Raw genomic sequence first — 71,182 nt, 5'->3', positions numbered from 1 at the left:
AATTTGAAAATTTTACTTTGTTAAAAAAATTAGTAAATCTTAAAGAAATGACCTGAATCCGGATCCATTTTTTCCAGTGCAGATTCAGGATCCGGATCTGCATTAAAATTAAATGGATCCTAAGCACCGATCAAAGGTTTGCAACATTAGGTTGTAAAAATTGAAAAATTTATTTTCAAAGCATTGAAGCATAATATGAAAATAAAAAAAATTTTAAATCTTAAAATAAAAAATGAAAATATTCTCTTCAGGACGGTATTGGCAACCTTAAAGCCAAAACTAAAAAGCAAGAAGTTCTGGAAGGAGAAATTAAAGCTAACTCAGGACAACTGAAGGTAGATTAGTGATTTATTCATCTACTTATTTTTTTAATTCACTGTTGTTGTTGTACCTTTTTTGGTCATTTTTTTTGTTTACTACATAGTACATATTTTATATTTTTAGAACGCATAATGCAGTATGCACACATTGATTTTTTTGTTCTAAAAAAATGTCCACTTAACCTGACCTAAGTAATAAATACTGGTGTTGTTAAATACTGGTGTTGTGCATTTTTTTATATAGATAACAATAGCTGTGTCTAGGTACTAAATAGAACAGGACAGCAGATGGTGAACAGGAACCATTACAAGAAGGAGCAGATCTCTTCAGACCTTGACTCCGTCAACAAGAGCTGGGAGGAGTTGGTAGAGGCGGTGAGAGATCAAGGAAACAGGTAATGCAAGCTCTTAAAAATTTAAAAATTCTGTGTATAGCTTAATCCTGACCTTATCAGTGGGATGTTCTCTGTGTAATGTGTATAGCTTAAGTTCACTGAAGGAAGGGTTATTACAAGGGTTTATTCTGATTTTCTGTGATTTAGGCTGGGACAGGCCAAGGCCCAAAAGGATTACAACATGGTTACCTCAGACATGCGCACCAAGCTCGAGGACATCAACAACATGATCAAGAGCGAGGATGTTGGAGAGGACAAGCGTTATTGCAAGACCTTGCTTTCCCAGCACCTGGCTGCTGAGCAGGAGCTTGATCAAGTTGAGGCAAAGGTTAATGGACTGAACAACCTTGCTCAGGAGCTAGCTGAAGGTCATTTTGACGGTCCCAACATTGTTCGCACATGTGCTGAACTTTCAAGTGCAGTTGCCAACCTCAAATCACCTGCAAAAGCCAGGCGAGAGGCACTCAATCAATCAATGAAGTTCCATGAATTCAACTTTGACCTCAGTCGAGAGTTGGAATGGATTGCTGAGAAGAAGACGATCCTAGCATCTAGTCCTGAAATCCAGGGACTTCAGCATGCCCAGAGTGCAGTTAAGAAGCATAAGAAGCTTGAAGAGGAGATCAACAACCATTGTGTTGTCATTGATAAAGTTGTGGAGAGTGGACAAACTCTGCTGGATGGTCCAGCATTCCCGTCCTCTAAGGAGGTGATTGCTAACACCAGGAGGCTGCAAGAGGCCTGGAAGGAGTTGCAGGAAGGAGCACAGAAAAAGAAGGATCAACTTCAAGTTGCACTTAAAGCCCAACAGTTTTTCTTTGAGGTAAGAATCCATATTGTTTTAGGTAGCATGCTTAAACTTATTTTTTTATTTTGTCTCCGCTTATCAATTAGCACACTTAGTTTAATTTTTTAAGATAAATTAAAATTAAATATTACAGGTTGCTGAGATCGAGACTTGGATGGGTGAGAAGGCTCAAACCCTTAAATCTTCAGAGTATGGGAAGGATGAGGACAGTGCTGTTAAGTTGCTGACAAAGCATAAAGGTAAGATTTGATTTGATTTGATTTGATTTGATTTGATTTGATTTGATTTGATTTGATTTGATTTGATTTGATTTGATTTGATTAATTGTTTTTTGTAATTGATTTGAATAAGGGATAATGATATGATATGATATGATCCTTCATAATTTTACAAACCGTTGACTGAAAATCTCATGGGAAATACTCTTCAATGATAAATTTTCCAATATTTGATTAATTGATTAAACAGTTGATTGATTAAATGACTAAGAGGTTGATTAATTAATTGATGAGTTGGTTGCTTAATAAACTGTTATATTTAGGTCTAGAACTTGAGATAGATACGTACAGTGGAATTATTCAGGAGATTAGTAACTCAGCGGCTCAGCTTCTTACCTCAGGAACATATGGATCAGTCTCATTAGTATTCCCCCTGGCCTTTATTTTTTACTTCAGTCTTTTTTAAGCTTTGTTCGTTCTCTTTATACATTTAATATTTACAGGGGTCAGGGGTAGATATTTTTCCAGTCAAGTTATTTAACTCTTCTATGAATCTTGAAAATATCTATTGACCCATACTGTTACCCTGCAGGACACCCAGAATCTAAACTTCATGGATACACTTGGGTGGTAAGGAGCATAGCCTCGGTGTTTCATTGAATGATGGGTTGTCTGGCAATAATGATAATAATGATAGTGTATAAGATATTTAGTTGTATACTCAGGGGTCCTTAACGAGGTATTAAGATATAAAAAATTTTCTATGAACTTCATCATAATGTTGTTTACAGTTTTCTCTTATAAAGGAATTGAGCCTTGGTTACAAACTCAAATTTTCTAATCACTGTATCTTTGTAACCTGATGTTGTAAACCTTTGATACTACGAGATTATTTGATCAAACATAATTCATAGTCTAGGTCTACGAAATGGTGTTGCAAAGATATAGTGAATAGAAATCAGAGTTTGAGGCAACGACTCAATTCCTTTGTTCTTGATTTCCTATAAAATAAAAATTTTCTCTTCAAAGAATCAAGTTAAATATAAAAAATTTACATAACTTCAAAGATTGCTAATTTCAGAGAGGTTAAAGAGTACATTAAGCAGCAGATGAACACTGCCAAGTCCCAGGATCTAGGTCAAGATTATGAACATCTGGAGATTCTTCTGGCAAGGTCAGTTTAGACAGAAGACGGAGTTTGTTTGTTTGTTTGTTTGTAAAGAAAACTTTTTATCTCAAACGAGAGAGGAATTTAAAGAATTTGAGCAGCGTCTCAAACTTGAGATGCGGCTCAAACATGGTTGGTCCCACTTAAAATTGTATTCAGTGTTTCAAGATTTGAGCCGGCGCTCAATTGGAACCGGTTTTTGGCGGTTCAGCGACGCGGTTTAAATTCTTTATATTCGGCCTCTGGACTTCAACATTGAGACGATTCATATCCCCCTTGAAGATTTTAACTTAGACGTTGGATAATGGTAAAGCATCATCAGTGTCAGGAATTTTCCCAATATTTAGTTAAACCCCAACTTAAGTTTGTCCAGAAGGTTAATTGCGTTTTTCTATAAATGTTTTGCTTTCATGACAATTAGTTTATTAATCCTGTTCTGTGGATGTCTCTTGAGTATTTTCTTCAGGTTCCAGGAGTTTAAACTTCGAGTTCAGTCTGGAGAAGAGAAGTTTAGAGGCTGTGAGAGTTTAGCACGGAGGTTGGAGAACTTACAGACAACTGTTGATGTCAAGGTAAGGATTTAGAGGCTAGAGAACCTTGATGTAAGATTTAATCTATGTGTTTAGACTATGAGAACATCAATTGGGGTGTTATAAGAAATTAAACCATAACCCGGTTATTCTTAGACTCATTAAGAAATTTAAGTTATTGTGGCTCCATCCCTTTTCCCATTTTCTTAAAAATGTGAAATTTTTGGGCTTTTCAGCTCTTGTCATTTGTTTCCTTCAGAAATTTCGAATACTTCTATTTTGCCAATGAAAGAACGCATGAAAATGTTATTTTTACTTATTTTTAATTTTTTTCAGGGAATACAGACAGATCTCTCTGAGAGCTGGTATGAACTGATCCAGGCTATTGAACAGCGGGATGAGAAACTAGAGTCGGCAGGGGAGATTCATAGGTAATTATATATAGATTAAAGGGACTGTAAGCATAAATTCTAGTGATTCTCCAGTCTCCATGCAAAGATGGCAATGACAAATTCACAACGGTACCCTTAAAAGCTTTGTCTGATCAAGTTTATCATTTTAAAAACTGCATATTTTTAATTGTGGTTTTTTTTACAAAAAAGTGATTTGCACATTTCTACTACAGAAAATCAAATAGAAATTATTAGAGTTAAACAGTTTTAAACTTAAAAAACGAATCAGGCATTGCCATCTTTACATATATGCAGGGTCACTTTCAATTACGCTTACAGTCCCTGGAAGGAAGTGATCCTAGAGTAACACTTTAAGTCGTGTGAAAACCCAATATTTGGAGGTTCTGCTGACCTTGGATCATTTCAGGTTTAACCGAGATATAGGAGAAGCACTCTCAAGGATTCAAGAAAAAAGTGCGATTCTTCAAACACAGGTTTTGAAATGTTAAAATTACATATTTTAGTTTAATAGATGATGATTACAGTGATAAAATGAAAATAATTTTTATTCAGGATCTTGGAAGAGATACTAAGAGTGTCCAGAGTCTAATCCGTAAACACGAAGGTTTCGAAAATGATCTTGTTGCTCTCGAAGCTCAACTTCAGGTCATTTTTTTTCATAAATGCATCTTGGTTAAACAACACTTTGCACTTAGACCCATTTCAGATTTTTGGACAATTAAAATTTTATCTGATTTAAGACTTTCAGGTTGTACATAGGCAGTCAGGTAGTTGACTTTTTGCTACATTATTTTATCCTATGATATGATAAAGAAACATTAGAATACATACCACAAAAAAATGAGAAAAAATTATAGGAAATGTACTTGATTTAAACGTTTTCTTAAAAATGGATTTTCTTGAAAAGGCATTTCTAATTTATAATGTCATATCTTCTATTACCCTAGCCTACCAAAAATGCCTGAATTGACAGAACTAATATGCCAAGCCATATAATATGAAATTGCTCCAAGTGTGGTCTTATCTTTTTCTTAATTTACGATTGGATTGTGCGGTGTAAATTGTTATCAATACATTTCTAGAGTTTTATTATGTATGATAAAGTCTCATTATTGTGTTTTTTCAGGTCATCGTAGATGATGCCGCTGCATTGCAAACTAAATATCCCGGAGAAAATGCCGCGCATATTAAACAACAACAGAGCAATATGCTTGCAGCATGGACTGAGCTACAGAAGAAAGCTGCTGCAAGAAAAGTGGCGCTACTGTCAAGCAATGACTATTTCACGTTTATGGGAATGTCACGCGACCTGCTGGCCTGGTCAAGCAGTCTCCGTCGGTCCCTGATTACAGAAGAGAAGGTGTCAGATGCTGCTTCTGCCCAGATGCTGAAGGCAGAGCATGATGATCTAAAGGCAGAAATAGAAACTAGAGAGAAAACTTTTAGGTAAATTCTACTTACCTTCAAAAACAAGGACTCCTCTAGTATTAATCTGGGTGAATATAGTTTTGAATACATGAGTTAATAGGCACATAAAATCTACCACAAATAGATCAATAAAATATGCCATAAATAGCATCTTTGTCCATTATATTTGCCACAAAGTTAAGTCTTATACCTGCCAAAAATCTCTAGATGCACCAAATCCCAGAACTGACAGTTACAGTGCTAAATATCAACCAAAAACTGAAAACAAAAATATTTTTTTCTCAAAACCCAAATTTGAACTGTTGATCTTTAGACCTTGGTCCGGATCCGGGTCCATTTTTTTCCAGTGCTGATCCAAGATCCGGGTCCAGATCTGCATCAAAATTTAATCGATCCTAAGCACTGGACATTTATTAGCTTCTAACTGATTTTCAATTTATTTTATCATTTCCAGTGAGGTAGTTGCACTTGGTGAAACTATGGTAGAACATCAGCACAGAGCTTCTCCTGAAGTTCAAGATAAGATAACAGCTGTTCTTGCAGAGAGACAGAAGCTTCATACCGCCTGGCAACATAAAAAGGTATTATTAACCTTCCGATAGTAGTGTAGTCTAGTTCTGTACCTTGTATTTAATGTAATGTACATTGTACAAGCTCTTACATCTTATATGTTTGTGTAATGTCTTTTTTCTACCGTTTATTTCTAAACTTGTTGTTTTTACGTTTTTTGTTTTTGTTTATGTTATATATTAACCTTTTTGTTTGTGTTACCTTTCACGTTTTTTGTTTCAGTTACGTATTACATCTTTCGTTTGTGCAATCTCTTTTGTATAGTTTTGCGTCTTTTTTATGTTTTTGATAAGGTTTACGTCTTTAATTTGTGGTATGTATTATATCTTTTGTTTTTGTAAAGTCTTTCTCCTGTCTTTTCACAAACCTTTCTGAAAATTTCTATTTTTCAGGTCTATTTAGACCAGCTAATTGATATCCATTTCTATCTGAGAGATGCTAAACAAATACTCTCAACATCAACTTCACAGGTATTCTACTTTTCCAGTTCTTTAGATATTTATTAACTGCAGGGTTATCCTTTTATCCTTTCATTTATTCATCCTTTCTAGAATTGCTTCCATCTTTAATGAATTGGTTCATTGATTGATTTATTGATTTATTGAGTCATTGGTTGATTCATTGAGTCATTGATTGATTCAGTGATTGATTTATTGATTGGCTCATTGACTCAATGATTCATTTATTTATTCATTTATTCATTCATTGAGTCAATGATTGATTCATTAAGTCAGTGATTGATTCATTGACTCTGTGATTGATTTATTGAGTCAGTAATTGATACATTAAGTCTGTGATTGATTTATTGAGTCAGTGATTGATTGAGTCAGTGATTGATTGAGTCAGTGATTGATTGAGTCAGTGATTGATTGATTTGGATTTCCCATTTGTAGGAGATGGCTCTGTCAAACACTGATTGTGGAACAACGGTAGAGGAGGTGGAGGCTCATCTCAAAACTCATGAAGCTTTTCAAAACCTTGTAGCACAGCAGGTAGGAGACTTTTTATCAGTGCTTAGAACAACGTCAATCTTAGGCATTCAGATAAATACCATGGTAGCATTTTTCGGTCAAATTTGACAATTATTTGTTAAATTCAAATTGATATAAACAGTTTTCATCTTTATTCAAATGACATGAGATTCAGATAAAAAATGATATTAAATAAAACTAATGACAATTAAATGAAACTAATGACATTAAATGAAACTAATGACAATTAAATGAAACTAATGATATTAAATGAAACTAATAACAATTAAATGAAACTAATGACAATTAAATGAAACTAATGACAATTAAATGAAACAAATAACATCAAATGAAACGGATGACAGATCAAAGGATACCAATGACAACAAAATTTTATTTATGAAACTTTTGATACTAGTGATACTAATTAAACTAAAATAGAATAAAACTTTTAAAACTAATGAAACTAACTAATGATACTTATGGCAATAAAATAAAACCATTGCAAATCAAATGATACGTATTACAATCAAATGATACTACTAAACTATTGATAATAATGATACTAATGATACTTATGATACTAATGAAAATCAAAAGATATATACAAATGGAAAACCAAATTGTACCAAACCAAAACTAATTCCAATCAATTGAGACTAATTGCAAATCAAATAATACAAATGAAACTGATAAAAATAATGAAACTAACGAAACTAACAAAACCAATGAAACCAATGAATCTAGTGAAACTAATAAAATTGATGAAATAAATAAAACAAATGAAAATAATGCAAATAATGAAACTAATGAAATTAATGAAACCAATGAAACCAATGAAACCAATGAAACCAATGAAACCAATGAAACTAATAAAACTAATGGAACTATTGAAACTAATGAAACAATTGAAACTACAATGCAACTAATGAAACTGTTGAAACTATTGAAACTATTGAAACTAATGAAACTAATGAAACTAATGAAACTAATGAAACTAATGAATCTTATGAAACTAATGAAACAATTGAAACTACAATGCATCTAATGAAACTAATGAAACTTATGAAACTATTGAAACTATTGAAACTATTGAAACTATTGAAACTAATGAAACTAATGAAACTTATGAAACTTATGAAACTTATGAAACTTATGAAACCAATGAAACTATCGAAACTAATGAAACTAATGAAACTAATGAAACCAATGAAACTATCGAAACTAATGAAACTAATGAAACTACTGATGTTTAGGAAGAGAAGGTGTCCAGCCTGAAAGAACATGCTGAGAAACTTGTAAGACAGAAACACTTTGATACGGCAACCATTCAGGGAACCCAATACATACTCTTTAAAAATGTTTATCAATGTAACCATTTCATGAACTGATCTGATGCGATCTGAGTTTATCTGAGTTGATTAAATTGATCTGAAATGATCTGGATTGATCAGAATTAATTAAATTGATCTCATTTGATTTGATCTTATCTGAATTGATCTGAATTAATCTGAAATGATCTGGAATTATCTGAGTTGTCTGAATTTATCTGAATTGATTTGATTTGATCTGAATTGGTTGAAATGATTGAATGGATTTGAATTTATCTGAATTGATATGATCTTAATTGATCTGATTTGAATTGATCTGATCTGAATTGATCTGATCTGAATTGATCTGATCTGAATTGATCTGATTTGAATGGGTCTGAATTGATCTGAATTGATGTGAGATGATCTGAAAAGTGAATTAATCAGAATAGTGAATTGATCAGAAATGATTTGATTTGTTATGATTTGATTTGATTTGATTTGATTTGACTTGATTTGCCTTGATTTGATTTGATTTGATTTGATTTGATTTGATTTGATTTGATCCGAATTGATCCGAATTGATCCGAATTGATCCGAATTGATCCGAATTGATCCGAATTGATCCGAATTGATCCGAATTGATCCGAAATGATCCGAATTGATCCGAATTGATCCGAATTGATCTGAATTGAACCGAATTGATCCGAATTGCTCTGAATTAATCTGTTTGATCAGGAGACTGGTGAGGAGATGGGCTGGATAGAGGAGAAGAAGCGTAAACTAGAATCCAACAATAAAACTGCAGATGAATCCAACCTTACGGAAAAGATTAAACTCCTTCAAAAGCATCAAGCCTTACAGGTAAAACAGAGACAAAATTTATTGAATTTGAACTAGGTCGCTAAACTTCCTACCGCCGATTCAACTACTTATCTTCACTTATCTAAAGACTATGGAACATACTGAATCACTAATTCAAGAGACATGGTTGAACCGTCTCTTGGATTAGTAAAAATATTAAGTTTGGTCTATTTATAATAACTATTGATACAATAGCGGAATGAATTTTTTATCTTACAATTAGAAATGCAGCTGTACTAGTAATTAATTGTGACTCTCTTTGCAATGATTGCCAAGCCCAAATCGCAAAGGTAAAACTTTTTATGATCAACAATGTGGAAGATATGGACGTTAATAAAAGTGTTAATTTCTGATAATTCGGTTATGTTTTCCAAAAGTCGAAATGCGCAAGTCACTTAAGTAAAGAAATTCAACAGATTTCGAAATTCTAAACATTGTATCTAATTCATATGTCTAGGCTGAGATAGAGCGTCACAAGCCACAGATTACGGAGGTGTGTACGAAGGGAAACCGTTTGGTTCAGAAGCGTCACGAAAACTCCCCGTCTATCAACCAGAATCTGAATCAGCTGTCTAAATGCTGGGAGGAACTCCAGCTGCAGTCAAACCTGTTTCACATTCAGGATTGGATGAGGCCCGAGGTATTCTTGAGTTTAGAAATGAAGTTGGAAAAATAGAGTCCTGGATCCGAGACAAGGAACTACTGGTTTCTCAAGGTTGGTACTTCTTCAATGTTTTTAGAAATTTTTGAAGATGCAATATTTGTGAAAACTTTTTGAGAAATGACAAGTACTGCTTCTTCTTGAACCCCACTTGATGCATAGATATACTAATTGATTGTACACAATTTGATTTGATTTGATTTGATTTGATTTGATTTGATTTGATTTGATTTGATTTGATTTGATTTGATTTGATTTGATTTGATTTGATTTGATTTGATTTNTCCACCTGATGAATCATGACTTGAAATTTCAGGTGACCTGGGGAAAGACTTTGAGCATTGTCTTGAACTACAGAAGAAGCTTGATGATGTAGATGGAGATATGAGGGTTGATGAGTCCAGGATATCAGAGGTAGGAAATTAGTTCATGATTTTTATATTTTCTTGATCCAACAGCATGGAAGCAAAAATTGTATGTTATAAGATATTTGGTATGGCTGATCGGTTAGCGGCTGAAGCAGGAACTGAGGCCGGGGGAGTCCTTGAGAAGCGTTCAGAGATTCAAAACAAATGGAAGAACCTTCAGGGGTCTATCCAAACTTACAGAGAACATTTGTCCATTGCAGGAAACATTCATGCTTTCCAGAGAGACACTGATGAGACCCTGGCTAGAATCAAGGAGAAGTTGGTTCTGGTGGACATGGAGGATCAAGGGAAGGATCTCAAGGATGTTCAAGAATTGATCAAGAGAACCGAATCAGTGGTAGAGTACATGACAGGACTGGAGAAGAGGATCAAGGATCATGAAGTTGTGAGTAAGCAGCTGATCACCAAGTATCCTGACATGACCAACAGTGTAGCAGAGAAGATGGAGAATCTAAATGCTGCTTGGCAGAAAACAAACCAGAGGATTGTGGAGCGTGAAGCAGAACTTGGCAACTCCCAACAGTTTCACCAGTTTGTTCATGATTGCAAGGAGCATCAAACATGGCTTCTAAACATGGACACAAAGTTGAAGGCTGTAGGTGTTCCTTCCTCCGCGTCTGAGGCAGATGCTTTCCTTTCCCTGCATCAAGAGCGTAAGTCTGAGCTCTCAGCCAGGAAAGAGATGCTAGAGATGCTAAGGAAACATGGAGAAAACCTGCTTGAAGAGAAGCACTCAGAGTCTGAGAAGATCCAATCAGAAATGGAGAAAACTCTGGAGATTCAGGAGAATGTTGCCCAAAGCTGGGACAGAACCAAAGTATTGCTTCTGCAAGGAAATCAATTGCATGCATTTAAACTCCAGCACCAACGTGCCCTTGGATGGTTGGAAGAGAAAGAAGCTGTTCTTAACAATGATGATCTTGGGGATAGTCTTGCTGCTGTAGAAGCTCTCACCCGAAAGCATGAAGGCTTTATCACTACATTGAACAAACAGGCTGAGGTGATTGAAGATCTTGAAAGGAAGGGAGGAGAACTTGTTTCTGAAGACCATTATGATGCTGACAAAGTTAAGGAGTTGTTGGAGAATATTAGAACAAGATTGGAATATATCAAAGAGAAGGGAGAGACGAGAATGAAGAAGCTGAACGCTTCTCGTCAGCTCCAGCAGTTCTTGCGTAAAGTGTTTGATATCAAGACTTGGGTGAAGGAGAAGGTTCAGGTTGCCCTAGATGAGTCCTACCTAGATCTTAGCAACCTTGTTAACAAGATCCAGAAGCATTCCAGCTTTGAGGCAGAGATTGCCGCAAACAAACCTCGCTTGGCCTCCATCAAAACTGAAGGCCAGGCTCTGTGTCAGGAATCCCATTTTGCCAGTATTGAGATCGCCTCTCAGCTTGAAGACCTACAGAGTGAATGGACCCATCTTATAGAGACTTCCAGTCTTAAGAAGACCAGACTTCATGAGGCCAACTCAGCTCTCATCTTTCTTCATAGCATTGATGAGTTTGAGGTTTGGTTGGAGGAAGTTGAAACTGGTCTTGAGTCTGAAGATCATGGCAAGGACATGAACTCAGTGTCGAAACTTCTCAAGAAGTTGTCAACCATAGAGGGTGAGGTGTTGAAGCGTAAAGACACACTTCAGGCTCTGGAACAGCAATGTGAAAAGTTTGGAGCAAACAAGCATTTCATGATTACCGAACTTGAATCCAAGTTCGCCGGGGTCCAGTCCCGGTATGAACTTCTCCAGGAGCCCCTGCAAATCCGACGGGAGAACCTTGAGGACTCTTCTCTTCTCCATCAGTTTAACCGTGAGGTTTCCGATGAAACATTCTGGCTGGAAGAAAAGCTTCCACTTGCTGCCTCAACCCATCTTGGAAATAGTCTGACAGAGGTTCAGACCCTTCAACAGAAACATCAAGTGCTGGAGTCTGAGATACAAAGTCATGAGAAGGTGATCAACCTTTTAGTCACCAAGGCAGACCAGATGATAAGGTAGATATATTTCCAAAAGTTAAACTTTGAGGAAATTCTAAAACTAAATCCATTTTGATTATTTTACTTGCAGGTCAAACCATTTTGCGTCCGATGACATCAAGGAGACCTGTGAGCATCTGAAGGAGGGATACAGTCAGCTCAAGGACCTCAGCTCACTTAGAAAGCTCAGGCTCACAGATGCAGTTGAGTCTCAACAGTTCTTCTTCAAACTATACGAGGTATTTTAGATGTTTAGTTTTATCATTAATTTGATTAGTGTTCATTTCATTTTTAGTATCCACTGAATCTTGTTTGTTGTATTCTAATATGAATATAATTGAAAAGTGATACATTTTTGGACAGTCATTAGGCAAAATTTGCAAATATGCAAAAATCCAAATTTGTATAGTAATTCCTGTTAAAACATGGTTGTGATTACATTTTAGTAACGCCCTGAACCATGCATCCCATTTAAATATGCCAAAAAAGTTTACAAAGTTGTGAATATTTTCTTTACAGAGTTTGTGTTTCTTAACATCAATTGTGTTATCTACTATCTTTACAAAAAGCTGAAAATCATTAAAATCAATTTACGATAATTAGGTAAAAACAGAAATTTGGTTTGGCATAGAAAAAGTAGCCATTCAGGCAGTATGTTAGTGGACTTTGGGAAATGCTGTAAAAGCCTGCTTAAATTAAAGTTAAAGTAAAAGTCTGATTATCTGCCCAATATTTTTTTAGCAATGAACAATAGAGTTGCAACCTTGTCTACTTCTGAGATGCGTGAAAACTTTAGATCCCTGAATCTGATCTTGTCCTTTTTGCAGGTGGTAGAATGGATTAAAGAGAAGGAGCCCATTCTTAAGGTCAAGGACATAAAGAACGACGAGGACAGTGTCCTCATCTACCTCAAGAAGATCAACGACATCCTTGCCGAGATGGAGGGATACAATAAGAAGATCGAGACGATCAAAGCAATGAGTGAGAAGATGATCGAAAGATCTCACTTTGACAGTGCTAACATCCAAACCAAAATGGCGGATCTCACAGATTTCCATGTTAACTTTAAGGTAACTAAATACACAGTGTGCTTCATGCCAGTTTTTTATTTCGCACTTTTTTGAAATAAAAAATAAAAATGTTCGCAGATTTTCCCGTTTTTCTAATTTTTACAAACATCGAAACAAACCAACATAAAAGCTAAATATATGATGGGGAAAGTGTTTATAGTCCCCCCCCCCATTGATATTTTATTTTTATAAGCTTTAAAAGTTCACATCAAATATTTGAAATAAATACTTTGATTAAAATCTTGTATTTTGCAACAAAAATCCGTCTGAACTTTTTTAAAAGATTGGTAAAACTCGCTAGGGAAATACCCAACATTCAAACTTAATAAACTGTGTAGCAATCCTTGGATGTTAGGTATTCTAAAGTGGGGCATGGCTCAAATTTGGTCGTGTGGCTGGGCGCTTCGCAATTACAAAGTAAACAAAAAGTAGCATTAAATGTATATTTATCTTATAAACAGAAGGCCGGGCTGAAAAACCAGGAATGGAGAGGACTTGAAACTCCAATCCACTACTGGAGCCTTAGGCCATCCCTGCATCTTATGATTTGATTTGATTTGATTAGGCTGTTCTCCTGGAGCAGAAGAGAAGTCTGGTAGATCAGAAAGCAGTTCTAGAGTTTATTCATGAAACAGAGGAAGCAACTGAGTGGATAGATTCACAGATGATGGTTAGTCATTTATTCATTTCTTCATATATTCATTTATTTATTCATTCATTCATTCTTTTATTCATTTATTTATTCATCCTTTCATTCCTTCTTTCAGGCATCTATTCATTGTATATGTATTCATTCGTTTATTCATTTATTTGATTTGATTTGATTTATGTCTTATGCATTGGTTCGTTGGTTCATTCATTTTGTTTCACTCATTTTGGCTTATTCTTTGCGACTCATTCATTGTCATTCATTCATTTTTGTTAATTATTTTGACCAACTCATTTTTGTTAAATTAAATTTGTATCATTCATTATGATTTGCATAGAAGTCACAAGTGAAAATGATCAATCAAATTATGGATATTTCGCTTTTGATCAGACATTGGATTACAGGGTAATGTTGTGAATCAGACATGCCATTCTAAATCCCGTTAACACTCCCTTTAATATTCAGGTTTCTGCCTCCGAGGACTATGGGAAGGATGTCAGTCATGTCGAGATCCTCATCAAGAGCTTCGACACCTTCCTTCAGAGCGTTCAGGAGTTTGAGATCAAGATCAACAGGGTGGTGGCCTTAGGACAAGGTAAACATGACAAGGTTTTCCAAAAAACAGTTCTGGAACAACAACAAAAAACGGTTAATAATAATAAATCCGGTACTTAACTTTTAACACCTTCCCTGCTGGCCGCCGCTCTGGGGTACTTGAAAACCAGGATACGCTGGAGGGTGGGTCAATTTGCCCCCCCCCCCCCACCAAATATGGCAAATGATAAATCATTGGAAATCTCTACTTTTAGAATCTGCAAAAAATTGCAAATTTGCAAAAATTGAATTTTTTTGCAAAATCCTGTCAAATAGTAAAAAGCTTGCAAAAAAATAAATGTCGATAAAATATACATTTTTGATAAGCCCTTGACCATGCCTTTTTAAAAATGCAAAATTATTGCAAAATTTTAAATAACCTGATGTGTGATTGAGAAAAACCAAAAATGTGCAACGTGTTGTTCGCAAATAATTTGCAAAAATTCTTTGCAAAACTTGTGCAAACCGTTTCCTTATGTCGAAGGCTTTCCAAAATGCTAAAAATTATCAAAATCTGGCAACTGAAAGTGGGTTAAAACAAAGATTTAGTTTGTTATAGAAAAAAGTAGCATTCAGGCAGTGTGCTTGAGGACTCAGGCAGTTAGTATAAAACCCCCGGTTTTAGACCTAAAGGGATGATTATGGGTATTTAGGAAAAGTCAGAAAATTTCAACAGCCTCAGACCAATACTTTTTAAGTAACGTAAAAAAACTACTGTTTGTATAAAATGCCTTCTTTTTGAGCGAAAATTTTATGTTTTTTTAAAAAAAAATGGTATTGAAGGCTTTAAAAGCTAGTTTTTGTACATTTTCTTTACACTTTTCAGATTATAAAATGCCTTTTTTTCGAAATTAGAAAATGTAAATACTTTCAAATTTTTTATTTTGGATTTTGAAATCTCACTACCGCCAATACCATAAGGCTCAAAATTCTTAACCACCCTGAACATTCAAGAATTTTCAGGAATATCTATGTTTATATGTAATTTGCTTTTCTGTTAGATTGTATCCAATAAACGGCAAAACGGCTAAACCGATCAGGCCCAAATTTTGTGTGGGACTTCACATGTCCCTTAGGAAGGTTTATAGACTATCAAAATTTCAAAAATTTCTCTCGAAAATTCGATCTTAATTATATTTTGAAAAGTCAACGAAATTTTTTTTTATTAAATCCGCGAAATTTTTTTGTTTTTGTTTTGCAATGTATACAAAGAGAAAAAGTTCAAAAAATTAAATTAAAGATGGTTGCGAAGCGCCCTGAAAACCTTGTATGATGTATGTGATATGTATGTATTTGTTAAATTATGATCAGAGATGAAAGTTTAAATGGTTCCTGTTGTAAATCGGACTTGCCAATCTATTCATGGAGAGTCCTTTAAGTTTATGTCTACAGTCTTCAACTTATAGGATTGCTGGATGAGGAGAATACACACAGTGAGCTGGTGCAGAGCCGGTTAACCGAGCTGACCCAGCTCTGGGAGGATCTTAAGGAACTATCTGCTGCTAGACATGAAGCTCTTAATGGAGCTAAACAGGTGATTTATTTATTTATTTATTTATTCATTCATTTATTTATTCATTCATTCATTTAGTTATTTATTTATTCATCCTTTTAGTTATTGTTTAGTCATTCATTCATTCATTCATTCACTCATTCAACCAATCTGTAAAAAATGCTTTAATATTGGTCAGACTGCTAAATTGATCAATTTGACTGAAGTGCTTCATCAATTGATCAATTTTACATCATTGCCGGACTGGATCAGGATTAAACGTAACGGTATTGGTCGGAAACTACCTGTGGGCGGTCCATATGTTTAATATTGATTCTGTGTCGGTGCATGAGTTGATTATTAACTGTTTTTTATTATTAAATATTTTTTTTTTTAATTTTAAAAAATTTGGTTTATTTTTTTTTCAGGTCCATGTGTTTAATATTAATTGTGTGTAGGTGCTTGAGTTGATAATTAACTGTTTTTTTAATTTTTTATTATTTCATATGTTCAGGTTCATGTGTTTGACAAGAATGCTGATGAGACAATGTCCTGGATAGGAGAGAAGGAGGCTGAGATGAGTACAGAAGAGCTGGGACAAGATCTGGAGAGTATTCAGAGCTTGCTGGAGAGACAACAAGGGTTTCATAGAGATCTTGATGCTATCAAGGTAGGATACAGTTCTTCTCATAGAGATCTTGATGCTATCAAGGTAGGATACAGTGCTTCTCATAGAGATCTTGATGCTATCAAGGTAGGATACTGTTCTTCTCATAGAGATCTTGATGCTATCAAGGTAGGATACTGTTCTTCTCATAGAGATCTTGATGCTATCAAGGTAAGATACATTGCTTCTCATAGAGATCTTGATGCTATCAAGGTAGGATACAGTTCTTCTCATAGAGATCTTGATGCTACCAAGGTATGATACAGTGCTTCTCATAGAGATCTTGATGCTATCAAGGTAGGATATAGTTCTTCTCATAGAGATCTTGATGCTATCAAGGTAGGATACAGTGCTTCTCATAGAGATCTTGATGCTATCAAGGTAGGATACAGTGCTTCTCATAAAACTATGAACTTAGGACTTTCAGATGGTAAGTTTGCTAATAAATGGTCAAATTAACATAAGTCAAAGTAATTGTAATTGTATATTGATTTCGTCGTTTATCTAACTTAAAAATGTGAATAATTTTGGCAATTTTCTCCCGTGCTTCTGAAGCAGTAATTACCCCACTATTGAAAATGTTTAAATTTTTAAAAACATGTAGGCTTAATTCATTCTTGAACTTTTATCTGATCAGTAAATTGGAAGATATCGTTGTTTTTCTGGCTTAAAAATGTGTTGGCAATTTTCTCCCGTGCTTCTGAAGCAGAAATTTCCCCACTATTGAAAATGTTCAAATTTTTTATAACATGGAGGCTTAATTCATTCTTGAACTTTTATCTGATCAGTAAATTGGAAGATATCGTNTAATTACCCCACTATTGAAAATGTTTAAATTTTTAAAAACATGGAGGCTTAATTCATTCTTGAACTTTTATCTGATCAGTAAATTGGAAGATATCGTCGTTTTTCTAGCTTAAAAATGTGAATAATTTTGGCAATTTTCTCCCGTGCTTCTGAAGCAGTATTTATAGAAAAACTACAATTGAAAATGCTCAAATTTTTAAAATCAAGTAGGCTTAATTCATTTTTGAACCTTTATCTGATCAGTAAATTGGAAGATATCGTCGTTTGCTTGAAATTTGTATAATTTTGGCAGTTTTCCTCCGTGCTTCTGAAGCTGTATTTATAGAAAAACTACAGTTGAAAATGTTTAAATTTTTTAAATCTATGGAGTCTTAATTTATTCTTGAACCTTTATCTGATCAGTAAAGTGGAAGGTATCGTTGTTTTTTTAGCTTTAAAATGTGAATAATTTTGGCAATTTTCTCCCGTGATTCTGAAGCGGTAGTTAAAGAAAAACTACAATTGAAAATGTTAAAATTTTTAAAATCACGTAGGCTTAATTCATTTTTGAACCTTTAACTGATAAGTAAATTGGAAGATATCGTCGTTAGCTAGCTTGAAATTTGTATAATTTTGACAATTTTATAGATACAGTTGTGAATCGGACATGTCACAGTATAAATAGAGAGTAGACTACTTGGAATTACGACTACATTCCCTTTAACATATCTTATAATGTGTCCAGGAGCAAGTAGCTGAGGTAGAGAAGGAAGCAGGTGTACTCAGTGAACTATTTGTCAAAACATAAACAAACAAATTGTGAACCTAGCAGACGAAACTCTTACAGATTACAGATTACAGCTTTCTCAGTAGGTATCACTATACTAAATCAAAGAATTATCTAAAAAGACGATATCGAATTCGTCACTGAATTCCCATGTTTATTGGGACACCCTGTACAGCGCAATGTATTGAATATAGGAAGGGAAGGTTGAAGCAGAACTTTACTTGAATGACAAAACCTCTTAAAACGCACTATTATTTTACCAATGTTTTTTACATTTTTCATACAGACCAAGCAGTTGGGTCTACTATTAATGTGTACCTTCAAATATGCATTACAATTTTCCTTAACTCTAAAGAATTTCCAGCACTTTTATTTTAAAAATCTTGGAATGATTTTCCATGAATGTAAACACCCCTGCCACAGTTGAATGGGGTTAACTGTATAGGGAAGGACGGTTGAAGCAGAATCAACAGATCCAGAGATACTTTGACGATTACCGTGAACTCATGGCCTGGAGTAGCGAGGTCATCGCTAAAATTACCTCCCCTGACCTGGCCTCTGACCTCTCGGGGGCCGAGACTTTGATCTCCCGGCACAAGGAGATCAGGAGGGAGATGGACAGCAGGCTGGAGGCCTTCAACAAGTTCGAGAGGAGTGGGAAGGAGTTGGTACAGGAGGGACACTTCATGGCTGCAGAGATATTAGAGAAAATATCAGTTCTTAACTCGAGGTAATAAAGTAATATTTAGTTGCCCGCGGATTTTAAAATCTGCAGAAAAAGGCCGAAACGGTTAATTAAAGATCTATGCCACCTTTTCTTTATCACCAAACATTATATATGTTGAAACTCATTTTTGTTTAAAAAGAACAGTGTCTAAAATATTGAGATTTTTTGCTGAGACCTTTTTTTTAAGCTTATTGATTTTCTATTTAATCATCTATCTATCTATCTATCTATCTAGCTATCTATCTATCTATCTAGAAAAGAGAAGATGTATGAAGGGTGGCAACTACGTGAGGAGCTGTATATCCAGCATCTAGATTATCTATCCTGGTGTAAAGAAACTGATGCCATAGAAAGCTGGATCTCTTCAAGGGAACCAACAGTCAAGGTCAGTTCAAAAATTCTCCGTTAGATGGAATTGTTATGTAATATAAAATCGAATTTTAAAGCAAATAAGTCTTGAAATGTAAAATATCATGGAATGGAATAGAATTTGGAATGAGTTGTTTAATTAATTGTGGAATTCAGTTTTGGAATGGAATTTGGAATGCCATGTAAAGAGGATTTTTGACTGGAATGAAACCTTCAATTAGTGGAACTTGAATTAGTAGAATGGAACTTGAATGGAATGCAACAAATGCATCAGTAGATTGGAATTTTAATGGCATAGAACCTTGAATTAGTGGAACTTTATTAAAATTTAGTATAAATGTTCCTAAATGTATTTAATATAAATATTTAAATGAATATATTAGGACGTGAACCTCGGTGGTAACATTGACGAGGTGGAGGAACTGTTGAAGAAGCAGAGGGACTTTGAGGGAGCCATCATAGCCCAGGAGGACAAGCTCCAGGGCGTGCACAGGATCACCCTCATCGAGAAGAATTTCGCCGCCCTCCGAGAACGTGAGGAGGCCGCCCGGCGCCAAGAGGTCATCCAAAAGGAGCAGGAGAGGTTGGACAACATCAAGAAGAAGGAGCTGACCAGGATAACTAATGAGAGGAGGAGGGAGAACGAGCGCCGAAGAACCCAAGAGATAAAGTTTAACAGGGAGGACTTCGATGCTATGCGTGCTGTTGGGAACGGTAAGAGCTCTGAGGGTAGCTCTACTGTTTCTCCGGCCAATGAGGAAGTTTATGCTTTCAACAAACGAGGTATATATGCAACAGAATAATTATCTTCCTTAATCCCCCTCTCCTCTCACCCTTCAAACTTAAAAGCCCCTAAAAACTAAAATGTTTTCACTCCTTTTCACCCAATGTATAGTAAACAATATAAGGGTGGGAGTAGATCCTAATGGATTACTAAAGACTACTAAATGTTTAGGAGAAAGTATGAGGGTGGGAGTAGATCCTAAGGGATTAATAAAAACTACTAAATGTTTAGGAGAAAGTATGAGGGTGGGAGTGGGTACTAAGGGAGTACTAAAGCCTACTAAATGTTTAGGAGAAAGTATGAGGGTGGGAGTAGATCCTAATGGATTACTAAAGACTACTAAATGTTTAGGAGAAAGTATGAGGGTGGGAGTGGGTACTAAGGGATTAATAAAAACTACTAAATGTTTAGGAGAAAGTATGAGGGTGGGAGTAGGTCCTAAGGGATTAATAAAAACTACTAAATGTTTAAGAGAAAGTATGAGGGTGGGAGTAGGTCCTAAGGGATTAATAAAAACTACTAAATGTTTAGGAGGAAGTATGAGGGTGGGAGCAGGTCCTAAGGGATTAATAAAAACTACTAAATGTTTAGGAGAAAGTATGAGGGTGGGAGTAGGTACTAAGGGATTACTAAATGTTTAGAAGAAAGTATGAGGGTGGAAGTGGGTCCTAAGGGATTACTAAATGTTTAGGAGAAAGTATGAGGGTGGGAGTAGATCCTAAGGGATTACTAAAGACTATTAAATGTTAAGGAGAAAGTATGAGGGTTGGAGTGGGTACTAAGGGATTACTAAAAACTAATAAATGTTTAGGAGAAAGTATGAGGGTGGGAGTGGGTACTAAGGGAATACTAAATGTTTAGGAGAAAGTATGAGGGTGGGAGTGGGTACTAAGGGATTACTAAATGTTTAGGAGAAAGTATGAGGGTGGGAGTGGGTACTAAGGGATTACTAAAGACTACTAAATGTTTAGGAGAAAGTATGAGGGTGGGAGTGGGTACTAAGGGATTAAAAAAGACTACTAAATGTTTAGGAGAAAGTATGAGGGTGGGAGTTGGTACTAAGGGATCAATAAAAACTACTAAATGTTTAGGAGAAAGTATGAGGGTGGGAGTGGGTACTAAGGGATTAAAAAAGACTATTAAATGTTTAGGAGAAAGTATGAGGGTGGTAGTGGGTCCTAAGGGATTACTAAAAACTACTAAATGTTTAGGAGAAAGTATGAGGGTGGGAGATGGTCCTAAGGGAGTAATAAAGACTATTAAACGTTTAGGAGAAAGTATGAGGTTGGTAGTGGGTACTAATGGAGTACTAAAGACTATTAAATGTTCAGGAGAAAGTATGAGGGTGGGAGTGGGTACTGAGGGAGTACTAAAAACTACTAAATGTTTAGGAGAAAGTATGAGGGTGGGAGAGGGTACTAAGGGATTACTAAAAACTATTTAATGTTTAGGAGAAAGTATGAGGGTGGGAGTGGATCCTAAGAAAGCTAAAAGAACTCCCAGTTTTACAACAAGAAGAAGAACACAGAGCTTTAGAAGACACACGAAAAATCTAGGCAAACCTTGCTTTCATTAATTTCTAGTCTTGTTTCAATCAAATATCTAATTAGTCTTAGTGTGTCATTTGTCATTTTCAATTAGGTCCTCACGCCAAATGATGGACGCATGCTCAGTCTTCATACCCATTTCTCACGCGCTTGCAAATATGATTCAACAATAAAAACCTCAAAAGCTTCCAACTTAATTTTAAAAATATTTTTTTCTTATTCCATTTAACTTTAATGGACTGTAAGCGTAAATTTAAGTGATTCTCCATGCAATAATGGCAAGTCCTTTTCACAATAGTGGCCAATAATTGCTGGTCTGATGAATTTGATGTTTATAATTTTGAAAACTGATTATTGTCATGTTGTTTTCTCTACAGTAATGACATGCTTATTTCTACTGAAGAAAAATAAATAGGAATTATTAGAATTAAATACTTAAAAAAACGACAATAACTTATTTTTGATCAGATAAAGGGTTCGGGCCGTTATAAATCTTTGCATGTAGAAATTACACTTGCGGTCTCTGTTCTTTTTATTTATTGCTAATATTTATCACAAATTTTTTTAAGTCACTTATTTATTCTTAAAAAATTCATATATTTTTTACTATTAGATACTTTTTACCTACAAATTCTGTTATTTTCCCAAATTCAGATAAAAAATTGAATTTTTTTAAAAACAAATGTGGGCTGGGGAATTAATTACTAGGGGGGGGGAATATTTTTCGAGAAAATATACAGCCCTGTGTTGTCCTCGTCCCTTATATAAGTTAAGCAAGGGTATGTTTGCAGCCTCTGTCGAGAATCTGCCTCCTGTAGAGGTTGATGGCTTTCTGGACAGGAAACAGGAACTTCAAGCAGGAGGGAAGAGAGCTACTATGAGGTAAAAACATAGATTAAAAACAACACAGATAGAACACTAGATGTCGTCTTCTCGTTCACAATATCCCTGAGCCAGAAGCCCAAAGGTGTTCTGCGCAGATAGTGTTCTATCATGTGTTGTTATTAATCTATGGGTAAAATGTTTTTTAAAAATCATTTTTGATTTTTAGAAGCTCTTGTTGCATTATCGCTATTGTTACTCTTAATTATTATTATAATTGTTATTTTTATTAATATATTATCACTGTCAGTCATTGTTATAATGTTGATTGTATGTTCGTTAGTCATAATGACTAACGAACATACATTACATTGTTGTCCGTGTGGTTATTGTTGTTTTTATTGTTATCTTTGTTTTGAATTATTATTCTTATTATTATCATTATTTTTAATTTGTCAAAATGATCTTGGTAACATATTAAATGTTTATTTTGAAATAGAACTCTTAAAAATGAGTTTTCTTATCTCACAGTTGTCTGGTGGGCTGTGCTACTAAATATTTGGTTTTAATGAATAAATGTTTGCCAGGTCCTGGAAGAATTATTACACTGTGCTCTGTGGCCAGCTGATGTGTTTCTTCAGAGACCAAGAGGATTTTTTCCAGTCCAAGGCGGGTTCCAGTCCCGTCACCATCTACCAGGCCGGAATAGAGGCTGCCAATGATTATACTAAGAAAGCGTTTGTATTCCGAGTCCACGCTACGGATGGGTCTGAATATCTGTTCTCTGCTGAGTCCCAGGAGGAGCAGGAGGAGTGGGTCAAGAAACTCAAGTTCCACGCCTCCCTCTCACCGGCCAAACAGCTGACAAGTTATAAAAGTGTTGAGGAGGTACAGGGGGAACCGGTTTATGCCAACCTGGCCAGTTCTCCGCCGCTTCCCGTCTCAATACCACCACCGGCGGGGTCCAGAGAGTCCGGCTTCGGAGTTGCGGGCACCCGGGATATACTTAACAAGAAACCTGGTTCCAGGGAACCTATCTCTGTTGTTGATGGAAGAACTTCTATCCCAGAATTTGGTCCTCCTCCAGTCTATGCTAATGTAGATAAACTCCGTCCAGAAAGATCCTCTACCCTCCCTGTACACTCCCGGAGCTCTGGAGGAGATCAAGATTCAGATACCCTCTCTGTAACCTCTAGCAAGGAGAAGAAGAGTAGTGTTCTTGGACGATTTCTAGGCAGAAAAAATCCCAAATAGTATCGCTAGATGTCGCCCTAACCCATTACGTACGGCATTGTAACTGCACACTGTACAGATATATATTCTTAATATGTAATACTCCAAGCATTTTACCAGTGCTTGTAAATATTTTATAGTTCCAGGATATTTTATTTCATGTACATTGTACATCCTAATTTTTTATATGAAAATATAATTATTATTTTTATGATATGGTTTTATGGAATTTATGTATAGCGATAAGATAAGTTTCCAATTAAGGGTGATGTTGTTCTGAATTCCAATTTTCTGAAATTCTTCCCTTTTTTGATTTTCTTTGAGACTTTTTTCTTACTTTTTTTATTTTCTCTTGTGAGTAACTGTCCAGGAACTTATGGTGAAGAGGCATTATTATTAATTAAATACTTATTCCTATTTTGATTTTTGATGAGCTTAAGGGGAAGAAAATTTAAGCAAAATTAAATTTTTTTTCTTGCTAGCTAGCTAGATTCAAATATTCTTTTTCTGGTTTTCTAAGAGAACCATTTTTGTCTTCTCCTTACGCACATTCAGGGGCGGGCTATGATGTTTTCCAGAGGAGGGGATATTTGAAGAGAGTAAAAGTGGCGCTACAGGCAAAAAAAAATTTAATTTATTCTTAAAATTCAAAATTTTAAGGGCTAAAAGGGGCTTGGTCTCTCTTTCTGTGCCCTGAATTTTTCGGGGGGGCATCCCCCCAGTTTTCTAGGGAGGTGTTCGTCCCCCCCCTCAATAAGCCGCCTCTGCGCACATTTTCACTTCACTTTTCTCATCCCTGTACAAGATTTGTTTTTTTATGGAATTTATGCGACGATATCCCTTCTGAGGTGCATGGGTAGTCTAGTGAATTGGACATGCCATTCAATAAATGGAAAGTTATTAAGTTTAAATATTAAGTTTACAATCCCTTTAACCCCCCCCCCCCAAGCAAATCTGCCCCTTTGGTAAATGTAAATTCAACCTTTATGAAGCATAAAGTCTGACCGCGTCAACCTTGTTGCACCGGCTAGTCTTGTCCATAGAGCTAGGTACAGTACAAACTGGGACCGGAAAGGTTGACCGAGCTCGGAAATTCAAATGTACTACGGCCGCCCCCTTTATATTGTACTGTATCTGGATATGTTGAGGAGATGTTTGCTGAATCTTTATTCTTATTTCCCGAAAAGTGCTAATATCTTCAAACTTATAAATTAAACATAACACTGAAAGGACTTATTTTGCAAGTGTTTCTAAAACTACACGGGAAACGCCGGGCACTTTAGCTAGTGCAATTAAATGCCATTATGAAAAGCTCCCAAAATATTTTTTCTCTCTAGTATTTATTGCACGATCATCAAAATATGAAAGATGACATAACAGCCATCCATAAATTATCATGTTTACTGGTGCATTCTGTGTATTGAGATGGTTGTTAATGAAAGTAACATTTATTGTAAACTTATGATAGTAATTTTTATTAGGCCTTTATTTTCTCATGTGATTTCAGCATTTTTTGCTATAAATTGGTCTCAAAACTTGTTAAAGCCAGCCACAAAACATAACAAAAAAGTTGTCAAAATAATGTTTGCCTAAAATAATTCAAACGTTGCGAAATAAAAACGCTATTTTGTGGAAACCCTATAGTCAAATGTCAATTATTCTTATTAAATTTAAGGTTCATAATTACTGAACATGAACAATTATGAAAATCTCTGCATAGTTTATATTTGAAATGAGCTTGAAACTATTTTTACATCTCTCTACTGGGTCACGTGACCAATACAAATAGTCCAGACTGCCCAGAGAAGGAAGATTACATTTTTTGAATGGAGTTTCCTTACATTTTATTCCATAAATAATAATTTTAAAATAATCTGTTAATAATATTTTTACGCTGAAATTATATTTTTAGCCATTTATGTTATTGTATTAAGATGAATAAGAATAAGGCTGCTTCTTGTAGGGGGACTGTACTTTTCAAATCTTTACAGCGTTATACGATAATTTCAGCGTCATTTTTTGCCTATCAATAATTCTAACATTTAGAAAGGGATTCATGACCAGTATAATAGTTTGGAGAATAAAGCTTGAAAAAATTAAAGCAAAATTGCATCTTCAATCCCTTTCAAAGCATTGAATTATAAAAAAAAAATGGTTTGATGGAAATTAGATAGATATTAATTAGAAAATAGATATTAAAAAAATAAGAATGAACTGTACTACTTAAATGTATCATTTACTCTCAGACAAATTTCCATTGATTCTAATCTGTCTGAAAGTAAATGACAGTCCTTTTTAAAAATAACAAATTATTTTTATTGTTTATTATTAATTATTTTGGAAAAGGTCATTCAATTAAAAAATCATTGAATTTTTTATACTACAGTGATAACCTGAAAACTCTGGAATAGGAAGACGACTTTTAAACTTAAATTAAGACTTCAGATTGTCTAATGAGCACGAGAAACAGAAATTATTCAGTGTAAACAGACCCATTTCAATTGATTTGTGATTTAATAAGTGTGTAGTAAAATTATTTGCTTTATAACAACATCAAATACACTTACGTATTGTTATTAAGTCGTCTTCCTATTCCGGAGTTTACTGTTACTGACTGCATACATCTTGAAATATTTTTTTGTAATAAATAGATTTTATTTTCAAGGATTGGAGTATGATGATAACAACAATTAGTCAATTGATCCTACCTTTAAAGTTACATGTATCTAAATAATAAATCTTTCAGGTTAACATTTGCCAAAATAACAAAGGTTTCGTTTTTACTTTGAACATTTTTAAACTTCAATAAACAGATACATTTACGTTTATTTGTTCCTTAGTATTAAATGAAAGCATTGTACAGTGAAACCCTTAATAACGAATACATCTATACTACTACATCTTCCTTAGTATTAAATGAAAGCATTGTACAGTGAAACCCTTAATAACGAATACATCTATACTACTATACTATATTACGTAAATTTCAGTATTTGCGAAAATAAATAAATATCCATGAATATGCGGGAACAGTTTTAAAGAGTTCCATATAATCATTTAATTAAAAAACTAAATATCTGCAACATTCCATTATCAGAAAGTGAAGAATACGACATTTGATGAATTCTTTCGATGTATTCGTTATTAAGGGTTTCACTGTAGCTGAATATTATTTATGATTATAATTGAACAACTTAAATCTAAGTGATTTTTGTTCTGTAGACAATTTTGCACACAAATACAGGGTGTCCTAATAAACATCGGAATTCAGTTACGATGTTGATATCGTCTTTGTAATTGGTTTTTTGATGTAGTGTTGGTGATGCATACTTTAGATATTTTAGATATTTTTGTTAAGAATTTTTTTTCAAATTTTTTTTTTATTTCATACTGTTGTACTTAGAAAAATGAGGAATGTCCGAATACAGACACAGAACAAGTTGTTTCTCTTCCCTGTCTAACTGAAAGAGACTGTAAAGGAAAAATGAAAGGGGGTTATATAGGCTGAAACCTGATAATCTCAGGCGTTGAATGATACATATAAGAAATCTATCTAATGTTCCTGTTTCGAAAAAATTTATATAAAACTGTGTCAAATTTATATGAATATTCATATATATGCAATTTTGTATAAGATAAAAATAAAATTTATTGATTCTTTCCAATTCAAATCTCTTAACATAAACTGTATAAAGTTAGACTTGATTTTAAATTAACTTTATGAATATTAATATTTCTTCTTTAACATATTTTTTGCTATGATAAATTTCAAATTTTCTAGTTTTTAATATTTACATTAATGGTTGACTTTAAAATGTGAAGCCTTTTATTTCTAAACTAAATAGTGATTCAGCAAACTTACAGCAGCAATTAACAAATGAAACATAGTGAAATAAAATAAAATAATTATTTTACTACTCTGAGCATAGAAGTATTTTCTTGCATTTTTCCATAAATGAACTCCGTGATTCAAGAAAGGCTAAGATTACAAAAGAAATCATATGCAATCACATTTTTTTAAATGTATAATATCTAATATAGATGTTTTTATCTTCTGTTATCTTCATCTATTTATTTAAGTACATTCATAAAGATAAAAATTCCTGACATCAGTTCATCTTTGTCTCAGAATGAGAGCACTTGTGTTTGCTCTACTGGTGGGAAGATGCCTGTCTCAGGATCTCTGTAATATTGATAACATTGATAAATATGATTGCGGTTTCAGTGGAACGACCCAGGCTAGCTGTGAAGCTGACGGTTGCTGTTGGGAACCTGCTGCAAGAAATGGATCCTTCAAAGACATTCCTTGGTGCTTCTATAACAGTGAATATGAACCACCTCCAGATCCCTGTGATGATATAGTTTGGTTCGCAGCAGATCCAGGATTCACTCAGGAGTACTATGATATCATGTATGATAACTATCTTGCTAATCTTAACATTGATGGCTCTGGTGCTGTAGTTGCTGCCCCTGACCAAGAAACACCCGGAGGATCTTACTACTATCACTGGATGAGAGATGCAGGACTAAGCATCAAAGCATGGCTTGACATTAATGATAATGATTATGATAAAGTACGAGTAGAGCTTGATGGCTATGCAGCTTGGGTTGCCAAAGTTCAGCATAAGACTGATCCGAATGGAATTGATGTGAGAATTGAGCCAAAGTTTACAATTCCTGATGGAGAACCCTACACAGGAGGTTGGTGCAGACCGCAGACTGATGGACCAGCCCTTAGGGCCATGGCCATGTCTAAATGGGGAATGATCCTGGCAGAGACAGGCAAGGGAGATCCATCAAGTATTTGGGAGATTGTTAAGTTTGACATGGCATGGGTGACTGAAAACTGGAAAGAGCTTGGCTGTGATTTATGGGAGGAGGTGAGGTCTGATGACTTTTTCTTCAATCGGATGGCTTACATTTATTCCCTCAATGTTGCAGCTGACTTTGCTGATATGATTGGGGAGAGTGGTGCTGCTTATAGAACCAAAGCAGATGAAATTGCAACAGCAACTAAGTCTCACTGGAAGGATGGATTTCTGTATGAATCAACTAATCGTCCATATGATGGCGCAGTTATTCATTCAATCGCAACCTTTGGAGAATATCTGTTTCCCCCAGAGTCTGAGGAAGCCGCAGCAACAATTAAAGTTTTAGCAAAAGCATTTTGTAGAGAATATCCAATCAATCAAGAAGAAATCTATGCTGGTCTTCCAGGACTCTTAATTGGACGCTATCCTGGAGATTCCTATGCAGGAGGAAACCCTTGGCAGCTCCTTACTGCTGTTCTAGGAGAGCTGTTTTACCTGGGAGGTAAAGCCACTTTGAAGAGTGTGAGGCAAAGAGGAGATTACACGCTCAAATACTCGGCTAACAAGGAATGGATGAGCCTTTTGAACCTCAAGGAAGGTGCTACTGCCAGTGACCTGGCTAGAGCTCAAGTTGGTGCAGGTGATGCTGTGATGACTAGCTTGTGGTCCCATGTCCAGGATGCGGATGGAAGAATGGACGAACAGATTGACAAGCGTACTGGAGTTCAAGCCTCAGCACAGGGATTAACCTGGAGCTATGCCAATATACTCCATGCTCTTCATGTACGAGAGTAAGTTTAACACCTTTTATATTTCTATGGTGTTTACACTTTTTATCTCATATCCATGTTTAGGAACTTGGACCCAGGAGATTTTACAACTTCTGAACCAACTGAAGGAACAACAACTAAGCCTGATGGACCCACCCCTAGTGGACCCACAGATGGACCAACTGATGGACCTACTGATGGACCAACTACAGGTAACTCTTCATTTCTCAATCAGTCTGATAATCAAATAAGACTAAACAATAACAAATTGTGATGTTTATTTGTAGAACCTCCAAAGACCTGCTGCAATGCTGTCAAGTTTGTGTCAACAGGAAACATATTCGCTGAATATCCTGAGTTTGTCGGGAACTACAGGCAGATTGCAACTGATGACAAAGGTATTTTAAATTCAAAGAAAATAGATTATTAATATTTTACATTTTTTTAGATAGGAAGGTTTTTCAGCATATCTCTAGTGGAGCACATCTTCATTATGTAGAGGACATTCATTATAAGGTACATATAGGGTGTCCCACGAAACAAGACAGTTGGGGAATAGAATTTAAAATGTCTTCTTCCATAATTAGTAAAGTTGTTTGATAATAAAGAGAATGATAAAAAATATATGGCGATCTTATTATAACAAAATTGATTTCAAAGTAAAATGAATTTAAGTAAAAAGATGTTTTTAACGAAATAAAGTGCAAAAGTCTTTTATATTTAATAAAGTACTTGGTAGAAGACATTCAAAACTATTCACTAACTGTCATGTTTCGTGGGACACCCTGTACGTCCCATTAAATGAGGAAATTAAGTGATAAAGATCTTTGAAAAAAATATGTAAAGAAATTTGTAAAATTTGTAAAAGCATTTGATAGACTAAAAATGGAGCAAATACATTCTTAATTTTTTTTTACATGTACATTATGTAAAAATTATGTATCTGTTTTGAGCATGTATCTAGTAAAATTAGATTTACATTGTGATCCTGGCACATTTCTGGTTTAGGGATTCATGTGCAGTGTAATTAGAGTTTTCAACGCAAGTGAATTTTATTTGTGCGCAAGAGAAATTTAATTGCGCGCAATAAACGCAACAGAATTGCGCGCTATAGCGCGCAATTGCGTCTTACTTTCTTCCGTTTGTGTTTTAATTTTTTGATAGTATTCAATTTAAACCTTATGGCACGCAATAAATGCAATTAATTATGGCGCAGTTCCGTATAACAACAAAAAATCAATCTTAACTTTGGAAGTGGATTACAATAAACTGAACTAACATTTCAGTCTCAAATGCTAAGAAAATTGAATTTAAACTTAATCTTTTATTTTATAATATTCACATGCAGCATGATAAACAGAAAACTCTGGCACAGAAAGACGACATTTTAGACTCAAGCAGACCCCTTTAACGGAATAAGTGATCTAATAACTTACTATTTAAATTTTTTTCTTTGTAACATCATCAAATACTCTGTAATGTTGTCTTTCTGTACCATAGTGTTCTGGTTCTCACTGTAGCAAAATATCTCATTTTGATTAAGCAAACCTTACAATTTTAACTAAAAAAGTTTTATTTTTAATGTTCATTCAATGTGAACAAATGAAAAATGTATCATATTAAATTATTCATTGAAGTAGTAAACCTCTAGAAACTTAAAATTTGAAAACTGTTGAAACAAGCCTCGATCATTTTAAAATCTTCAGAGATATTTCCATTCTTGTTTCTGCTGCATAAACTTGTAAGTCACATTTAAAATTATTGAATTTTAGATGGAAAAGCAATTCCGTTGCACGCAATCCGCGCAATTCCGCGTAATTCTGCGCAATTCCTCGAATATTTAATAGCTTTTCCTTATTAGCATTTCGTCGACAAATTTTCGCTTTTTTCGCAAAAATGCCAAAATTTTTCAGAAAATGCAAAAAAATAATGTGAAAATTTTGCGAAAAAGGAAAGTATAATGCAAAATTTCGAAAAAAAAAACGAACATTGCTCGAAAAATAATGCAAAAGTGTTGCGAAAAAATAAGCGAAAATTGAAATAATTCATTTTCCGACAGATAACAAGGGATAAGACAGTTGGTTATTTTACCATATGATTATCTATCATTCTAATGTTATGAAGTATGAAGCCTGGATATTCTCTGCTACTCCTGAAGATACCACTGGTGATGTTGCAAATGAGAATCCTGGAGATTGTGCAGATTCTGCTGGTGAGCATAATCATCTATACTTTGCTTGTCTGTTTGTTTGTTTGTATCCAATAAACGTCAAAACGGCTAAACCGATCAGGACCAAATTTTGTGTCGGACCTAACATGGCCCCAGGGAAGGTTTATGAATGATTGAAGTTTCAAAATCATTCTCCGACAAAATTTAAATTCTATTAAATTTTGAAAATCCACGAAATATTTTTTAGAAAATCCGCAAACTTTTTGTTTGTTTTTGTTTTACAATATATTCAAAAAGAAAATGATCACAATTAAAATAGAAAACGGGCACGAAGCGCCCTGAAAGCCTAGCCATCATATATTTAACAAAAGTAAAAATATGCTAAATTTTTTAAGCTTTAGAAAAGGATGATAAAAGGATGTGAAGACGACTTGTCTCATTCACTACGGTAGTCATAGAACCTCTATTTGAATTAGAATTATTGTCATTTGTTTTGTCGCTGCAAAGCACATATCCGCAAGATGGAAAAAACAGAATTTAAAATAATGAATTTTAGAAGAATGAGAATATCAAAGTCATCCTTGCCTAGACGAGTAAAGNAATAATATGAAGACGACCATCAATTTCAATTTAATTGATTTCTACCAACCGTTCAAACAGCATGGATACACATAAACATGGAAACCAAGAGATGCTGCCAATTAACAGCTTCTCTTGGTTTACTTGTAAACTTTTAAAAAGCTTGTTAAAAATCAAAACTTTACCTCAGTTTAAAGCTTTTATACTTTTCCTCTAAATCAATATGATTTTTCTAGAAAAAGGAACTGAGTTTTTGCAACAAACTCAAATTGTTAACTTTCTATATCTTTACAACCTGATGGTTAAAACCTAATTGATATTTCAAACTTAGATTATTTGATCCAACAGAATTCAAAGTTTGAAATATCAAATGTCTACAATATTGGGTTGTAAAGATATAGGGATTAGAAAATCAGAGTTTGGGGCAAAAACTCAATTCCTTTCAAAAGATTTATTGTTATCTAAAGTTTTTGTTTACGTAACTTGCGTAAATATTGATTTTATGTCCTAACGCTTATCTCTGAAGAAACGAAGACGACTGCAGATGTATATTCAAGAGATCTTCCAATTAAACTTTATAGATTGACAATCCAATTCACAACCGGGACCCTTTCATGCTTTGTCTCATCAAGAAAGAAAAATCTATCAATGTTTTTCTTTTTCAAAATTTGAATAATTTTTTATGTGGCTTTTGACTTTCGGTTGACGGTTAAAATTCATCCCTTGTAAGCAGGAAAAACGACGATATCTGCTCTGTACATTATTGATAAGATTGAGGTTCACTGAGTACCTTTGTGAGTCTAATTAAATATTTAATTAAAGGTCAAGAATGGGCTCTGCTGAGAGAGGATAGTTGGGTTGTAGATTCTACAGCACAGGTAATTTATATTTCTAGGGATTAAAATCAGAGTTTGTTGCAAAGACTCAATTCAGTAAGGGATAAAATATCAATCCCACAAATCTGAAGGAATTGAGTCTTCGCCACAATCTCTGATTTTCTTATCCCTATATCTTTGCAACCCAATGTCGTAGACCTTATATATTTCAAACTATGATTTCTTTTAGATCAAATAAGCTAAGTTTGAAATATACAAGGCGGACGCCATTAGGTTGCAAGTATGTAGAGATTAGACAATTTAATTGTGTGACAAAAACTCAATTCCTTTGTGAGTCAGAAATTTCCCTGTTTGCGTCACCCTACAACGGGAATACTAGGTATGAAATTTGAAAGTTTAATAGCAGGGGGAAAAATTACTTTTTTACCCTGTTGTAGGGTGATAAAGTCACTGAATCACCTCACAACGGGAAAAATTAGGCGTGATAAATTTCCAGCAAACAGAGTTGAATAATTTATTCATTGAATTCAAAATCTATAGGATCTTTTTTACTAGACAAAACTAACTTAAATGAGTTAATGTTAATCTCTCATTGATCCAATTCAAAAGTTTGACCGGCTTAACTAAAACTAGATTGTTAGCAGACACATTGATCCAGAGTGGGCTAAAGGGAAATATCGCTGAAAAAGAAAAACTATAAAATAGTTTGAACTGAAACTGTTTTCTCGTGAGTTTAACTCACATGATCCGAACCGGTATTCAGTCGTACCGTCTAGTCTGGACTGCCAAGTGTAGAGTTGACCCAAAACGTTTTATGCAACAATCTCTAGGATACACATTGCCGATGCCCACTTGACAGGAAAATCAGATAGAAATAAAAGTTGTATCAATCGATTTACTATTTTCCTAAACCCCTTCAACTATCCGCGAACAGTCTCTTTAAACTCCAAAATTGCAAAACAGTGCAATTTATGATTAAGGTTTTGTGTGATGGGTCTAACGTTGTATGCTGTGATTCTGTCAGGTAATAATATACAGTTAAATATTTCTAACATATCATTCGAGAAGGCTAACCCATTGCAAATTCTAAATCTTTTTAACATAAATTTTCCAATATTTTGTACTTCAAAGAGGATGAAGAAAATCAACAAAAAATTTGCCACATGGGTAAACGACTTGACAGATTTCATTATTTAAATTTAGAAATGCAAATTTTCTGAAAATTCTTAAAACATATTCATATTTTTTTTTTTTAGTTTGGAATCTAAAGGAGCCGTAGAAGACAAGGAAAAAATCTTAAATAAAGAATAAAAAATATTTTGGAATTTTTTCTTTTTGATTGATACATTAAAAATCATATAATTAATTTTGAAAGGCCTTCAACAAGAAATGCATATTTAGGATAATGATGGGAAAATGCCGTATTCCTGTATCAAAATAGAAAAGAAACATTGCAACCGTTGACAAGTGTCAATTGAATACATTTTTTATTAAACTTTTGAACTCAGTTTCCTGAACTTTTGGGAGTATATCAACAAACACAGCTTAAGAAAGGTCAGAAATATATTTCTTATTGGTTAGATAGATTAAAAACTTGAAGCTTGATTAGAAGCCCGCCACGACATCGAAAATGAATATATTTATGTGTTTAACAATATAAGCTAAAATGTTCTTGCCGCCATGTTTTTGTATTAAAACCAAGTAGCCTATTACTAGACTTGAATCACAGAGTAGAATTTTTATATGGAGAGACTATAATCAGGGATGTACACAGAAATTTGGTAAAAGGAAGGGGGCTTTTTTGTTTCCAGGGGGAGGGGTCCTCCACACCTGTTGGTGCCTGAAAACTCCCCAGAACCATAGATCTAACTGATCCAAGCGGGGGGCTAAGTACACTTTTTTGAAAAAAATCTCTTCTTTTCATATCTCTGTTATTTTATATTCAGGCGGGCAGCCTGTGTACATGAAGGGAGATTATTATCTCTACTATCTTCAGGATATTCCTCATCATTATGAAGGTCCGTATACAGTATAGTTCAGTAAAGCAGAGTGTACAATAAAGCATAGTACAGAAATGTACAGAGAGATTTTTAAACCTATAATAGCATCTTTTCAAAGAGCTAAATTAACCGAATAACTGTTCACAAGAATATATCAACTAAACTAAAACTAAATATATGTATTGAACAATGCTACACCTAGCGGTGAAACTAAAAACTAAATATTTGTAATGAACAATGCTACATCTAGGAGGTAAACTAAAGACTAAATATTTGTAATAAACAAAACTACATCTAGCAAGTATACTAAAAACTAAATATTTGTAATGAACAACTCTACATCTAACGGTGAAACTAAAAACTAAATATTTGTAATGAACAATTCTACATCTAACGGTGAAACTAAAAACTAAATATTTGTATTAAACAATACTATATCTAGTGGTGAAACGAAAAACTAAATATTTGTAATAATCAATACTACATCTAGTGGTGAAACGAAAAACTAAATATTTGTAATAAACAATGCTAAATCTAGCAGGTAAACTAAAGACTAAATATTTGTAATAAACAATACTACATCTAGCGGGTAAACTGAAAACTAAATATTTGTAATAAACAATGCTACATCTAGCAGGTAAACTGAAAACTAAATATTTGTAATAAAAAATGCTACATCTAGTGGGTTAAAGTAAAAATTAAATATTTGTAATAAACAATACTACATCTAGCGGTGAAACTAAAAACTAAATATTTGTAATGAACAATGCTACATCTAGTGGTGAAACTAAAAACTAAATCTTTGTAATAAACAATACTTCATCTAACGGGTAAACTAAAAACTAAATATTTGTAATAAACAATGCTACATCTAGTGGGTTAAACTATTAATTAAATATTTGTTATTTACTATGAATTAATTATGAACTATGTTTTTTCTTTAGGCTGGACAATTGCCTCAAGTATGTCTGAGTTGGGTCATGTAACAAATACAAATAGTCCAGACTGCCCAGAAAATGAAGGTAAAATTTTTTAATTGCGTTTTTTACAGACATTTTAATTGACAGGTCGTCTTTAATGACAGTTGAAAAACAATTGGACTTCGTTCATAGTGGTAAAAGATGATTCACAATTTTCCTTCAAGACGGTCAAAAAACGACTGACAGGTTGTCCTTCATAATGGTTGAAATATGATTGACACGCCGATCATTCATGGTCGAAAGAGGATTGACAGAGTGTTCATGGCATTCTATAGGCGATTGACAGGACGTCGTTCATGATGGTCGAAAGATGATTGAAGGGTTGACATTCATGACAGACGAAAAATGATTGACAGGTCATCGTTAATGACAGTGGAAAGATGATTGACAGTTGTCATTTATGACAGTCAAAAGATGATTGATAGGTTGTTGTTCATGACAGTCAAGAGACGATTGTAGCGTTGTCATTAATGACAGTCTAAAGACAATTGTAGCTTTGTCATTCACGAAAAGGAATTTCATAAACTGTTAGCTTTTCAATTTTCATGGAAAGTTCAAAAGACCTTTCAATTTTTTTTAATGTAGATTTTGTCTTTAGGTAGCCATCAAAGATGTAAGTTGACCATCTCTCAACTGTCATTTTTAGTGATTTAGAACAAAATAATTATTGATTTTTTTCAAGGATGGGAGTATGATGATAACAACAATTGGTCAATTGATCCTACCTTTAAAGTTACGTGTGCTTAGATAATATTTTCATATTTATCCTTAACACTTGATACACTTGAACAAATAAACATTTGTACTTATTTCTAATCAATTGTCTTAAATAATGATTGTTTTAAATCTCGTATTAGGACTCTGTATTGTGTAGAAAGACAGAAAAGTTAAAAAGAATTACAAAACAAAGTTTTAATTGCTTGAATAGATTTTTTTGCTGAAATCTATAAATGTAGTGTTGTCAACTCGTCAATTTCGTTTATTGTTATTTTTGCATATATCTTCTCTCGATCAGGGTAAAAATTTTCCATTAAGTAACTAAACTTGTTTATTCTAAACATTCGCTTTTAATGAAAGGGGGTATAGAATGAAACCTGAGAATCTCAGGCGTTGAACGATACAAATAAGACATCTATCTGATGTTTCTGTCTCAAGAAATGATATAAAACTGTGTCAAATTTATACAAAATTCATATATATGCAATTTTGTATAAAAGTTAAATATTAAACAGATCATATTCAACAAATACGCAACCAATCTGAAAACGACGATATCCCACAGGAGCCTGAGAATCCCAGGTTTGCTCCTATTATAATTTTTTTATTTTGCATTTTAATAGACATAATTTTGAGTGAAGAAAAAAATTTTGCGACTAAAGATATACAAACCTGATAATAATATTCTAGTAAGAAGTAATTCTTGGTTAGGCTAACATCTCTACTTGCAATGATATTATGGTTAAAAGATAGGTATTGTAACCAGTGTGAGCTCAATAATGCCCGGTGCAAAGCAAGGCAGACAAAGAGTAAGACCTCTACGTTAGAGGATTGGATCAGGGATCAACTAACCTTGGGCATCACCTCTGGTCCCGGTCACAAAGAAGACCGGGACCGCAGGGTCAATAAATTAACGGTAGATGATTCTTACCCTACCCCTAACATTTCAGACATTTAAACTTTATTAGGATCGTCAAAATTTGTTTCAACTTTAGACGTGGCACAAGTGTATCATGCAATTCCAAATGAAAAGAAAGCTCGTCCTTTAACAGCATTGCAACAGCCCTTGCCTATTATTTGTTCTTTTTTTACTTGTAAACACATTTTTTACTATACTCTGTAGACTTATTCAAATCAGTTTTAGGCTTTATATTTCCTTGGTAACATGGTGACAGCTGTGGGTTCGCATCCCACAGCTGTCACCATGTTACCATTTAAAAGTGGTCGAAGAAAAAGGAAATATAAAGCCTAAAACTGATTTGAATAAGTTTACAGAGTATAGTAAAAAATATATTTACAAGTAAAAAAAGAACAAATAATGGTTGATACTAATGAATGGAAGAATCAATATACATATCTAGCTTTCAGAGGAGCAATAACTGGCTCTGGCTCAGCGCTTCTAAAAGTACTCAGAGATACAGGGTGAGAGAGAGAAATGGCAAACTAGAAAAACTTTAGCCAGGGATGTATAGGGGGTATACACCCCCTGCACATTTATGGAAAAGAAATAAACGGAACAACAAGAAACATTGAAGGCCTGAATTAATCTTTTAGCGCTGTATAAACCTGGAGAATGGAGGTTTTTATCTTGGTGAATCCAGATTTTGTTACTGGCAGCTTTAAATATACTCCTTAATAACAAGCCTGGTTAGCTGTTATTAAGTATCCGAACTCCTCGGAAAGACGTTAATTCTATTGATTGAATCTGGTTTGTGTAAGCACTAAGGGAGCTCAGAACATTCAGGTTCTAATACAACTCTCTCCAGTTTCTTGTGGCTGAACAGAACCATGTGTGAAATAACATGGCAGTACACACATTAGAGGTCATTAAAATTCAAATTGATTTTATTTTAGGAATTTCGATGGGGATTTGACATGTGTGGTGTGCTTGCTTCATTGCGGAAATGGATCCTGCGTACACACACATCTACAGAATTAACAGAGGCATTTGAGTCGGTACAATCGTCTTCCTTATATTTCGAATTTATTTTAACAACTCCTTAATAACAAGCCTGGGTAGCTATTATCCGAAGTATCCAAACTCTTCGGAAAGACTTTAATTCTTTCAATTGAATCTGGTTCTATGTGTGCAAGCATTAAGGGAGCTCAGAACAGTCAGGTTCATATACCACTCTCTCCAGTTTCTTGTGGCTGAATAGAATCCTGTGTGAAATAACTTCTTCCCCTTCCCTCTTACCAGAAACAAGGAAAAGGGAAACATAGGAAGTAGAATCCTGATAGTTTGTGCACCATGAACTATAATACCAATTTATACTCTGTCGGCAGCGTTATTTTGAAACACTGTGTCCGGGATGATTTTACAAAAATCAAGATTTTTTTGTCGAAAGTACTTTCCTAATCTTTCATACCCCATTTGTCATCAATTATAAAGTTGGAATTCTGACACAATGAATATCCTCAGAATTTTCAAACCTTGCTTGGTGCAGTGACTTTTTTCCAACCTGCAAGAATATTGAGGAAATTGAGTTTGAAGCAAACCTTCACAGTGGCTGAGTTAGATTCCATAGATCAGAAAACAATATTGAAAACTGCAAATACATCTCATATCTACTCCTCACAAACAGTAACTTTCTATTATACTTAATTTGATATTTCTGGCACTAAGATATCAAATTAAATAAAAATATGAAACAGAATTATGTGTAAAAATTCATTTTTCCCTTGTCTACAATTGTAGATCTAAAATAAAAGAACAGTAAACAGATGTATGATCAGATAAAAAAGATATTACGGTCGGAAAAAAATTCACTGCTTTTTTCAAATCTTACTAAGAAAATTTTTAAATCAAAAATAAATTGTTAAAAAATTAATTGAAGAAAGCCAAAGCTCTCTGGTAGACTCTTCGCCTCATACTATGGGTTAGACTACTATTAAATGGTTAAAGTATAACCAAATTCGGCAATTTTAAAAATATAACCAAATAACACACTTTACTCTATGTATACTGTATAACTTGACCTAGCTGCTTGAAAGTCAGTACAGTACTTCAAATGAACCAGAGCTTTCAGTGATAGGAATTAATATGGAGTTTAGAGTTAAGAACGGAAATTTGAAAAAATGTAAAAAAAATAATGCATCAGACTGTTTTGCCTCTAAATGGGTGAAAAAAGTGAAAAAGCTATACTGAAGAGAATCTGGAGAAACATCAGCCTTGAGACCCTGGAGAATCTGGTCTCATCAATTCCAAACTGAGTAAATGATGTCTATAATAGTCTGGGTCATCATGTAATAAAATAAATTTATAGTAAACAATTTTTTAACACATCTAGAACATTTTTTTAGTGATGCATAACTTTCTTTATAAGGATTTTCACACTGGTGGAAATCTACATAAAAAATGGGATAATTATATTTAATAAGAGAAACAGACATAGATAAAGATAGATTGCGCATAAGATGACATTTTTCATCTTGAAAGATATAAATGTACAGAGATGTTTTAAAGATATTCCTAGTATATAGATTAACTAGGTCGGTTGTAAACATTGGCTGTTATTATGTCATTGAGTACTTGTGGTGTACATGAGTTCTGTAGATAGAAATTTAAGTTAGAATAACTAACTTCAGTTCTTGTCAATATGATATATTGCTCATTGAAATATTGTTGTACAAATAGTTCCATTCCCGGAGTTATTTTACACACTATTCTATGAAATCCATTAAAACACCAAACCACCCTGCTTATCATTGAAGTACACTTTGACCCCTAGAAGTATGAGTTCGCGGACTGTAAAATTCTTGGTGATTTTACGTACATAAGCTATCTATGTTTATTTATTTATCTATGGAAACAGAGTCTAAAACTAAAGAATGCGTAAATATTAAGTTATAGCTTAAGTTAAATAATAACTTGCTACTTAATAATTAAACTCTCAATTTAACCTTGAAAGTAAATTTTAATTTTCCTGAACAATCTGAACCAATTAGAGAAGAGGACTTACGGAGAGATATTACGTAACCATCGCTTATCAGCTGTTTTTTTAATTTTAAATAATTTATGTAACCAAAAACAAAACATATTTCCAGTTACATGCAAAAAATAATTAATCTAATACGTGATATTTCTTCAATTAAGGTTTTCACTTTTACATATATCGTTGAATGCTGCTTTCTCAGCTGAATGATGATTGATTAATAGACAAATAGGAAAAATGCAGGATTTCAAAATTTTAACCCTGGGTTTAAATTGTAACTTGGTGATTTTGGCGAGTTAAATATTTAACCCCAGGGTTATATTTCAGGTTTAAATTAAGTCAGATCTGGCATTTAAGCTGAAACTTAAAATGTAAGTCAGAACTTTTCATTCTTTAGTTTAAGACTCAGAATGATTTAAATAAAATTTTAATAATTGATAGAGTGAGCTTTTTAATATCTATATTTAAAGTGTTAAGAATATAGATGTAAAGTAGTAAATGTGAAAGAATGTAAAAAAAGTTGATTTTTACAGAGAGATCAATAAAAGTGTGGTATATGAAGACAACTGTTGAGAACAAGTTATAATTTAGAATTATTCAATTAAGACGAATTAACACCCTAATTGGTCGTGTATACTGCAACACAGACAAATATCAAGCTATAACAGTTACAAATTTAGCTGAACAAATAAACATCAAATACACATAAAACTGCTTAAATGTAATCTGACCATTCTGCAGCTTTACAGGTATCACTGTATATCCAGTTTCAGTTTCACCAGTCCACAACTATTACTCTTTCACTCCATAATTTTTCCAATAATTCCATCCAATCAAGTCTATAACTGCTCCAATAGTTCTATGGAATTAAGCCCATAAGTGCTCCAATAGTTTATATCCTATCAAATCTGTAGTGCTCCAATATTTATAAGCAATCAAGTCCATTATTCCATCCAATCAAATCCATAAGTGCTCCAATAGTTGTATGGAATTAAATTCATTATTGATCCAATAGTTTATATCCAATAAAATCCGAAGTGCTTCAAAAGTGCTATGCATTAACATCTATAAGTACTCCAATAGTTCAATGCAATTAAGTCCTTAATGCTCTAGCAGTCTATGTAATTAAGTTCATAACTGCTCCAATAGATCTATGCAATTAAGTCAATAAGCACTCCAATAAATCTTTGAAATTAAGTCCATAATTGCTCATAGTTTATATCCAATCAAATCCATAGTGCTCTAATTGTTATATTGCAAGTCCATAAGCGCTCCAAAAGTTCTATGCAATCAAGTCCATAAATGCTCAATAGTGCTAGGCTATGCAATCAAGTCCATAACTGCTTAATAGTGCTAGGCTATGAAATCAAGTCCATAATTGCTCCAACAAGATCGAGAAAGCAATATCCAAAGAGAACTCCAACCCAACTTCCCAACTCTATGGCAAAGTCCCAAACAGTATAAATGTATTGACTCTTGAAGACCTCAACCTCATGAGGGAGCTTGATAATCAGTTTCTTAAACTTCCAATCCTATTAAATGTAAAAATTTGTATTGTACATATACAGCAAACAATGTACATTTACACACTATAATAATATTTTGCTCAAAATATAAAACCCCTTAAAGCAGTTCGAATTTGCTTTTAGTTCAAAAACTTTGTCATAGTTTTTAGCATTCAAGGTTTGGGGTTTTAAAAACTTAAAAGGCTCCATAAAATTCTAGGCAACCTTCTAATTTGTATTCTAGGCAAGCTTGCTTCTATCTACACTATGCAACAATTTTGCTCTGACAAAAAATTTCAGGCAAAACAAACCAAACAATTGACATTGCTTTGATTTATCTTAGTTTATATCAAGTAAAAATTTTCTAAAAAAGCCTCCCTCTTATTTTCATGATTATCTTCTTATAAATAAAAATGAAATGGCAAAAAACTAATTATTTTAAAATCATTAATGAACAAAAATAACCATTCATTTAAAAAGAACAGAAAATAAAAAACAATGTTAACACCAAAAAACAAATCATTTAGCTAAGAAAAAAACGGCTGCCTAAAAAACTGGTAATGGTAAGCAATTTTAACTGTTTATAAATGGTTTGTAAAAATTCTGAACATGTCCAGCACTAGCGCCCCCTGGAAAAATCTAACTAAAGTGATCTTTGTTGAGCTAGTTGAGTGGTCTATGAAGCACAGCCACTTCTGTCACAACCTTGCTGAACTAATTTCAATCTCCCGTTGCTTTTTTCTAATCCATTTTTAAAGCAACCAGTTTAAATTTACTTACTGTACTTTCTTCAGTTAAAAGGGATAGATGGAAGGAGGAGACTTTACAAGGAAATTGGCATGTTGAAGGACTTGGATGAAAGTTGATTGATTGAAGATACACTGCCGGTATTGCCTCAAGCTCTTTATCAGATTCACATTTTTTTAACTCGAAGGTCCTAACAAAATTACAATTTGATTTGAAGTTTTCAAAAATTGAATATAAAATAAATATTTACTTGTTTTGACTGCACTGAGGAGGGACATCAAGATATTTGTTTAAATAGGCTTGCTTGCACTCATCAAAGTTTTCCTTTTCTGAGCATAGACTCCTTTCCTTCAGCTGATGGATTTGTGATGCATCAAGTCTTACAGAAGTGTTTAATTGAAGCCAGGTGTTATCAATACTGGCATAGTTATCAGTATCAAAGGACCCTGTTTGATGAACATCTATGAATATATTCCTTTCTCCAATTGCCTTTCCATAGAGGTAAGTAAATTCAACCTCTTCCCCTGTCAATGGAAAGGATTTACATTTATAAGCATTTTTGTAAAACCATAGAAATATATCTGTATCCTCCTCCTCAGATAGATGAAGCCACTCTTCGATTTTCTGGCCATTCACTGTTAAACGAAGGTCTGATCCTCCTGTAAAATTGACCCGACACACTGTAGCAGAGAAGTCATCGATGGAGGAAAAGTTAGCATGCTGTACATTTGTTCTGGTGAGATTAGTTGAGAGTTTCTGGAAAGATTGTACTATTTCAATGGTCATACAAACAACCAGACTGATGACCATTCCCCAGTAAATTATTCGACCCAGTTTCTTACTCCAGAGTATAACTCTGTTCTGAATTAACACTGCAACTTTCAGGAAACTAAACAAGTCTTAATAAAATAAATTCCTCGTAAATGTTATGAATGGTGTTAAACCTGAATCCAAGCATTATACCCACCCAGCCCCACACTTCAGCAATAAACAGTGACAGGTTGTATGTAAAGCATACCTAAAAAATAAGATCATCAACTTTTAAATACAAATCTCAAAATGCTGCTGATCTTAGACTTTAAAGTATATTGAGTTTAAAAGGTTCCACAATAATGATTTGGTTGGTTGATCTAAATATTTGTTTTTTTTTTTACTATACTCCCTTTTTTCCCTTTACAGTCCCTTTAAGCAATAAATCTCTGCTCTATTTCCAACAATTTAAAAATCATTTATGCTGTACCACTGGCCACACAACTGGGGCGTTTAATTCAAATGCAAAGTTCTTTGTACAAATTCACCTCTTTCATGATGAAGGTTTTTGGTATATTGATTTGTAGGTTATAGGACAGATTTTCATGACCTGCAATTATAAAAGAATTATTGTTATCTTTACAACCCTCGACATGATTTTCTCCACAGAGTTACAAAATTAAGGAAAGATAGTCATCAATTGATTTCTTTGGTATACTTTGCTAACCTACCTACAAACATCCCCCGTCATCCATACAAAAAAGTACATGGTTACTAAAATGGCAAGATGCCTTTAAATAAAACTAATCCCAACCAAATTGAAAGCTTTAAAAATGATGCTATATCCTCTTCCTATTTTAAAATCATTCTAGAGCATGATCCTTCCTCTCAGAAAAAGGGGCCATATCTTTGGTAAAACCATGGCCCAGATCTGAGGAACATAATATTTAGAGAATTTTAAATCAAACTCTCTTTGCCAAAGAAGGGTTGCAATATGTTAACACAAGTTGAAGAACTGAAGTAACCATGAACCTATAATTTCAAGAGAGCCTCAACTTAAAGGTGAAGTACTTTTTCCCATAAAAACCCTTATTATTACTTCATTAAATTAAACAAAAGGAAGAAATCATCGTTTTTCTGTTTCGATTAAATTCTCCCAAGTTCCCTCATTGTTTCTGTTGCATAGACCCACAAGTTCTGTTTGCAGAAACCAAGGATAGCTAAAGAGTTGCAAATTAGGCATAACTCAACATCTACAACATCTTTTTAACATTATCTGTGTGATATGTGTGATTTGTGCTGTCATTGTATGTTTTTTCATTTCTAAATTAAAAATATAATACAATATATGAACCTTTTGCCATGAAGATCTCCTTGCTGACATGAATAAATTCTTGATTATTTTCGCAATCAAACCTTGAGAAAATATGAAAAAACATGGAAAATAATGTTAAAAATATCTTACTACCTCGTATCATCACAAGTAATTGCATCAAATTTTTCCTGGTTAAAGATGGCTGTAAGAACTTCAACATTGTTTTTACATCCTTGCGATAATGATTGTGAGAAACGTCTCTCTAAGTTTTGAAAAGTTTCTTCAGATATTCCAGCTGGAAAATATTGTCCTACAGGCACCATCAGAAAGTTTTCAATGCCAGCAGTTTCTTGAAATTTTAAAGTGTCCTCTAAAACACAATTATCATATGTGTGTAATGAGTCCTGTAACAGTTCTTTAACTTTCAAAAAGGATAAGATTTCCACTGTGACGCTAGTTACAATCCTTGACATTGAATAAACACCAGTATAAACCTCTTCTACTGTTAAACTGTTGGCAAATGCAAATCCTTGGCGATTATCCATTGCTAGAAGCTGTCCATTGAGATGAATATATACCATAAACTCTTTCTGAGCAACCATTTGGATATGTTTAACTTCATTCAAGCCTCGTCCCAAGTCAAGGGTATGACAGTTTTCAATGTAGGTTTTATATCTTGGTATGTTGGTAGAATAAGAAATGTGTTTTGTGTTGGAAAGATTTCTATGATTGAAAATCTCAATGGTTTCACCAGTAATGAATGTAATGTTTAGTTCCTTTAACTTATTCCTGAGATTAAGTGCCTTATTCCAAAAATTTGAAGTATTGCCAATGTAGTGATTTTCCGGTGATGAATACATATGTTCCAAGGAGCATAAAGATATGCTCAGATTAGGTGAGCCATCATGTATATTGACTTCAAGCCCAGTCTCCTTACTTATAAGCCTGATCACACTTATGACAGTTATGACACAAGTACATCCCATAAGTATAAGCAGCAGTACTGTTGTAGATTTATCTAAGAGTTCCTTGAGTTTTCTAGTAGGGATTAGTGGGCAGATACTTACCCAAGATCCATACAGGGACATACCTAGGAGTAGACCTACATATCCTCCAACACTAGCCATCATGGAAACAAAGGTAAAGCTTTCGTGCAATTCAATAAGTATAACCTCTGGCGAAATAAAAAAATAAACTCCAGATTGATTCTTGTCGGATTGAGGGAAAAGGGAGTTTAGAAGATTAATAGGGAACACATTTGCTCTTATTCTAACTTCTGTGCAAGCCTGTAAACATTGGCTAGACTCAGTTCTCAATAGACTTAAGAACTCAAGCTGAACTTTACATTTTGAACATTCTGACCAAGCAGACTTCTTTGTTGAGGGGCAACTACTATTGATTGATTGTAAAGCACTTTTTTCCATACATGCATCATATGTAGGTGCTCTGTCTTCACATTTCTTATCAGTTGTTGACTTTTTTCTTGTTAAAGTTATATCAAAATTAACATTTGTAATATGTTCATTTGCTCCAAGAAAAGTCAACTGATTTCTAGAAGACTTCTCTAGAAAATTACCCTCAATGTGAATAAACATGTAACCAAGACCTAAAATGTTTGTTTTTCACCAGTTATTCTATCTAAACGTCTAAGAAATGAGGAATGCCAACTTAAAACCATTTGGCATCCAAATTAATATACCTGTTGACTCTCTTGGGACTATTCTAAATGCTTGTAATCTTGAAATATTCTTGTTCCAGGTTTGGCAAAGAAGATTTGAACTGCGGGTGAAAGGATAAACCTTTCTCCTGAAAAAATGTTAAATGACAGATTATTATAAAACAGCATGTTGCGCAATATTGGAGTTTCATACCTAAATTCATTTTGATGAGAGGGGCTTATTCTCCAATTTGAAGTGTTTCTACCAAGTAGATGAATTTCTTTGATAGCATCCGATATTCTAAATCCAGTAACATCAATCCCTTGTTCAAGTATATCTTTGAAATCAGTCCCCGTCTCTGTCGAATTTTGTTCATTTCCTAAAGAGAGCTAGATCAAAATTGATTATTTATTAATGTCCTCTAGGCTTTGTTTCATATAGATATCAAAGAAGGAGTCCAGGATCTTTCAAATGAAGTTTTGTTTTAAATCTTTACTATTAGAGCAAATAAACAAAAATAAGAGTTAAATTAGGATTGATAACCCTCACTCTAGATTGGGACATCTGGATTTGTAAGGGCCTCCCAGAGAATGTGTGCCAGATCTGTGTTTAATACTACATTAACAAAAAACAAGAAAGGAATTGAGTCTTTACAAAGATATGATTTCTTGCATGGCAGTGTGGTTTCTGTATTTATATTAAGTTGGACCAAATAGATTCTAGTACAATAGATGGCAACATAGAATTTGTACACTCTCAGTACAGTTGTATTCTTTCGTCACAAGTGTCAATTCAGTTTTTGTGTCAAACAAAATTATCAATAATAGTGATAATTTTAGAATAAAATGCTTTTCTTACAGTAAAATAAGTGCAATTTTATGTGTTCTTTAGTTTATGTTTTTACAATTTTTTATTTAATCATGTCAACTATATGTAAAACAATTTCGTTTTCCTTGTTATATTTGACACTTGTGACGTGTATAATTGGTTCATTCCTCTGTTGCCACCTATTGTACTTGATAATCTATTTGAGTGGAACCAATTTTAGTAAAGAATGGTAACCTGAGAAAATGCAGGTTCTAGCTGAAATCTTATTGCAGAAAGAGAGTTTAAGGTTAGGAACTGCATCTAAAATATCAAGCTCAGAAGGCGGAACTGATTTAAGAGATATTACTAATCCACATTGTCTAAAATTATTATCTTCAATGGAAATTTGGAATGATTAAAAATGTTTAAAAACGAGAAAAATAACTGACATTAATTTCTGAGATCTTTCATTGACATAGAGAACATTTTCAATAACTTCCATAATCAAATTCGGAAATCATGAGTATGTAATGTATTTTACTTAATCTGTCAGACCACTATATTTAGTGCTTTCTGAAGAGATTTATAATAAAAGAGAAAAGAATATATATTAGCCTGGAATTTAGCGAATCCCTCGGTATGAATTTTGTCAGTCCCTTTCAGCCTGAAAGGGAATTCAAAGTGTACAAATCATGTAAAAGTTCACAAATTATATGCAGTAGAGTACATTAATACAGTATGTTCCCTAGACTATCCATTTCAATTTCGAATTTTTTAAAACTGTTAAATAAACTTCATAATAAATTAGGTGAATAAAAAATCATTTGATTTATAGTTATAATGGAAAATCATCGTTTGTAAAATCAAAGGCATAGAGTCTGTGAAATGATTATTGGTCAATTATGAAACCAGCCTCTTTCATAATTTGGTTTTTTTAATATTAATTTTAGATTTTCTATAAAATGATGTTTCAGGGCCCAAAAGGTTATATAGCGCAAATATGTGAAGCACACCTGCAGTATGGAAACAGTACAACAAAATGGCCGTTTTACACTTTTTTCTAGTAAATTCCACTCTAATATATATTCTATTCTCTTTGTCTACAATACAACATTTCCGAACTTAGTATTTTCTTGATTTAATCAGAGCACCTTCACTTTGAAAGAATATTCCCCTCTTCAATGGCATTCACTGTTTTAAATATAACTACTTGTTGTTGCACCAGCTTGATGAGAGCAGGCACATTATCAGCGCAATGCAGAGCTCTGAACTGATCAGAATGCAATATTGCAATTGCACATGCTCTCACCGGACTGGTGTATGGGGAGGTTTTGTGTCTTAAATGCAGAGTTTTGAACAGATGAGAATGCAATGCACATTGCACATGCTCTCTCCAGACTGGTATATGCTACAATGTATAGTTTTATTTAAAACTGTGGAACTTAAAGTGATGGTTTGAATACCTTCTATTGGGATAAAGGATTCCATTAAATCCATTGGACTTGAGAGATATTTATTGTAAAGCTGCAAGGTCTCGTAACAGATAAACAAAGCACTTAGTAATTGTATACAGTTCTTGAAAGTCCAAACATTTAAATGGTATCATGTTTTTTATTTAACTTGGTATGGTATAACTCTAGTAAAAAAGTAAATTATCATATTGTGTCACATAACAATGCAAACGAAAGGTAATGTTACATTTTCTATACGCAACTGCATCCCTCCTATACTGAACTTCAGACCTACTAACTTTCTGACCTATACTGCAATATCGGACCTACGCCAGCTGTTTATTGTTGTATTATTTGAGGGTTAGGTTAGGTTAATATGTATAGTTTTATTTAAAACTGTGGAACTTAAAGTGATGGTTTGAATACCTTCTATTGGGATAAAGGATTCCATTAAATCCATTGGACTTGAGATATATTTGTTGTAAAGCTGCAAGGTCTCGTAACAGATAAACAAAGCACTTAGTAATTGTATACAGTTCTTGAAAGTCCAAACATTTAAATGTTATCATGTTTTTTATTTAACTTATTAATTTTGAGCTTAACAGAAGAAATATTCTTTAAAAATGGTATAAGTCTAGTAAAAAAGTATATTATCATAATGTGTCAACAAACGATAACATTATTTGTCGTCTTCATTCGTCATTCTAATTAAGATATCTCGCACAAGCATGCCTAAGAATTTTCAGGACACATTTTTTAGTAAGTTAGTAAGTTAGTTAGTTACAACTTACATATTTTAGTAAGTTAGTAAGTTAGTTAGTTACAACTTACATATTTTAGTAAGTTAGTAAGTTAGTTAGTTACAACTTACATATTTTAGTAAGTTAGTAAGTTAGTTAGTTACAACTTACATAGTATACATTAAAATATTTCATATTAAAAAGAAAGAAAACTCAACGATAATTATTTAACTTTTTCTGATCGTACTAATGTGTAGTGTGTGAGTTTTTGTGTTTTTAAAAATAACTCTTTTTGTCTTATTCAGGAGCTGCTAGATAATTAAACTGTTTGGTTCCTTTATGGCAGGTTTTAAATCAACAATATGACATTTATTTTTTTTTCTCATTTTTCTAAAAAATAAATACAAAGCATCATCAGGGGTATACACAAGATTAAATCTAGAGAAGCAAAAAGCAACAAAAACTTTTTTGGTTCCTTCAAAGTTAGAGAGGTAAAATCGTAAGATTCTAAAAGAAACTGCACACCATTTGTATGTGTTTCTTAAAAGGAAAATGCAGCTTCTAGTGGGGGGAGGGGAGGGGGGGGGGGTAGGCAACTGTTGACCCCCTGGGTAATAAAATGTTATTGCAATAAAGAATTTAATAAAAAAATGGGACGAAAAAAAGGTATTTATTGAAGGCCTAGTTGCATAATACTGTCATATTACGGTCTACAGAGGCCAGAAACTGCATTACGCCGTCAAATTCAATTTTTAAGGGATTGTCACCGTAATTTCTATTGTTACATTTGAACTAAAAGTGTGAGATTTGTGATATCTATACTAGCTTGGGAACCTGGCGCTGCCCAGGTTACGCCTAATTACTCCCTCCATTTACCCGCACATTGATGATTTTACTGGGAAACTGAATTTTCGCGATGAAAGTTGACCCATTCAATCTTAAAACTAAACTGAAGACATTCCTGTGGGTCTCCCGGATTCCCCAACCAAAATTTGAGGCAAATCGGTCAAGGGGTTCCTGAGTTTTAATAACTTATAGATATATACAATACATGGTATAATTATCTAAAATTAGGTTTAATTTCCCAAACAGAAACTTTCCAATCTTTGGGAAGTCGCCTCTTGGGAAATAGTCACTGGGAAAATATCTAAAATCATAACTTTAGTCTGACAAAGCTTTTTATTAAGTTTTAAGAATTATGCGGTAATCAGGGTTACCTACTATAGGATGTTACTTCAGAGACGACATTACGTGGAATTGTTTAGGCCTTTTTCCTTACATTCATGATTCTCTGCAACTTAAATATTTCTTTGACAAATCATTAAATAAGCCATTTCATTTTAATCACTAAATCCAGGGGACATTAGTTCCAAAACTAACACTTGGAAAGGCTAAATTGTTTTGCGAAATTTCGCTGCAATCTGTTTCGCGAAAAAAAGAGAAATTTTTGCGAAAAAGCACAAAATTTTCGCGAAAAAAACTTAATATTGGGGAAAAAATACGGAAGAGAAATTATTAATTATGATGTAATAAAATTTCTAATGCTAAGCTCTCAGATTAGAGAATTCTTTTGCGCAATAAATTGTTGCAGCTATGGTTTTAGTGAAATTATTTTTCGCCAAATTATTTTTCGCGAAATTTCGCCAAACAATTTTCGCGAAAAGTATTTCTACGTTCTTCTTATGGTGTAGGTTTGTTTCAACTCGGCTTGAATTTGAAGATATATACGCTTGAAAAAGAAAAGTTTGCAGATTTGGCCAATTTCTAACACTCCCGTGAAATCTAAGGCAAAAGACTTAATTTAACATTGTGATTGTGTTAATTTTAGAGTATAAGCTCCTCATTCTTTGTTTGTAGCCTTCTACGTTGCAGGTTCCTAGAATTTTTGTTTTAAAAAAGAGTATTGATCAAAATTGTCGATAAATTTGCACTCTTCGGTAAACAAAATNTATTCATTTATTCATTTATTCATTTATTCATTTATTCATTTATTCATTTATTCATTTATTCATTTATTCATTTATTCATTTATTCATTTAAAATGTAGTCATTGTATCAATTTATTCACTTATTTATACATTTACTTATTCATTTATTTAATTTTTCATTTGTTTATTTATTCACTAAATCGTTTGTTTGTTTATTCATTAATTCATTTATTCATTTATTCATTTATTCATTTATTCATTTATTCATTTATTCATTTATTCATTGATCCATTTATTCATTTATTCATTTATTCATTTATCTTTTTATAACTTAACCATAAATTCGTTTATTTATTCATCAATTTATTCATTTATTCATTTATTCTTGTATAACTTAATCATTTATTCTTTTATTTATTTATTAATTTATTAATTTATTCGTTTATTCATTTATCCATTATTTGTTTATTCATTTATTCATTTATTCATTCATTCATTGAAAATTTATTTATTTATTCATTTGTTCATTTATTCATTTATTCACCTATACGTAGCAAACAGGCTTTTTTGGGCCTTATCGGACGGTGGGACGTAAAATATTCTCACACATGTTTGAAACATTTTCACACAGAATCTAAGGGGTATCCCACATATTTGTTTATGTAGACTCCTTTTTTAAAAACTATGATAGAAATGAAAGTTTACGAACATTGCAATTTGTAGGACAAAAACAAGGAAAATCGTTTTAATTAAATTTAATATAATTTGTTGGGAAAAACTTCTATTTGAAAGCTAATATAATTTTTACTTAAATTAATAGAGTATCATCATTAGTTTATCCATATATTTATGACGTATATTATAGTTTATCAATGTATTTTGCTGATCATCGACTAGGGTCCTGGAAAGGTACTAAACCCAAGCATGCCTCATCTTTCAGATGCATGGAAGCTCAAGATGGGCAAAGCTGTGGTAGAATATTTCAAGGTGATCTACAGGATGAAAGGGGACAGTTTCAGGAGTAAGAATGAAGCTCTAGCTCATAGATCAATCAAACCTAGCAAAGTTAAGATGTAATATCTCCAGATTGCTATCTCACATCTCCCCAGCCACCAAGGTTCAGGTTCATTAGATAAAATATGCATACATTCTTAAACCAGTTTCCTATTAAAGTGTCATAAAGACGAGAAGTCTTTCGTTTCATTTTATTCCATTTTTCTATTTTATCTTAGACGAGAAGTCTTTTTCTATTTTATTTTAGACGAGAAGTCTTTTTCTATTTTATTTTAGAATAGAAGTCTTTTTCTATTATATTTTAGACTAGAAGTCTTTTTCTATTTTAGGTTAGACGAGAAGTCTTTTTCTATTTTATTTTAGACAAGAAGTCTTTTTCTATTTCATTTTAGACTAGATGTCTTTTTCTATTTTATTTTAGACGAGAGGTCTTTTTCTATTTTATTTTAGACGAGAAGTCTTTTCTATTTTATTTTAGACGAGAAATCTTTTCTAGTTTATATTAGACGAGAAGTCTTTTTCTATTTTATTTTAGACGAGAGGTCTTTTTCTATTTTATTTTAGGCGAGAAGTCTTTTTCTATTTTATTTTAGACTAGAAGTCTTTTTCTATCTTATTTTAGACGAGAGGTCTTTTTCTATTTTATTTTAGGCGAGAAGTCTTTTCTAGTTTATATTAGACAAGAAGTCTTTTTCTATTCTATTTTAGACGAGAAGTCTTTTTCAAATTTTCTATTCCGCGTGCCATTAACCCGCCCTTGTTGGATTTTTACCGGGAAACTTAATTTTCACTTTAATAGTTGATCCACTTAAAACCAGGCCTAGAACATTCCCGTGGCTCTCCCGAGTTCCCCAATCAAAATTTGAGGCAAATCTGTCCAGGTGGTTCCTGGGATATGATCGGACAAACAAACAGACAGACAGACAAACAGACATAACAGAGATTACAACTTTACATATCTCTCACTTTCCCGGTAAAATCAAACANTACAGAGGTCTATATAAGGCTTTAATCCCTTGTAAATATATACATATTTACAATTTACAATTTACACTTACAATTTACAATTAACAATTAACAATTTACAATTTACAATTTACAAATTAGTATATTCAATATAAAAATAATGTCATTAGGCATTTACAATTTACAATTTACAATTTACAAATCCTTCGTTTACTTGTATATTTTTTATCGAAAAACGTCTATATTTCCAATGAATTTACAAATAGGTTGTAAATTTACAAATGACAAAGGAACATCACACTGGTCTCATACTGAGCCTCTAATATCAACTCGGATCAAAAAAAAATCAATTCAATTCCAAACAAATCATTCAGATATCACAACCGATAATCATCGATAATTTTTCGATGCATTCGTATATATAGTTGATATTTCACAGGGGCGGATACAGGATTTAAGTGAGGGGGCGGGGCAAGATTTTTTAGGAATTGCACCCTATATTTTATATTTTCTGTAGACATGAGGCAGCCCCTAGATCACGGAAACCTTCAACTTCTAGGGAAACAGATTCAGGTGGGAAATTCGATTCACAATGATACTCTTAAGCCTTATATCTAAATATATTGTTGACGAATAAATATTTTTAAATCCGATCAATTTAATTTTGTTCTCCATCCGTTAAGCAAAATTTTGCCCTTGATAAGACGAAACTTTGTGCTTAACCACCACAGATTTTAATCTCAATCCACTGCACTGTACATACTTTCTTAGTCCACTGCACATTTTATTCTAAATCCGCTACTAACTTTTTACTTAACTTCTTCTTAATCCGCTACTAACTTTCTACTTAACTTCTTCTTAATCCGCTACTAATTTTCTACTTAACTTCTTCTTAATCCGCTACTAACTTTTTACTTAACTTCTTCTTAATCCGCTGCTAACTTTCTACTTAATTTCTTCTTAATCCGCTACTAACTTTTTATTTAACTTCTTCTTAATCCGCTACTAACTTTCTACTTATCTTCTTCTTAATCCACCACTAACTTTCCACTTAACTTCTTCTTAATCCGCTACTAATTTTCTACTTAACTTCTTCTTAATCCGCTACTAACTTTCTACTTAACTTTTTCTTAATCCACTACTAACTTTCTACTTAACTTCTTCTTAATCCGCTACAAAAATAAAGGATTAGGACAGGAATTTAGGAACAATTAAAAGATTGTTCAGTAATTAGGAACAAAATTAAAGGATTCGGACAGGGATTTAGGAACAAAAAAAGGTTTTTCAGGAATTAGGAACAAAAATAAAGGATTAGAACAGGGATTTGGGATCAATAAACAGACTGTTCAGGAATTAGAAACAAAAATATAGGATAAGGACAGGGATTTAAGGTGGGTCGGACACAGGAACAGGAACAATAATAGGAACATTAGCAATTTAAGCAAAAAGAAATTACTGGTAATACTTCAATGCATGAAAATTAGGAACAATATTACAATTTTGATAAATGAGTATTTATTCGGGAACATCACTAGATATAAACAATATTATAACTTAACTTACAAATTTCAAATTCTAAATTTATCGATAACAATAACATTTATCAAATTGGGAACATTTTTTGCCTCGAAATATCAGGGGGGGGGGGGTTACGCCCCTCCCTGAATCTGTCAGGGGGGGCGAATGTCCCCCCGCCACCCCCCTGTATCCGCCCCTGATATTTAATAATGTTTTTTATTTGTTTGGAATTAAATTGATTATTTTACGATCCGAGTTGCAACTTTCTTAATAATTGTATGGACGCTTTGTTCTTCAGCATGAGTCGCTTTTAACAATTTTCTCCTTATAGACGCAGCAACAGATAGAAGTAAGATTATTAGCGATCAAAAAGCGATTATTTTTCGCCGTAAGCCTATACCCTGTAATTTTTCCGCTACACTCCCTTTAAAGACGACCCAAATATACATATATTTATATTTTATTTAATTTGGAAAAGAGGGGGAAGCTAAGTTTAGGGATAATTTTATAGCATTAGAGTTGTGGGGTTACCCAAAAAGGATTAAACTTTAAAATCACGACCTTTAATTAGATCTCGACTAACAGGGTGTCCCATGAAACATGCAGTTTTTGGTTACGGTAAATAGTTTAAACCATTGAAATATAGAGTAAATCGTAATCGTACTTTTTTAAAAACAAATATTCGCAAATGTTTCAAATACAGTGAATTCCTGATAAATGAATACATAGACCGTCATAAGTTTTTTCATAATTCTAAAGAAACTTCTTTTTATTTTAATTCAAGGTATGCAATGCAATTGATATATTATTATTAAACTCATTTTTCCGCTGCATTTGATCTTAAATATGTTATACTGCTATGTATTCATATATCTGGGATTCACTATATTTGTATTTTTTCTTTTGTTAATAAAAGTTTAATTAGAATTTATAACAATGACGACTTTCTTTATATCTAACTCTATAAACATAAATAGTTGCGGCATTCGTACATTCACTTTCTTTTCAGACACTTCACTTTTCACGTTACCTTTTCCTACGTTAAATTGTGTTTACTGATAGAATAATATTTTTCAAATGAAAAATACTTTTGATTTTTTAAAATTGCTTTTTTTTTTTGAGGGTACGTTGTTTATTTGACTTGTTTTCAGAGGATCTTGAATTAAGAGTCATTGACACGCAGAAGTCAGTCTTTCCTAGACTCTAAAGGGACCGAGTTCCTTAAGAATGACCGACAAGCTAGCCTCATATCTAGGACCAGAGCCAAGAAAGTTAACTGTCGGGAAAAGTTTTGAGAAAAAGAGTGGAAGTCGATATCATGGTTTAAGGTACAATTAATGCTGATATTTAATGCGTTTTTCAATAAAGTATATATTTTGTACATGTTAATATAAAATTGGAAATATATCCATAATTATAAGAGTTGGGCGCTGCGGGGACACATTAATCTAAGGCGTTCTTGTTTAAAATAGGTATTAAAATATACTTTCGGAATCCGGGCCTTAAATGATGTTTTGATTAATTTCCTAGGGANTGAACCGGTTCTCCTATAGCCTGTCCTAACAAATATTGTAAATGTTTGTGGAAATTGTCTTGTATAAAATTGATAGTAGGTGGCGCCCGGGGGGCTGGGTCCAAAAATCGTATGCTATAAGGACGGACCCGATTTCTTGATCTAGAGAACTTAGTTATACAGCTCTAAAGATATTCTAATTAAATAATACTAACTTATGTTTAGATACGATTTTAAACCTGTTTCCATAGACGAGGACAAAGATGGAGTTCTTGAGGTACAAAAGTTTTTTACAATTTTGTAATTTTTAAATTCATATTTTTACAAATTACAATATTAAACTATACATGTTTTTAATGCAATAATTTAAGGCTATTATGCATTTCTTAACATAGCTGATAAAGCAATTTGTAATTCTCAAAGGTACAAAAGTTAAAATCTTCAGAAATGATGAAATAGAGATAATATAATTGAGAAAACATTATACATAAAGGATAGAGCTACACGCCTGGTGAATTGGAGGATTTACAGAGCGTCTGGAAACATTGACCTAGAAGACAAGAAAGAAATAATGTTTCCGGAGCTGAAAACTTTAGAATGGGATAACGAGATCAATGCTTGATCTCCTCTTTTTTCTTAATCTCCAGATTAAATAATGCTCGTTCTCCTCTTGCTATTAATCTCCAGATTTATTAACCGATCGTGATTAAGGATATCTTATTCAAAAGTGTTCAGCTCTGAGTCTAAAACTAAAGAATGCGCGAAATTTAAGTTACAGCTTAAAAGTTCTGAAAAATAATGAGTTGAGTTTAAATATTAACTTTTAAACCTATAAGGGAAATTTAAATTTCCTGTAAAAAATTTCAACCAATCAGAATCACGAGAATTACGATAACGGGAATAGGTTTAAAAACTCAAATAGTCAAATGAAATCATTTTCATGCATTGAATTATCTCATAATTGAATGCGGGATTTCCGGGTTAAAATTTTAACTCGCCAAAATCGACGAGTTAAATATTTAAGCCCAGGGTTAAATTAAGGTTTAAATTAAGTCAGAAGTGGCATTTAAGCTGAAACTTAACATTTATGTCGGAACTTTTCGTTCTTTAGTTTTGGACTCAGGAAAATTGAATGTTGAAAATTATAATTTAAAATATATAATTTTGTTAGGTTAAAGAAAACAGTTCTGTTGCTGTTTCTCTTCCTCATATAGATGGATCCGGTCAGACTAATTATAAGGTAGGAGACTAATAGTGGCATGATAATCAGGAATGTATATTAATTATCGATCATGAAACTGGAGAATTAACTCTTGAAAGGTTGTCCCATCAGGTCAATATTCATTTTACGTTTTAAATATTAGCACTAGATTTTTTATCTGCTATCTTAAATATTAAGTTAAGATGTGCAATGACTTGTTTTGCCATTATACTTTAGGAAATTCATAATTTGGCAAAGGGTTATAAGGGCAAATGTTTTCAAAATTGTTTATTCTAGATATTTGTTTTTCATAAACCGCCAAAATATTGACCCGCAGAGAAAATATGTTTAATAAACGAACAAGTTAAACTGAAGTCTTTTGGTCTATTTTGGAACACTGTTTGTACCCGTCAATATTTGTTAAAATCTTCAGATAATGGTAAAAAAGACGCGAGCAGAGCGAGCAGAAAAATCAGATAAATCGGATTCCGAAAGATTTCCACAGCCGGTAAGCCTAATTAATTTGAGTTCAATAAACATGAATAAATTAATAACTCTTCTAAATCTAGATTGCTACCTCATTGGTTTTTAAATGAATTTAATTTTAAATGTGTAAAAAGGTGTAAATGCTAATTCAAAAGTTTATGTCTCAGATTTCTAGATAAATGGTCCAAAAATTATTGTAGATGATGATAGGTTCCAACAAAGGAATTTACCTACTAGGAATTTTAAAATGTTTACTGAATTAGATAAGAAGGTGTGTTGATAAAAAAAGAATATTAAAACGAACTTTTAGGTTATTCATGAGTGCCAAGAATGTAAGGCAAGGAAAGTTAATTGCAGTTGCGTATACTCTGCGTACATATTAAAACCAGTTCTCTCTGGGCGGAATTTGTAAACAAGAATAGATGCATCAGTTCTTTTGGGGAACTTTTAGTTGCATAAGGTTGATTTTTATTCCACTTCCGCCAAGTGGGGGCGGGGGGGATTATTTCTTCATGGGAATTTTTTTTGTTCCAGCATGAGGGATTTTTTACTAAATTAGAGGGAATTAATTTACTCAAAGGTTTTAAAATTATTAAAACTTTGTACTCTTGCAATTTGGATGACACTTAATTTGTTGATAAAATGTTTTGCATGCATAGATTTTAAATAAAAAAATATTACCGCACCCTTTATTTTATAGATTATAAAGGATGAAAAATTGGTGCACCCCATATTTTATAAATAATAAATGATGAAAAGTTGGTGCTCCCTATATTTTATAGATTATAAATGACAAAAAAATGTGCACCCTATATTTTATAAATAATAAATGATGAAAAGTTGGTGCACCCTATATTTTATCGATTATAAATGATGAAAAGTTGGTGCACCCTATATTTTATAGATTATAAATGATGAAAAGTTGGTGCACCCTATATTTTATAGATTATAAATGATGAAAAGTTGGTGCACACTATATTTTATAGACTATAAATGATGAAAAGTTGATGCACTCTATTTTTTATAGCTTGTAAATAATGAATTGTATAATTATAAAAATAGAATAAGTGATGAAATGTTACTGCATCCTATATTTAAAAAATTCCTAACTGAAAGGCCCGGCGTTGCCCGTGGAAAAAAAATGTGCACCCTAAATTTTATATTTTCTGTAGACATGAGGCAGCCCCTAGATCACGGAAACCTTCAACATCTAGGGAAACAGATTCAGGTGGGAAATTTGATTCACAATGATACCCTTAATCCTTATATCTAAATATTTACGAGGAAATATATTGTTGATGAAAAAATATTTTAAAATCTGATCAATTTAATATTGTTCTTCATCCGTTAAGCAAAAGTTTGCCCTTGATAAGACGAAATTTTGTGCTTAAACACTACAGATTTTGATCTCAATCCACTGCACTGTACATACTTTCTTAGTCCACTGCACATTTTCTGCCAAATCTGCTATTAACTTTCTACTTAACTTCTTCTTAATCCGCTACTAACTTTCTACTTAACTTCTTCTAAATCCGCTACTAACTTTCTACTTAACTTCTTCTTAATCCACTACTAACTTTCTACTTAACTTCTTCTTAATCCACTACTAACTTTCTACTTAACTTCTTCTTAATCCGCTACTAACTTTCTACTTAACTTCTTCTTAATCCGCTACAAATTTTCTACTTAACTTCTTCTTAATCCGCTAAAAATTTTCTACTTAACTTCTTCTTAATCCGGTAATGATGTCCTTAATCCGCTTAATTCAGAGTTCTGTATTACTCCGATGAATTCCGCTAAGTCAAGTCCAGCACGGCCCGGTTCGGCCAAACCTAGTCCGCTACGGCAGGGGTCCACTAAATCGAGCCCAAGTCTCTCACAGGTACAACTTCTAGAAGAAATATTAAAAATTATTTTATAACTTAAAGAAATTTGCATATAAAAAGATGTATGTTGCTAATATCTTTAATTAAGTTATTTATCAGAAAGTTAATGGAGCATTGGACTCCATTTTTTTTCTGTCCAAATTTCAATTATTAGTTTAGGTAATTTTAACAGATTTTTTCCAAGATTTACTGATAGAATTTGTAACTGTTTCTAATTGTAAACTAAAGCATGGAAAATACAAATAAAAAATGAGAAATCAACTTTTTTCAATCATCCCAGGCCTTTTATATAAGTATTGACCTCTGGCCTCTAGATTGATACATTGGGTCGACCTCTGGACTCTCTGGGCCGACCTCTCGACTCATCCAGTTCCAGTTCTAGCGATTCAAGCGATTCTGATTCAGACTTTGGAGAGGCAAAACGTAAGATCATTTTTGCCATTTTTTTTAGCGATCATAAAATAAAAGCGGGTTAAAATTTGAGTATCAAGAACATATCTACTCCTGATGGTAATCTTGCATCGGTCAATATGACATCTATATATATATTATATAGTTTTGTGGACTGATATTACAGATTAATTGATAGATTATTTGAGTCACTGATTAATTCTTTTAATTTAAGATCATTTAAATATCTGATTGGTTGGTTGGTTGGTTGGTTGGTTGGTTGGTTGGTTGGTTGATTGATTGATTGATTGATTGATTGATATCTAGGATCTGGGGTTGAGAATACCGGACTAAGTTTGATGAGTCAGGATTTCTCCTCTGAACCTGTTCTACCCAAGGTAAATCAAAAATTATGAAGAAAAAATCTTAATTTTTTTGAGATTTATTTTTACATATTTTGTCTTATTTCCTAATTGTTTACTCAACAAATAGAATTAGAATGTTTGAGAACAGTGACTTAATAATTGCCTATTAGATCTACTGAAATACGTAGCTTAATCACTTAAAGCGGCCTTAATTCATTCTTGATTTAGTTGATTCCAGTGCTTAGGATCCCCGCAACATTTTTGCTTTCTGGCCAAAAATAGGCGGATCAACGGATCCGGATCGAATGGGGCAAAATATCAACCAAAAATTGTAAGAACAAACTTGTTGCCTTCAAAACCGATCCAGGATCCGATAAAAATAGAATAAATCCTAAGCACTTGGTTAATTCACTTCAAGACTGCGGGAGCGGGGAGTAGGACGTTCCCAAAAACCTGATATGATTTGATTGACTAGTTTTGCTTTCTAAAAAAAAACTCTTTTCTCAGAGAGGAGGTGTTCTGCCCTCGGCTAGGCCTGAACCTAAACATAGAAAATCCGCAGGTACAAATTTTAACAGGGTTGTACATTTCCATAAAAATCAATTGATAAGTTTTTTTTTTATCAATTTTCATGTTTTTTGCTAAATTTGGGTAAATGTTTTGGATAAAAGTATGACAAAGATCAAATTGCCTTTGATGTCCAATTTGTATTTTTTCCCCCAGAACATCAACAATTATTTTCTCTCGCCTACCCTTGTTTTTGTGAGATATTTAGGGCCCAATACTTGTCCCGTAGAATTCCATAAGATGGGGTCCATCACCATTTTGTTGAGCATCATTAAGATTTATTAAAAAGATTTTTTTTTAGCACAAGACTCTTCATCAAAATCATCGCATCCATTCCAACCTAAGGAAATTGTTTATTCATTCAGTAAATCATGAATTTATTTATATTAAAGAAGATTAAAATTAAACTAATTTTCTGTAGTTTTTACTAAATTTAAAGAATAGCTTTAAATTGTCATTTTTTTTTAATTTGAAAGATTTTAAACATTAACGGATATTTCTTATAAAGCTGAAACTAGAAACTTAATTATTTTTATTTTCTGATGTTTGAATGAATGAATTATTGTTAGACGGATATCCTGGGCGACGATCTTAGGAAATCAAACTTTATCTTTAAAATACGATTAAACTTTTTAATCATTTTTGACAAGTAATAGTCTTAGTACTGCTTTTACATTAACAAGCCTTTCTTTTTCGTACATTTAAAAACAAATAAAAATTTCGCGGATTTTCAGTGAAACTTTCGAATTTTGAGTTCATATTTTTTAACATATTTTTTACTTTTCTCTGTTTAAAAAAATTTTTTTGTCCATTTTTTTTGCCTCCGCGTTCTTTTCTGTTTTTTTTTGAATATTTAACTGTTTGCCATATGAACTAAGAAATCTTAAAAAAGTTTGACAATGTTTGAGTATAGATTATCGGACTCTGATAACTCGGACTAGAGGCTAATTATCGATCAATCAAGTTATTTTATTTTGTTAATGTTCTATTTGTTATTTGTTATTCATGAATTGTCAAGTAACCCTGAGTGTTATTTCAGTGGTATATATTTCAGGGGTATATATTTCAGTGGTATATATTTCAGGGGTATATATTTCAGTGGTATATATTTCAGTGGTATATATTTCTGTGGTATATATTTCAGGGGTATATATTTCAGTGGTATATATTTCAGGGGTATATATTTCAGTGGTATATATTTTCGATTTTGTAAATCTCAAAGCCATCATTAAATGCCAAACGTGACTTTGTGAAGAAATGTTTTTATTGTAAAAAAATGAAAATTCAGACTTGTAGAACAATCATGTTTCCTACGGTAAGAACATTTCGATTAATAAGAAGATAACTTTTTTTACCCCTTTCTTGTTCACATTTTTTTATATTTATATTTTAATATTATATTGCTCTCTTTTCGTTTTTTTGTGAGTTTGTTATTTATTAGATGCGCGAGATTACCAAAATAATCGCGCAGCTTTTTCATACGTTTTGTTGATATTGTTCGCGAAAGGTCTGTATTGACCCACATTTAAATAGTTCTTATTTAATTTGCATGCCGGGTTCACAACGGTACCCTCTACATATCTATAAAACTATAAACGGCCGTTTTTTATGTTAAAAAGTGAAGGCTTTGAATTGATCTGATGATCCCATTGAAATCGTCGACTGCCCCAGGAAGGGTCAAACTTGTTAAGTTTTATTTGTATTAATGTTCTAAAATATGAAAAACAAAACTTTTTAATGAAAAACAAAAACTTTCTTATTTCAGTTTTTTCCTTTTTCCCTTGTTTTTTGTTCATTTAAAATTCACCTTTGTTACTTTTTTTTGTTGTTTTTCGATGTACAATATATTTAATTTAATGTTATATCTGGTTTTTGATTTTTTAAAATGTTTTTTAGAAGTAATGCATTGTTAATCCTACATTGTTGTATGGTATACTTTCTACATTGTACAGAAGTAATGGTATGATTTCGAGGAGTTTTATTTCAGATTTGTTTGATCCTTAAATTTTCTTTATTTATTCCCGAATTAAGTAAAAAAAATCTCTCAAGGAGCGTTAAACGGATAATCATTTTTTCTTTTTTTTTATAAAAATTTCAAGTTTTATTTTGTAAATGTTCTCCATTTTGTTTCACGTTGTTATTTTTGTCTGGTGAAATTGAGAAAATTATAAATATTTTTTTTAGAAAAAACTAATTGAATTTGTTACATATCAATTAAATACTTTTTAAAATCTTTTTCAATGAAACTTAATTTGTATATTTTAAAGCTTCAGTATTTTTAAATTGTTATGTATATGTATTGAAAAATTAATAGATTCTCTTATTAGCATATATTTTTGCTACCACCACTTTCTGAACATTTTTTCACATTATCTTTCGTTTCTCAAGCCTGACAAGTAAATGCTGAAATAGGGATACTTCAGGAAATTCTGTAAATCCAAGTTTCAGATTAAACATGGCGCTGGTTGCGTACGGTTCCTCTGGTGAAAGTTCGGATTCGGAAGACGACTCCGGTCCATCAATCTCAATAAATGGCGGCAAAAAGTCGCCCGGAAAATCCGCGAGTTTATCGAAACTGGTTCCCCGGCCTGATGTGGCGGAGAATTTTCTGGCTAAACCAGTGGAAGTTCAAGATTTTAATATTAGTGATGATGAGGATGAGGAAGGAATGCATTCACACAACACTAACGGTCACTTTATAGGTACAACTTTTTTGAATAATAGAGAAACTTTATTATTTTCAGTTTAACCTGATAAAAGTTATATTGCCAATTTTTTGTAGTTTTCAGAATTATAGTGTTTACAACAAATATTTTCACTAAAAAGGAACTGCTTACGTGTTCCAAACTCTAAATTTCTGCACTGGAAAAAAATTAATCCGGATCCGCATCCAGGTCATTTCTTCAAGTTTACTGAATTTTTTTTAATAAGCAGAATTTTCAATTTTTTTGTCTATTTTATTTCGCTTATTTTTATGCTAAAACTTGATGAACCATTCAGAAATCAGGAAACTTTTTTAACCTCTTTTTTCAATAACTCAGATTTGGGTTTAAAGAGTAAGAAACTTTTTTTTGTCAGTTTTTGGTTGATATTTTGCGCCTTGGATCCGAATTCGTGGATCTTTATATTTTTGCGGATCCGGATCCAGGAAGTCCTAATCTTACGGATCCAAACCACTGCTTTATACCATGATATTACGAAGAAACGTTTTTCTTTTAAAATTTATAAAAAATACTAATATTTTTTTTCACTCCAGACGACTTCCAAGAACCTGACCTCTTGTCTCTGATTTCCAAAAAGTTGCCCTACGCTCAAATTAACACTTCAGCTAGGTTAGACAATAGACATTCATCTTTCATAATCTTGATAAAACGTCGGAAAATTTTTAATTTTCAACAGACAAAAGTTTTTTTTTCTACTAATAGATACATTTTGTAAACTTGTATGAATTATTTTTAAGTATCTTTTTATGTACGCTTACCTGGGCAGCAGCGGGGAGTCGTAGAGAAAGGAAACAGGACCCAAACGACCACACTGCACAGGAGTGCACAGTGGGCCACCCCTAGTTGCCATACCCACCCTAAAATATGGGGTATGAGCAAAGTGGATAAGGGCCAGGGGAAACGGTACACCAGCCTGGACTGACCGAAAAGTCAGAACCCAGAGCCCAACCCGTACCAGAAGACCCCAAAACCCCTAAACCCCGAACGCCAAACCCGGCACAGCCGAGTCCAGCCGCGCAGCACCTAACCATCCTAACTCACCTAGACTGAGTAGCCCAGAACACAAGTGCGCAGGCTAATCTCTCCGAGGATCCTCTGCCCCAATCCCTCATCCGGGCAAGGGGACTCAAGCCAGGCCACCAGGCTGACAGGCACCCAAGCTGGCCCAACAGGGCAATCAAACCCGGCCCCATCAGACAAGGACCAGAACCTTGTGAAGTCAGCTTTTGACAAAGCATCAGCCATGTCCGCCCCAGCAGTAGAGCACCGAGTGATCTTCACAATCTCTACCCAACAGCCTATACCAGAGGCGACTGTGGCGACAGCCTTCACTAGAGTTGTAGAGAGCGCACAAGTCGTGCTGTAACCCTTCCTCCAGATACCGACGGAACCCGCGTTGTCCACCCAGATCTTCACAGGCTTGCCACTGCAGAGAGCAAACCCAGCAGACAAAACCAGTAGTGGTCCGACAAGCTCAAGGGCTGACATTTTGCGATTCAGCCGTCTGCCATCCTCACACAAAGGTCCACGACAGATGGTACTGGACCAGGGAACATAAGCCCACCAGCCGAGGGCCACTGCCCCGACGCCCCGCCCAGAGCGGAGTCCGTCAGGTCCGAATCCGCCTCCAGAGGCATCAGTGTAGAAATTGATGGCCCAGCTAGGCGACCTCGCATCGGGATCTGGGATAGAGACATTCCCATCACAGGCCCGCAGCATCACCAACCAAAACTGTAGTTGGGCCCGGAGCGCAGGAGACACCAGGGACATATGGCTTTTATCCTGAGACAGACCCGCAGCCTTCAGGATGTGGTCCACATGAAATCTACCCATAGGGATGAGTGGCCTGATATTAATGATCCTCCCGGCAACACTCATCAAATACTCCTGGCTCACCCATTCTGAGTGAACCCCCTCCTCTAGCTGATGAAGGATCCTGCCGAGTTTTTCCTGTGGGATGGCCCAAGACCAGTCCATAGTGTCATATCTGATCCCAAAGACAATGCCAGAGGTAGAAGGGCCAAAGGATTTCTCAGGATCATCCCGGGGAGCAAGCTTTACACCTAGCAGTGTCGCAATTTCAAGAAAAACTTCGTCAAATTTCTGAATCTGGTCTGAACCGCAAGGAGCCGCCGCAGCACAGTCATCCAAGTGCTGGCACACCATATGTGGTGGCATATCAGCCTCCCTGCAAACAATGAAAAGGACTAGCTTGGCCAACCTATCGTAGAGGCCCACGCTGCTCTTGGACCCAAAGATGAGGCACAGCTCACAAAAATACTTTCCTAGCCATGAGAACCACTGTAGGTCCAAGTCTTGATCCCGGACCGCCACATGCTTATACGCATCAGACCAGTCCACCTTCACCATCCGGCAGCCTCTGCCAGCCCTGTTCAGAACTCTCAACCACTTAGTAGTGGAGGACATGGATGCCGGGAACTCTTTCTCATCAATTCCCTCATTAACAGAAAACCCTATGGGGGAGCTGAGATTCAGGATTATCCTGACAGACCCGTTCGGTTTCTGTCGGCACATAATCCCATTGACTTTTGCACCCACAGGAAGCTCCTCCTCACAGACCGGACCGAATGCAAACCCCTTCTCAATCCAGTCAGCTATAGCGTCAGACACATGTGGGCCGAATTCAAAGCTACTGGGCGCGTTTGTACTCCTAGATGGATTCCTGTACGGTCCCCTGCACCCGATGTTTGCTCCTGACAAAAGGTCCCTACAGATCTCATCCAGTAAGCCTACATCCCGGAATCCATTCCTAAGAGCCAGTCTTTTCAACACTCCTGGGTCTACCATGGACTTCCCTGGCCGCACCAAATTCTTTGGGAACAAGTCCCAATACTGTTGTGACGCAACTCCATGGTATGATATCAACTCCGGCAGAGCATGTTTAGGTTTGAAACGCTTCTTGGGGGGCAAAGGCTCCAAGGAGGTGTAGCAGATACCTGAGACACGCGCTAGCCAAGCTGTGTGTAAGTCTCGAACTACTCTATGAATTATTTTTAAGTATCTTTTTATATATTAGTATAAATTATTACAATTTTTAGTTTTTTAAATTATCTATATTTTTCTTTCAGTTTTGTTGACAAAAACGAAGACTCGTCTACAATTTGTAAAAAAGTTGACTATGGTACAAAGGTAACAGTTCTTTATTGAAAAAACATTAGCGAAATAAAATTGTTAAATTTTTATCTTAAATTGAATAAATAAAATATTATTTCATTCTCAAAAAGATTCATTTGTTGGATAAAAGCTATAATTTAGATAGCATAGCATAGTTAGGTCGTGTAAAAAATCAAGATTGCGATCATTTCAAGAAGGCGCTCGACTAAAAAAGTTCAAGGTGGCGCTTGATTAGAAATTCCAAGATGGCGCTCAACTAAAAGTTCAAGATGGCGCTTGATTATAAATTCCAAGATGCTGTTTAATTGAAAATTTGAAAATGTCAAGGTGGCACTTGATTGAAAATTTCATAGAGGTACTTGATTTAAATGTCAAGATGGCGCTTGATTAAAAATTTCAAGATGACGTTTGCTTAAAAATTCAAGATGACGCTTGATTACATAAATCAAGATAACGCTTGATTAAAATTCCAAAACGGCGCTCAATTTAAAATTCAAAGATGGCGCTCGATTGAAAGTTCAAAGGTGATAAAAAATTAAAGATGACGCTTGATTAAAATTGAAGATGGCGCTTTTTCAGATTGAAGAGCCCCCAGCAAAGAAGAAGAAGAGAGATGGCCCGGTCAAGATTAGTATTCCATCTCTCAAGCAGCTTAAACAACTGGAGGAGGAGGAGGAAGGTAGCACCAGCACCGTTAAACATCTTTTATTTTTATACGTGTTGAAAATTGTTAGAAAATAGGAAAGATTTTGCGAGTTTTTAAAGAAAAAAAATTGTATTTTAACAGGCAAGTTTTTTTCCGTTTTTAACATTCTTTTCCAAAAAAAACTTTATTTTTCCTAAATTGCAAAATAAATTTAAATCTTCATTCTTTGTTATTTAAAAAATGAATATATAGAGAAAGAATTTTCTTTGTTTTGATGAGTTATAATTTTGCATGTACAATGTTCATCGTTTATCTTTAACGTTTCACAATTTTGCCCAAAACAATTCAAATTCATGCAAAACTAACAAAATTTTAGAATTTTGAATGTTTTAGAGCTGCGACCAGTGCCGCGTGTAACCGCAAGTAAGAAAGGTTCCGGACTGTTTGCTCTTCTACCAGATCCTAAGAATAAAATGACAAGGAACAGACCAATCAAGTAAGCATCTTTTTCCGGAAATAAGCATCAGCCATCTTCTTTTCCCCCCTGCCCCACCGGGAAGGGGGGAAAAGAAGATGGAGATCTTGAGATCATAACATTAAAGTTTCGACCATTTTTTTAATATTTCTAGAACTCGGCAAATTAAAATGAAGAAAAAAATTTAATTTTCAGCTTTGGGAGCACGGCGATATTCTTTTTCGTAAATATTAAACTGTTCCTTTTATTTATTTATTTTCAGTGTTGCAGTACCTGAAACTGGAGAGGAAGGAAGCTACAAACCCCCAGGTTTTAACTTAAAGGGACTGTAAGCGTAATTTCAAGAGACCCTCTATGCAAAGATGGCAATGCCCGGTCCACGACGGTGTAAGAAAATGTCGTTTTTAAAGTTTGAAAGTGTTTAATTCTGATAATTCATTTTTTGATTTTCTGCAGTAGAAATGCGCAAATTACTTTTGCAGAGAAACCACAATTGAAAATATTCCGTTTTCAAAATTACTAAACGGTGAAATCTAATTCATACTTGATCAGACAAAGCTTTTAAGGGTACCGTTGTGAATTGCGCATTATTGTCTTTGCATGGAGGGTTACTTGAAATGAAGTCCTTTTTATTAAGTAATTTATTGTATAGTTTTTAACGTTGAAGTTTGTATGTATCTTTTTTTCAACAAAATTGTTAGGTATTTTTTTAATCTAGTAACCCTTATCTACAACAGAATTATTGGCGTTACTTATTATTTATTTGGTTTTTATTATTTATTTTTTATTAATTATTTGTTTCTCATTTTAATTATGATTTAGTATTGCCTGAAGGAACGAAAAATAATCTTAAACCCTCTGGAGTTCGAAGAACAGGACTTGTTCCTCATATGTAAGTACATCAATTAATCAATCAATTAATCAACAAATTAATCAACCAATTAATCAATCAGTTAATCAACCAATCAAGCAACCGATCAACCAAGTGTTCTATTTAATAAGCTTATTTCTATGCTCTTGCGTTTATATTTAAAAAAATGTGTGTTAAAATATTTTAAGGTTTTGTAGTTTTTGTCGCTGATTTTAAGCCAGCAGGGAAAATTAACCTTTTTTTGTTGAAAATATCCGAAAGAAGGAATAAAGCTTTTAAAATAAAAGATAGAGAAAGATAGAGGGTTAAATACCTAGTACCGTATGAAATGGGCTTTTTACGCATTTGATATTAAAATTCAACCTAGATTAAGCATATTTTTGTTGTAGAGTTGCGAATCCTGTTCCTAGAGCATCTACCCCTCCCCCTTCTTCCTCCTCGACCTCCTCCTCAGCTGGTCTTCTCAACACTCGGCCAGATTCAGATTCAGACGAAGAAGATTTCATGGGGTTAGACGATTTTTTAAAACAATTTTTGTATTATTTTATGAATTAAAATGGTACGAAGCATAGTTACCAAATTTTAAATGTTCTTTATCTTATTCTCCCTTAATTCGCTCAGTGTCGACTGTCCGTCTTTGCCCCATTAATAAGACAGTGTGCAGGCGCACTAGACAGTTTTTTTGCCCCCCCCCCCTAAACATTTTTAGGGGGTGGGGTCAAGAAAAATGTGTATTATACTCAAACAATTAAAAAAAACTAATGTTACCAACCGGATATTCAGTAAGTCAACACATCTGAAATAAAAAAAAACAAGAAATCTATTCTGGTCAATGGCGGATACNTCTATCTTAATTTTATATTGTTGAGATTTCTTTAAAATTTATTTTAAGTTGACATATCTATCTATCTATCTATCTATCTATCTATCTATCTATCTATCTATCTAACTTTACAGAATATATTTACGGGTAAAGTAAAACATTTTTTTAACGTAATAAGATTGATTAATTAGGTTTATTAATTTTACATTGCAAGTTTAAAGATTTATTGAAAATTTATTTTAAGTTTACTTAGATTTTTATCTATCTATCTATCTATATCTATCTATCTGTCTATCTATCTATTTATCTGTTTATTTATATGTCTATCTTTCAATACCTTTATCTACTTATCTTTTTGAAACTATCAGTCTACTTATCAATCTATCAGTCCATCCATCTGACCATCTATTTATCTTTCTATCTGTTTGATTTAATTAATACTTGTCCTAGAATGAAGAAGCCGCCCATGCCCCTGCTGCCGGTCACCTCAGATTATGTGTCTCTTAACTTACAGTCAGGTATAATAATAAAATGCGATAATAAAAATCAACATGTATTCCAAATAATTCAAGAGTAAAACATTTTACATTACAGTACAGTACATAAATGTGCAATACAGTACAGGAGAATACTGAACAATTACAATACAGCACAGTTAAGTGCAATGGAATAAATGCAATGCAGTCCAGTGCAATGCAGTGCACAGCATGATTTAGTGCAACACTGTTTAATACATAACAGTACAGCACTGTACTGTATTGTACTGTATTGTAATACATTACAATACATTACAATACATTACAATACATTAAAATACATTAAAATACATTAAAATACATTACGATACATTACGATACATTACGATACATTACGATACATTACAATACATTACGATACATTATAATACATTACAATACATTACAATACATTACAATACATTACAATACATTACAATACATTACAACACATTACAATACATTACAATACATAACAATACATAACAATACATAACATTACATAACATTACATAACATTACATAACATTACATAACATTACATAACAATACATAACAATACATAACAATACATTACAATACATTACAATACATTACAATACATTACAATACATTACAATACATTACAATACATTACAATACATTACAATACATTACAATACAATACATTACAATACATTGCAATACATTACAATACATTACAATACATTATAATACATTACAATACATTACAATACATTACAATACATTACAATACATAACAATACAATATGCATTACAATATATTACAATTTCATTATAATA

At 33.5% G+C, this 71,182-nt stretch overlaps 6 protein-coding genes and 1 long non-coding RNA gene across 7 annotated transcripts in view; 6 read left to right on the top strand and 1 right to left on the bottom strand.

The window, feature by feature from the left end:
- LOC111718264 (spectrin beta chain, non-erythrocytic 1-like) overlaps positions 1–23,785 on the top strand; it is a 53,881-nt gene extending 30,096 nt beyond the window's left edge. Inside the window, 35 exon segments of the mRNA XM_023493805.1 lie at positions 252–335; positions 585–715; positions 863–1,538; positions 1,657–1,762; positions 2,065–2,142; positions 2,334–2,389; positions 2,797–2,915; positions 3,376–3,481; positions 3,776–3,870; positions 4,259–4,325; positions 4,405–4,497; positions 4,979–5,298; positions 5,735–5,861; positions 6,243–6,320; positions 6,744–6,842; positions 8,078–8,182; positions 8,870–8,995; positions 9,453–9,587; positions 9,590–9,710; positions 9,973–10,070; positions 10,143–12,076; positions 12,150–12,297; positions 12,886–13,128; positions 13,694–13,798; positions 14,243–14,372; positions 15,778–15,905; positions 16,378–16,533; positions 18,062–18,112; positions 18,390–18,397; positions 18,549–18,833; positions 19,086–19,215; positions 19,583–19,982; positions 21,435–21,539; positions 22,322–22,412; positions 22,940–23,785. Of these exon segments, the coding sequence (XP_023349573.1) occupies positions 252–335; positions 585–715; positions 863–1,538; positions 1,657–1,762; positions 2,065–2,142; positions 2,334–2,389; positions 2,797–2,915; positions 3,376–3,481; positions 3,776–3,870; positions 4,259–4,325; positions 4,405–4,497; positions 4,979–5,298; positions 5,735–5,861; positions 6,243–6,320; positions 6,744–6,842; positions 8,078–8,182; positions 8,870–8,995; positions 9,453–9,587; positions 9,590–9,710; positions 9,973–10,070; positions 10,143–12,076; positions 12,150–12,297; positions 12,886–13,128; positions 13,694–13,798; positions 14,243–14,372; positions 15,778–15,905; positions 16,378–16,533; positions 18,062–18,112; positions 18,390–18,397; positions 18,549–18,833; positions 19,086–19,215; positions 19,583–19,982; positions 21,435–21,539; positions 22,322–22,412; positions 22,940–23,606 (7,401 nt within the window). The 3' untranslated portion in view covers positions 23,607–23,785.
- A 3,909-nt stretch (positions 23,786–27,694) lies between these two features.
- Positions 27,695–36,547, top strand: LOC111718245 (glucoamylase ARB_02327-1). The gene is made up of 12 exons (XM_023493792.1): positions 27,695–29,187; positions 29,251–29,378; positions 29,454–29,564; positions 29,615–29,682; positions 31,291–31,378; positions 32,738–32,793; positions 33,732–33,775; positions 34,008–34,038; positions 34,260–34,305; positions 34,698–34,769; positions 35,696–35,773; positions 36,414–36,547. Exons 1-12 carry the CDS (start codon positions 27,716–27,718, stop codon positions 36,476–36,478), a joined length of 2,259 nt encoding a protein of 752 aa, XP_023349560.1. The 5' UTR covers positions 27,695–27,715; the 3' UTR covers positions 36,479–36,547.
- Positions 36,548–40,884: 4,337 nt separating this feature from the next.
- On the bottom strand, positions 40,885–49,180 carry LOC111718238 (uncharacterized). Its single transcript, XM_023493783.1, has 11 exons — positions 49,043–49,180; positions 47,421–47,486; positions 46,572–46,737; positions 46,400–46,506; positions 44,854–46,306; positions 44,740–44,801; positions 43,934–43,995; positions 43,580–43,653; positions 42,886–43,524; positions 42,669–42,825; positions 40,885–41,915 (listed from the first exon to the last, which is right to left on the bottom strand). The coding sequence occupies exons 1-11, from the start codon at positions 49,074–49,076 to the stop codon at positions 41,742–41,744; spliced, it is 2,994 nt and encodes a 997-aa protein (XP_023349551.1). The 5' UTR covers positions 49,077–49,180; the 3' UTR covers positions 40,885–41,741.
- Positions 49,181–55,906: 6,726 nt separating this feature from the next.
- On the top strand, positions 55,907–57,554 carry LOC111718242 (ELL-associated factor 2). The gene is made up of 3 exons (XM_023493790.1): positions 55,907–56,110; positions 56,521–56,572; positions 57,467–57,554. The coding sequence occupies exons 1-3, from the start codon at positions 56,010–56,012 to the stop codon at positions 57,545–57,547; spliced, it is 234 nt and encodes a 77-aa protein (XP_023349558.1). The 5' UTR covers positions 55,907–56,009; the 3' UTR covers positions 57,548–57,554.
- A 1-nt stretch (position 57,555) lies between these two features.
- On the top strand, positions 57,556–57,962 carry LOC111718243 (uncharacterized). Its single transcript, XR_002769012.1, has 2 exons — positions 57,556–57,628; positions 57,930–57,962. It is a non-coding gene; the product is annotated as an uncharacterized LOC111718243 (long non-coding RNA).
- Positions 57,963–59,149: 1,187 nt separating this feature from the next.
- Positions 59,150–62,231, top strand: LOC111718241 (uncharacterized). The gene is made up of 8 exons (XM_023493789.1): positions 59,150–59,210; positions 59,752–59,864; positions 60,183–60,291; positions 60,586–60,656; positions 61,131–61,185; positions 61,492–61,535; positions 61,760–61,785; positions 62,104–62,231. Exons 2-8 carry the CDS (start codon positions 59,769–59,771, stop codon positions 62,129–62,131), a joined length of 429 nt encoding a protein of 142 aa, XP_023349557.1. The 5' UTR covers positions 59,150–59,210; positions 59,752–59,768; the 3' UTR covers positions 62,132–62,231.
- Positions 62,232–63,636: 1,405 nt separating this feature from the next.
- LOC111718263 (uncharacterized) overlaps positions 63,637–71,182 on the top strand; it is a 10,063-nt gene continuing 2,517 nt past the window's right edge. Inside the window, exons 1-8 of the mRNA XM_023493804.1 lie at positions 63,637–63,892; positions 64,447–64,522; positions 67,003–67,063; positions 67,628–67,727; positions 68,088–68,190; positions 68,432–68,478; positions 68,992–69,061; positions 69,430–69,549. Of these exons, the coding sequence (XP_023349572.1) occupies positions 63,646–63,892; positions 64,447–64,522; positions 67,003–67,063; positions 67,628–67,727; positions 68,088–68,190; positions 68,432–68,478; positions 68,992–69,061; positions 69,430–69,549 (824 nt within the window). The 5' untranslated portion in view covers positions 63,637–63,645. The remainder of the gene's footprint in view (positions 63,893–64,446; positions 64,523–67,002; positions 67,064–67,627; positions 67,728–68,087; positions 68,191–68,431; positions 68,479–68,991; positions 69,062–69,429; positions 69,550–71,182) is intronic.

This window comes from Eurytemora carolleeae, unplaced genomic scaffold, assembly GCF_000591075.1.
Source record: "Eurytemora carolleeae unplaced genomic scaffold, Eaff_2.0 scaffold556, whole genome shotgun sequence".
NCBI lineage: Eukaryota > Metazoa > Arthropoda > Copepoda > Calanoida > Temoridae > Eurytemora > Eurytemora carolleeae.
The sequence above is the reverse complement of the archived record's forward strand: the minus strand, read 5'-3'. Positions and strand labels throughout refer to the sequence as shown.

Bases quoted from the DNA above. Each gene is read 5' to 3' on its own strand.
- LOC111718242 (XM_023493790.1), top strand. From the start codon at position 56,010: ATGACCGACAAGCTAGCCTCATATCTAGGACCAGAGCCAAGAAAGTTA. The intron at 56,111-56,520 runs GTACAATTAATG...ACTTATGTTTAG, and splicing joins AGTCGATATCATGGTTTAAG to ATACGATTTTAAACCTGTTT. The intron at 56,573-57,466 runs GTACAAAAGTTT...TAATTTTGTTAG, and splicing joins ACAAAGATGGAGTTCTTGAG to GTTAAAGAAAACAGTTCTGT.
- LOC111718241 (XM_023493789.1), top strand. From the start codon at position 59,769: ATGAATTCCGCTAAGTCAAGTCCAGCACGGCCCGGTTCGGCCAAACCT. The intron at 60,657-61,130 runs GTAAATCAAAAA...CTCTTTTCTCAG, and splicing joins CTGAACCTGTTCTACCCAAG to AGAGGAGGTGTTCTGCCCTC. The intron at 61,536-61,759 runs GAAATTGTTTAT...AATTATTGTTAG, and splicing joins CGCATCCATTCCAACCTAAG to ACGGATATCCTGGGCGACGA.
- LOC111718238 (XM_023493783.1), bottom strand. From the start codon at position 49,076: ATGGATTTAATGGAATCCTTTATCCCAATAGAAG. The intron at 42,826-42,885 runs GTAAATATTTAT...TAATTTTGTTAG, and splicing joins CCTCAGTGCAGTCAAAACAA to GACCTTCGAGTTAAAAAAAT. The intron at 41,916-42,668 runs GTAAGTAAATTT...TACATTTAATAG, and splicing joins TTTTAACTGAAGAAAGTACA to GATTGGAAGTTTAAGAAACT.
- LOC111718245 (XM_023493792.1), top strand. From the start codon at position 27,716: ATGAGAGCACTTGTGTTTGCTCTACTGGTGGGAAGATGCCTGTCTCAG. The intron at 29,379-29,453 runs GTAACTCTTCAT...GTTTATTTGTAG, and splicing joins TACTGATGGACCAACTACAG to AACCTCCAAAGACCTGCTGC. The intron at 29,683-31,290 runs GTACATATAGGG...AATGTTATGAAG, and splicing joins TAGAGGACATTCATTATAAG to TATGAAGCCTGGATATTCTC.